The sequence below is a fragment of the Triticum aestivum genome, chromosome 7D (assembly GCF_018294505.1).
Source record: "Triticum aestivum cultivar Chinese Spring chromosome 7D, IWGSC CS RefSeq v2.1, whole genome shotgun sequence".
Classification (NCBI taxonomy): Eukaryota; Viridiplantae; Streptophyta; class Magnoliopsida; order Poales; family Poaceae; genus Triticum; species Triticum aestivum.
The window spans coordinates 107,339,768-107,411,856 of record NC_057814.1 but is presented as its reverse complement, the minus strand read 5'-3'; the positions used below and the strand labels follow the sequence as shown (position 1 = coordinate 107,411,856).

The window sequence follows — 72,089 nt, the reverse complement described above, 5'->3', positions numbered from 1 at the left end:
CTATAAGCACCTCCGAAAGACTGAGCTGGCATTTCATCTTGAAATTTACGAAGTCATCGTAGGCACCTCGTTATCGACGGGAACATCTCCCCCCATTGAATGCGCATCGTCGGAAATCCTGAAATAAATCCAGAAATAAATGCGAGCACCAGGACTTGAACCCTGGTGGGCTAGGATACCACAGTCCCTCTAACCATCCAACCACAGGTTGGTTCGCAAAGAACCCACATTTAGTTCAATACATTGAGCGGTATTTTTTTGAGGAGGACCCCCGGCCCCTACATCTGGACAATGCATGCAGCCACTTTATAATTATTCACACAAGACCTTACAAAGTCATACAATAGTAAGACTAAAGCCACCGTCTAGACAATATCTGTCGCTACTCCTATCCAGTTGATGTAGGGATGCTGATAGTCTGGGCCTAATACCAAACAGACCTCGCAGCCAAACCTAACATCTAAGACCTGAGGTCCCAATCAGGACGCCTGCCGGGTATGGGGCACCCACCAGTCCGGCGCATTCCTCAACCAGGACGCCTGCCGGGTATGTGGCCACTGCAGCCACCTGCCATCAATCCATCTACAGTGATGTACTGCTGCATCTACCTTACCCGGTCTAGCTGCCAACGATGCCACCACGATGCCAGACAACGCCACCATCCTGCGCTCGTCCATCATCACACGCCCACCGGCAAGACCCCGCTGCTGCAAGCAGCCGAGACCCGCCGTCATCGACGCGAGAGAAGGCACGCCACACCACCTCACGCCGCTTCCATCTAGCGCCGCTCCACAAACGATGCACCCAATAGGGAACACGACACCGCAGCACCGCCATCGTCCGATCCGGCGATCTTAGGATTTCTCCCAGAGCGGCACGAGTAGGTTGGCGATAGTTGCTTGACGATGCCTTCATCAAGGTAACAACGTTGACGCCGCCATCGCCCGCCATGACCGGAGTCGACTTGGTTTTCGTCGGCGACTATGTCTCCCCAACTCGCCGCCGGTGCTAATAGTGGGATCCAAGATCCGTCACTACCAGCCTGGCCAACTGCCTTCGGTGGAGAAGGCAGCCACCACCACCCTGCTCGGGCCAAGAGACCCGGACGTCCTCCTGCCGCGAAGATTACCCAGGAGGGATCTCCTCTTGCCGTTGTCGAGACGAAGCGCAACCGTAATGGATCTCGATCTAAACCCCTCGGGCCCAGATGAGATCTCATCGCAGCCAAAATCTCATCCGCCAATGGCCGCCGGAGATCTCTTGGCCACCGCCAACCCGCTGCGCACTGCCGTTGGAGGAGGAGGGAGATGGACGCCGCTGCCCCCACGGGTTACCGCCGGCCGAGGCTGCGCCGCCGCTGCCGCCTCACCACAGGGGCTTCGCCCCGCGGCGTCGTCAGCGACGTCGGCGGTAGTGGGATGCGATGGGGGTGGAGGGCTGAGGGCGGTGTGTGCGGGGACTCCCCGGGGGCGGCGCGACGCCGCCGCCTCGGGGGAGAGAAGTCGGCTCGGGGGAGAGAGGTCGTAGCCCTTCCTCATTGAGCGGTATTGATCCCCGCTTGCTGCTCCAATGGTTACTAGATCAGGATCGCGCCTTGGCACGAGGGTGCCGGTCCCAACATTTGGTCAAGCCCGTGATGCTAAGTTGGTAGGAATTGACGTTTTGGTGGCGCGGCTTGCCACCCATTTCCCGCCAAAGGACACGCAACCAAATATGAATAATCATTTTAAATACAATAGCGGAATAGTATGCACAGTAATTTTAGCGGACTCGAGTTGTCTGATTACAACGGTAAAACTATAGAAGTATCATATACATTACATGAATCATACATAAGGCAACTTGCCACATAATCCCTCTATGCTTTGTATGGCTAAATGATATCATTCCAATCAGCTTGATTAAAAAGTTCCTTAAACGAAGGATATGATGCATGGAAAAGATGGTCCAACTTAAGGTTAACATAATTGGTCAAAAATCAAATGAATAGACGCATAACAAATAAGAACACATAAGCAATGCTGCAAAAGAATGTGTGGTACATGCTTCTCTTGGGAAGCAATAATTGCAATAAGATAGTTTCATAAACTCGGTATTACAACTGAATAAACCCAATATACACGAAATGGTTTCAAGCGCAATGTAGGTACACAACCATAGAAAGCTTAGTTGTCGCGGGCCAGAGTATTTACTCCGCCAATTTAGACACCCAATTATCAAACATAAAGACAAATGTTTGGTGGTTTTCATTGAATAAATACACAAATGCACATACTTACAGGTTGACAACATTAGAACACGCACTCTCTTCTTTAGGAAGGGAGAGATGCATGTCTCCCTAGTGGATGCAACAATAATTCATATTTTTTGTTGAAGAGCGAGTAAAAGGCCTGCCATAGAGCAGTCTTCATAGTAAATGTATAGTTGCCTCATGACTGTCACCACAACATCTGGTTTGATGGCCGTATAATGAAAACCCTCGTATGCGTCAACATTACCCCTCGAACAGATGTGCACCGTTCATTTCAAGCCACCTGAGAGAAGATGAGCATAGTACAAAGGTCAAAAATCAAATGCATCTTCCCAAAACATGTATGCATCTTCAACATTAATGATGGTTATAATCTTTCTTCAGAAACACAATGAACAACAAATTTATAAGCATTGGATTGGTTATTGTTCAATTCAGAAATAAAACCAATCTTTTCTCGAATGTAAGTGGTATAAGTACAACAGTCGAGTACATAAAAAAATTCTATATTTACAAAAAAAAGAATCATCAAATGCAATGCCTGATAGCAATAGCAGGCCATTACATTAAGCGCAAAGACAGAAAGGAAGCACTAAGGCCCATCTCAGTTATGATAGCAAACAAGGTTTTGTTGGCAGCCTCTGCTACAGTTGCAACCATGAGAAGGTAGTAGAAATGATAGGGATCGCTCGGCACGACCACCATCTCATCGCGCAACAGTGCAAATTCAGTGCATATAAGCAGAATGAAGTGTCAGAATACGAGAGCAGATGAGGCATATATTTATCATTAAATACAAAGGGAATAAGGCAATGAAAACCAAAAATTACCTGTGATTTGGACATGTAGTAGAATCACTCTCCCTCGGAGTGTTATCCCTTATGCTGATAGAATCCTATGTTTCAGGAGAAGAGCAAGGAGGATGTGTCGGTGCATAGATACCTAAAAAACACATACATTGTCAGTTCAGAATTATCCCGTACGCGAAAAGCTTTGTTTCACACATTCACTGAGCCTCTACTAAACAGAGGCACTTCAAGTAAAACAACCGCCAACAAACAATAGAAGTAAACTAACTTGCAAGACACTTTTGATCGAGGACACAAAAGTGTTCGGGCACACCAGAATCCGGCATGAGCTTTCTGACTGCTCATGAAACAAATAGTATGCAACTCGCTTTTCAAATTTCCTATTCATAATTTGGATGCCACTCTAGAGTAAGAAAGCTCTACACAATAATGAATCGTGGCAAAGAAGGCCTCCGTAAATATTTTCAGATCTGAGACCCGTGGAGTTAACACTCCCAACATTCTAGCATGTAAGTTCTTGTAGGAGGGTCAAAGGAAAAAAAACAGTCAGCAATCTGACCCTTTATATGTCTTAGACTCTTCCCATCATGGCTAAGAGTAAAGGAGGTGGTCATAAATAACAGATGCATTAAGTTATAGAATCAACATGTACCAAAGTAAAAACATATGCTTGAGATAACTTGGCAGAGAAGAACTGAAATGTCCAACATGGGTCCCTCTCACGAAAAAGGGTGCTTGTATCCAAATGTTCTCACGACTTACTTATGCAACCACAAAACTCTTTGACAAAAACATGAGGCTGCTATGATTTAATATTATTTAGACTCTCGTGTGCAATTTAGCCATTTTATTGATACTATTAAAAATGCAAGAAAATGTTCTTAGTAATGTATTTAAAAATTATGTAAACATGAGCCTGGCCATGAACGATGCTTCCATTATAATTTTAGTCACATATACAATACGCATTCTGACCAGGATGCAAACCAAGAGCAGCATAGCAACACGAAATAAATGTACTAAAAGGATAAATTAATGGGGATAAATAAATCAATGAAAAACAAAAAGATGAAGACTGATTTTATTGACAACTATCTAAAGTAAAACATTTTCGCCAATTTTAAAAGCTCGCGCAAATATGCATATTGATTACAACCATACTTCAACCATGTATCCAGTAATTTGTTGTTTACTCTCATAATTAAGAGAATGCTCACTACTTGTAGGTATACATGTGAGATAGAGACATGTGTGCTCCAAATTATATATACCTCTAAAAAGAAATAAAGAGAAATCCCACCTCAAAGTTTCTGGGTGATTGGACAGCTGAGAACCCTGATTGCTAGCCATTGAGCTTACTGTGTATTCCAAAGCTGCAAAGAAAGGACAATAGTGAATCACTACTAGGAAAAGGGCTATAGACAATATGCACACTAATGACGCACCAGACATGTGGTGCGCCACTACTATATAGCAGTGGCGCACCGTGTGCTAGTGCGCCATTAGTGTGATAGACACTAATGACGCACCACAACTCAGGTGCGCCACTACTAATAATTTTTTTCTTTTTTCCAAAAAATACTAATGGCGCACCGTGTGCTGGTGCGCCATTAGTGTGATAGACACTAATGGCGCACCACAAACATGGTGCGCCACTACTAACAAAAATTGTTTTTTGTTTTTTTCCAAAAATACTAATGGCGCACCGTGGCACAGTGCGCCATAACTAGTGTTAACTAGTAATGGCGCACCAGTCACCCCGTGCGCCACTAGCTCTCCACCCCACATCCATCCACCCATCCATCCATCCATCTAGAGAAAAGGCACTCTGCAGCACGGCCTCTCCCTCTCCCTTTCTCGCTCGTCTCTCCCTGCTCCCTCCCCCCACCCACGAAACCCTCGCCGCCGCTTCCTACGCCGCTCGATTCCGGCGTGTTCCGGCGGCCCTCGCCGGCGCGCAACACAGATCCGTGCTCCCCTGCCGCCGCTCTTCCCTTCCCTCCGGCCAGATCCGCCTCTCGTGGCCCCGAGAGCTCACCCACGACCCCTCCCCATGGCTAGGGTTTCCAGGGTGGTGTCCCCTCCAACTCCGGCGTGTCGCTGGCGACTCTGCTCCGCCCTCTCCGACGCCCACCGCAAGTCCCACGGGTGGCTCCGCCTCGTGGTCGGTGCTCCTGCACCCGGTGGCTACGGGGCGGACGCACGCAGCTGGTAAACTCCGACGAGACGGCGGTGCACTGCATCGGCTAAAGCACCCCCATGGTGAGCCCCTCTGCACTCCTCTGTTCCCCCTTTTCCTTGTATAATGATGCTTCACATTGCTTGATATGAATGTGATTTTGGTCAATCTTCACTTCCGCCTAGCTAGCTAAAAGAAACGTGTGTTTGTTTATGTATGCTATAACAAATCCCGTACGTGTATGCTAGCTAAAAGAAGCAACCAAGCTAGTAGCTTAATTGATATACAGGAAACTAGCTAGATGTGCGTCCCTAACAATGTGTTCATCAGGCCGCTCTCAGGTATCGTTTGAGTGCGCCAATTAGTTCGACCAGCCTCTATGATTTATTCTCATAGTTGCTGGAGTGCTTCTATTTGTGAAAAATTCGACGCAACAAAAAAATGTTAATCAGTCCGCTCTCTCAAAGTCAAGTTTGGGTTGCTGCATATGAATGGATTTCTTTTCTCAGTTTGGGAGCTAGGTACTGGTGGAGGTGGTGTATCCATAGATAGCATACACTTGCACATTTTTTTGAGTTCTTCTGTTGCGAATGAAAACAACCATCATGGATCTCCTCTGTTTTCAAGCAGCTTGCTTCTCCATGTATGTCTTATGCAGCATATTCATCTTGCTCCTCTTTTATTCAGTAGCAACGGAAGTTGATGAAATTTAAGTGTCGTGTTGTTCTAGAGATGCGGGGAGGGAGGGACGTCCATGGATTGGACTGCAAGGATTGGATGCAAACCAATGCACATGCGGAGGAGAGATGCAAGCCATGCCATGACCAGAAGGTCCCTGCCGTGAACCCCTTCCCCTTGACGTGTATAATCATGATCAACATATGATTTTTTTTAATCTTCAATTCAGCCTAGCTAGTTGTTGTAGTAGTTGCTTGTCTCCTTCCAAATGTTGCCCCAGTCTGTTGAGTTTCTTATTGCTCCAGGTAGTACTGCTATTTTTCTGCTCTGCAATTTGACGTGCATGGTTCCAGGCTCCCAGTCTACCACTTTTGTTGTTGTGATGTCGAGCTCTGCTTTCTTTATTATCACGAGTTACAAAATTAGTAGGAAGTAAACTTTTGTTAACTTGTTGGCTGAACCAATGGAACTACTGTTATATTTGATTTGTCGCTCAACTAGTTCTGCAATGATTGGATCGAATGATGGCATGACCCTACTGTTATCATTGCAATTATCTTGGTCTTATAGATGTTATTGTTCCTGTCATATAGCAAATGCTACTTTCTTTATTAGTTGGCTGCTGGTTCTATTTGTTCGTATGTATAAGTGCTAATGTTTCTTTGTTATCTTATAAAGGATATAGTCCTTCATTTGTATATAGCTGTAACTCTCTTATTGATCAACATATATTGATTCATCTCTTTACTGCAATTACTCTGTAGTTCATGACTTGCTCCCGTAGTGGTATAAAATTATAGTTTCTCTTTCAAGCTGGTATTGTGTTTGATATATACTAGTCTTTATCTAAATACCATGTATTGGTATTTCTTGTATGGTTTAGTACATCATCTACTGGTGGTTTAGTTGTATATTGTACAGGACATAGTCCTGATGGTTGCATGTATTGATAATTCTTTCTTTGCATTAGCTATTTCATATGTTTCACATGATTTAGATGCATGCTTATACTCCTATCTATACCAGGTGCATGTGTTGTGCTTGTGTACCTATATACAGAATAGTACCCATGTGTAAGTGGTTGTATGTGTTCTGCTTACAGCAGATGTTTAGTAAATGTGCTATCAATGGCCTATTTCTTCTTGCAGGTTATGGACTATATTTTTCCTTGCCAATTCCCTCTCTCTTAAATCTGATTTGGACAGATGCTACACTGGTCTCTTCACTTTCTTTCTTTCTCTCGTACTCTTACTGATAAGAACAGGTGCTCCTTAATCTTGCCATGCCAATGATGGTGTCCTGAGGTTCTCATCATTACTTAACAACAGATGCTGCACTACTTACCATGTAATTCTGGAAATATATGCTCATATCTAGTTCTGCATAAAAAATGACAGTATTGACATGTTATAAATAGTTTGTTTGTCTTTCTATTTATTTTGTTACATTTTGCAGGGATAAAGTGAAGAAAAAGAAGAAAAGATTACTAGAAGATTAGTTTTAGGATTTTCTTTTATTTCCTTGCAATTTTCCTTTTATTGGAAACTTGTAAAGACATTGTAATATTCTTACTATAATAAAAATTATGATTCTATTTCATTTTTTTAAATTATTTTTCCTTATAGGTTGTTTTCTGTAAATTTAGATTTTTTTTTGTTTTCCAAATACATTACTAGTGGCGCATTTAAGCCCTTATTAGTGGCGCACCTTCCTTTATTACTAGTGGCGCACCTATAAGGTTATTAGTGGCGCACCTGGAGGGAATACCAGTGGAGCACCTAATGATATACTAATGGCGCACGGCGTGATGCGCCATTAGTATCTGGTATACTAATGGCGCACCAGTGATGCGCCATTAGTATTTAATACTAGTGGCGTGGTACTAGTGACGCACCAGTAGTGCGCCATTAGTAGGCAAAACTGGTGCGCCACTAGTAGGCCTTTTCCTAGTAGTGAATAGACCAACCAAACATTATATATATTATGTAAAGAACCACTAGTAGAAAACAGGGCTTTGGTCACAGGGCAGTATTCACATTAGTCCCGGTTCAGTCACGAACCAGGACTAATGTGAGCATTCGTCCCGGTTCGTGCGGCTAAGGCATTAGTCCCGGTTCACCTGGGCCCTTTAGTCCCGGTTGGTGCCACGAACCGGGACTAAAGGGTGCGATGCCCATTAGTCCCGGTTGGTGGCACCAACCGGGACTAAAGCTTAGACCTTTAGTCCCGGTTGGTGCCACCAACCGGTACTAATGGGCTTTGAGGCATTAGTACCGGTCCATGGCACGAACCGGTACTAAAGGTCCCATTTTCAAACTCTACCCCCCCTATGGACGGCCTTTTCAGTTTTAGAAAAAACAAAAGAAAATGATGGAAATGTCAAAAAAATAAAATAAAATAAGTTTCACATGTGATATGTGGTCTAGTTGTTGGGAAAATTTACAAATATGAATTTCGACTTTATTTGCAAAATCTCTGTGGAATTTGTAAAATGGGCATAACTTTTGCATACGAACTCGGATGAAAAAGTTTTTTATATGAAAAATCATCTACTCGAAAAGTTACATCCGAATTTAACATGGGGAAACCCCGTTAAACATTTTCAAAATCCTCAAAAACCTAACAAAAAAAAGTTACGGGGCTTTTAAGATCTAGAGTGGAAAAAATCGAAAAAATTTCAAACTTACTAGTGGCGCACCTAGTAACAGAAAAAATATAGTTTCAATTTTTTTTTGGAAAAAATGTGGTCAAATCTGGTCAAGCTGTGGTCAAACTATGGTCAAACTGTGGTCAAACAATGGTCAAACTAATTATTCTAGAATATTAGTGTTACTAAATAATTATTTCAGTTATTTTGAATTTTGGTCAAATCTGGTCAAAAACTGTGGTCAAACTGTGGTCAAACTATGGTCAAACTAATTATTCTAGAATATTAGTGTTACTAAATAATTATTTCAGTTATTTTGAATTTTGGTCAAATCTGATCAAACTGTGGTCAAACTGTGGTCAAACAATGGTCAAACTAATTATTCAAGAAATATTAGTGTTACTAAATAATTATTGTTTTTTAAAACAATAGTTTCAAACTCAAACAGTGAAATGTGTCACTTCATGCTCAAGCAAAATTCGTGAGGGTTAATAGGATTGACATCTTACTATTGTGAGGAAAACAACAAGTGCTAACTTGGAAACGAGGGAGAATAGAACCCGGAAGTTAGGCGTGCTCAGGCTGGGGGAGTGGGAGGATGGGTGACCGTTCGGGAAGTTAGATGATTTGGAATGATGAGGGGTGATTAGAGATTAGAGGATAAATTGAGCAGTGATGAGGGGTGATGATTAGAGATTAGAGGTTAAAATAATTCAGAAATTTGAAAATCAAAAAAAAAATTCAAAAAAATCATAAAATTTCCTTTAGTCCCGGTTGGTGTTACCAACCGGGACTAAAGGTGGAGCTCCACGTGGCCGCGGCCTTTAGTCCCGGTTCGTGTAAGAACCGGGACTAAAGGGGAGAGGCATTAGTAACGACCCTTTAGTCCCGATTCAAAAACCGGGACTAAAGGGCCTTACCAACCGGGACAAAAGCCCCTTTTTCTACTAGTGAACTTTGATCGCGATATGCAAGTTCTATTACTCTCGGAGGGAGATACACACACACACACACACACACAGAGGAGCTTGCACCACCACCATAAAAAACATAATCGTATTCTTTTCCTCTTTCAGATATTATTGAGAATATATAGATAGAGGTTCCATTTTGAGAATAATGCAAGTCTAACCATAATGGATCATCAAGAGAACAATCAAAACTTTTGGAAATTGGAGGTTGAAGTTTGTGATAAGCTTTGTTAAAATGGAACCATCTGGATTTTAACATGAAATATCACAAAATGAAATTAACCTTCCCCTACAGCCTGCTTGGGTGCCAGGTCACAATAACCTGTTGTCTAAACCACGTGGCCGCGGCCTTTAGTCCCGGTTCGTGTAAGAACCGGGACTAAAGGGGAGAGGCATTAGTAACGACCCTTTAGTCCCGGTTCAAAAACCGGGACTAAAGGGCCTTACCAACCGGGACAAAAGCCCCTTTTTCTACTAGTGAACTTTGATCCAGATATGCAAGTTCTATTACTCTCGGAGGGATAGAGATACACCACACACAGACACAGAGAGAGAGAGAGAGAGGAGCTTGCACCACCACCACAAAAAACATAATCGTATTCTTTTCCTCTTTCAGATATTATTGAGAATATATAGATAGAGGTTCCATTTTGAGAATAATGCAAGTCTAACCATAATGGATCATCAAGAGAACAATCAAAACTTTTGGAAATTGGAGGTTGAAGTTTGTGATAAGCTTTGTTAAAATGGAACCATCTGGATTTTAACATGAAATAGCACAAAATGAAATTAACCTTCCCCTACAGCCTGCTTGGGTGCCAGGTCACAATAACCTGTTGTCTAAATTATGCATATCCATGGAAGATTTCTGCGAAAGAATCAAAATAACATACACCTACTTCAACCCAAGTCTAAACCTATAGCAGTCTTGATCTAGTTGCTATTGTACCTTGTCAGTTCTATAAACAATAAAGTTCCACTGGGAGCAGATAGGAAATCAGCACTACCATTGATGAATTTAGAAAATCCAGGAGCATAGATATAGGACCAGGGCATTCACATGTAAACCAGAGCATCACAGGAGCTTCTATGATAACAACTAAACAACTACAGCAGCACAAGGGTAGACGATGCTGGGGCATGAAGGAGATCTTTGCCACTCCTGTTCTAAATCATCAGTTCCTCTTTACACGATGATGGGATCCTCTAAGGCTCTAGACTTTGCATAGAAATGATACAGAAATGGCGATATAAATATATAATTGGTTGGAAGCTACAGCGATCCAAAGCATATCGACATCCTGAAGTTAAAAATCAATATAATTAGTGCAAGTTCTTCAAAAAAAGTGAGGCGAGTCTGGTAACCTTGCTTTAACATATACACCTATCAGTTAAAAAATATACAACATCGAATCATATATGAGTTTGGCCGGAGATGCTATATTTGAACTGTTAGCAAAGACTATGAATAATACAAAGAGGCAGATGGAGTGATCAAAAGCAAGCAAAAACTGATCATTCAGCAGCAAATATCTATCAATGCAAAACTATATTCAAACTATTAGCAAAGAATTATGTAAATAATAGAAATGGAGATGTTATATCAATGGAGAGCATGAATAGCATGAAAAAAATGCACATCAACAGTGAGCACAACAGCATCGCACATTCTTTTTTGGCTTTATCAGCTCATAAGCAGACAAAAGATTTTTGACCAAGGCAATGATGGTCAACAAACATTCACTTGGAATAATAAACTGACACGTGTTAGTAATTTTATTTATAGTGACACCTAGTTAGTATCTAGGGTTCGTTAAATTGGCAGTTGCTATACTGAAACCAAATCATATAATCTTTGCTTGGTTTTTTAGGCAGGGTATTGTTCACTCTCTAACCACCCTAAATAAATGGCACAGGTATATAACAGTTTCTTTGATGTGTTTATTTTCAAATAATCAAAACTCAAAAGCTTCACTGAACTTGTGTTAGCCTATTAAACATTGACTCACCAGTTTTGGATCGCTCATTTTTCACTCTGAATGTTGCCAATATCTGTTTTAGCATTTGTTTCTTTTCATACAGAACAATGAATGTATACATGCTAGTAATTGAGCAGTAAAATCATGTATTACGTTGGCAATAATATAATGATCCAAACTAACACTTACATACGCAATTCACATCAAAACTTTTCTCAGAAACAAAAACAACTCTTGCATAATACCCGCAAAGCACAATCTTTGATGTAACTCACAAACCCAATCAAGCCCATAACGTTAGCAGACCCTCATTCCCGGTGAATGTACCCATTCAATATTCCAATTATCAACCCCCGTCCCGCAAAAAGCAAACGATAATATCACTCCACAACTTGCTTGGATTTTTCATCGAATCCTTCGTAGTTCCAAATTCAGAAATGATGTGACTGCAATTTCCAAGTCAGTGAAGCCTAATAATTAATTAAGAGGGCTATTTCATCGAAATAGATAAAGCTTACTGGCATGACTCATTAACAATAGAATAATATCAGAAATCCTCCTTGAACTTCTCATGAAGAACCAATAGCGTCGCCAAACCATAGTTTATAACAGAATATATATTGGACGAATCCTACACACAAGTCAATTGTTATAACCAATGAATAGGAAACGCTGGAGACAGCTGAGTTGTTATTGTTGGTTAGTATTGAGAAGGTTAGGCATATCCATCATTTTTTAACCCAGAAAATAGACCATCACCGATAACCAAAACCAAACAAAATATTACACTTTATATAGAGTACCTGAAAGATAAATGAGCTTCTCTAGACGCATTTTGCTACACAAACATGTTATGGCTTAGCTACTGACATGGCAATGGGCTAGCTATGTAGGAGAGATTGATGATGGCCCGGAGAGAATTTGGAGAAGCACAGGACAAAAACTGCAACAACAATCAAGTTTAGCAAATGGAATTAAATAAAGGTTATCAGTATTCTTATTTGACACAAGTTCTGTCTAATGAGTACTGACATATGTGAGCCACTGAAACATGGTGGTGGCATCTCACATTTAGAAAAACACTATCATCATATACTCCCCATCCAGAAGAAGAGCACGTTGAAATACATCAAACTAATAAAATTGCTAGTTAATAGTGCCTTACGGATTGGAAGCTGTGGAAAAATATGGTAACGCATCTCCTCTGGTTTCATACTTCCCATTTCTAGTTGCTGAATAATAACCACAAAAGGAGCGATAAGGAAAACAAAAGGTCAAAAAAGAAAATACATAATCATGTTTTATTGCTTTTGTTTCAATAAAGTACCAAGTAAAGCCTTTGGGATAGTGTGGATGATGGTTGACTTGATTTTCTCCAAAAACAGAAACTTTTGCTCTCAGTTCAGGAAATTTGAAACTGCACCGGAATGTGATTTTGATCTGAGTTTTTTACAGGTGATAGATATACAAATTCTCTACATTTTCCTAATTTTTTAGAATTTTTGGAGTAACATAAGTATGGTTGGAGTACAGATTACTACAGAGTGTTTTGTTTTTGACAGATTCTGTTTTCAATGCATAGTTTGCTTGTTTTCTACTTTCTATGGCTTATATTGCTCAATAGAAATTATAGAAATGATATGATACAGTAGGCATTTTGTGGAGGCAATTATGAATCTTGTCTTTGGCAGTACCAAAGTGAAATGGTTTGCTCTTTATCATACTAACCTATCTCACGAAGTTCCGTTAAGTTTTGTGTGATTGAAGTTTTCAAGTTTTGGGTGAGATGTCGATATGAGGAGAATATGGAGTGAAAAGACCCTAAGCTTGGGGATGCCCAAGGCACCCCAAGGTAAATATTAAGAGGAAGATCAAAGCAACTAAGCTTGGGGATGCTCCGGAAGGCATCCCCTCTTTCGTCTCCAACATTATCGGTAACCTCACTTGGAGCTACATTTTTATTCGTCACATGATATGTGTTTTGCTTGAAGTATCATTTTATTTTGTTAGGATTTGTTTTTTGTTATTTAGAATAATGTTTTGAATCTTTATTTTCAATAAAAATGTCAAGGATAGACTTTACCATGCTTATTTTGCAAGTATATGAGTTGTTGTTTAAAAACAGAAAGTTTATCGCTGTTGCAAAAATTCCCGAGAAAAGTCAGAATGTAAAATGTTATAACTTTTTGCACAGCAAGCTTTGATAAATTTTCTATAGTGCAGTAAATATTCATAATTTTTGGAGTTAGGAAGTATTGATACTCTTGCATTCTTTACAGACTGTACTGTTTTGGCAGATTGCTGTTATCTTTGCATTGTTTGCATATGTTTGCTTGTTTAATGGTTCTATTTGAGGATAGGAGTATTAAATATGCAGAGACATTTAGTATGCAATGTTGAATAATAATTTTTGTGATTTGCTACAATAGAGAATGATATAGTTTTTGCATTGATTTATACTAACTTATCTCACGAGTTCTTGTTGAGTTTTGTGTGGATGAAGTTTCTGAGATTTAGGAAAACCGTGATATGAGAGGAATTAAGGAGACACAAAAGCTCAAGCTTGGGGATGCCCAAGGCATCCCAAGCTAATATTCCAAGAAGTCTCAAGCATCTAAGCTTGGGGATGCCCCGGTAGGCATCCCACCTTTCTTCTTCAACGATTATCGGTTAGTATCGGTTGAACCTAAGTTTTTGCTTCTTCACATGATGTGTGATATTCTTGGAATGTCATTTTATTTTGTTTTTGCTTGATGTTTTAATAAAACACTTCGATCTGAAAGTTTTTTAATAAGAGAGAGTCCGTACATAGCTATCTATTTACTTAACTACTCGCATGATCTTCACTTATATCTTTTTGGAGTAGTTTGTCATTTACTCTTGTGCTTCACTTATATCCTATGAGTAAATAGTTGAATAAATTGAATGTCATGAAGTTGAAATCATATCATGCCTAGCGGTAGCTTCACATGGGTTCAGAAAGTGAAATATTTTGTGGCTTGACAATCACAATATTGGTCATACAAGCAACTCACAAATAATTAGTATAAGGAAGAGAACTTTCACATGCAAATACACTATCATGGAAATCTTTTGTGATTGTGAGCCCCCATCAAAATATTATATGCCAAAATTGTGGACGTTAGATAAGGAAGACAACGTAATGATTTATGTGTGCTCATATTCACATAGAAGTTATATTGTCATAGATCCTTCAACATGTGGTGCTTGCCCCCCATCTTTGCTAGCCAAAAATTCCGCACCAAGTAGACATACTACTTGTGCATCCAAAAACCCTTAAACCGAAATCTTATTATCAAGAGTCCACCATACCTAGCTAAGGATTGAGCAAGATCCTTCAAGTAAGTTGTCATCGGTGCAATAAGGCAATAAAAATTGCTTCTAAAAGTGTTAGATCATTTAGTGTAAGAGAAAATTGAGCGTTGTACGAACTTATGATGGCAAAGCAATAAAAGGGACGGACTGCATAATAAAGGTTGCTATCATAAGGGGCAATATAACGTGACGTTCTTTTGCACTAAGGGATTGAGCATACAAACAAATAAGCGCATGGTAACCTCTGCTTCCCTCTGCGAAGGGTCTATCTTTTACTGTTTAATATTTACTTTTATGCAAAGAGTCAAAGTTTTTCTCTCTATTCCTTTTTATTTTTCTATTTTGGCAAGCATAATGTGGTGAGGAAAGATCTAGGCACATATGTCCAGTTGAATATGGGTAGCATGAGTTATTATTGTTGACATCACCCTTGAGGTGAATACGTTGGGAGGCAAAACAATAAGCCCCTATCTTTCTATGTGTCCGGTTGAAACGTTTTGCTCATGTGTATGCAGTGGGTGTTAGCAATCATAGAAGACTACATGATGGTTGAGGATGTGGAGCTCTTACCTAAGCTATGTTGAATAAGTTCAATTGCAATTGCTTGGTGACTGAGAACATAGGTTGTTGAGTTTCAAGAGAGTTCATTGTTTGAACCTTAACATCTGAATTGATTGCTACTATAACATGAGAAGTTTTATAAGAAAGAATTACTTTTATGATGCTATAAAAAGTGATTAAAGTTATCATTGATCAAACTTATGCACTTTGCTAGCATTCACACTTCATAATTTATTTCTTTTATCATTTACCTACTCGAGGATGAGTAGGTATTAAGCTTGGGGATGTTGATACGTCTCCAACGTATCTATAATTTATGAAGTATTCATGCCGTTATTTTATCATTCTTGGGTGTTTTACAATCATTTTATAGCAACTTTATATCATTTTTTGGGACTAACCTATTGACCCAGTGCCCAGTGCCAGTTGTTGTTTTTTGCTTGTTTTTTACATCGCAGGAAATCAATATCAAACGGAGTCCAAACACAACGAAACTTTACGGAGATTTTTTCTGGACCAGAAGGAACCCAATGGGCCTGAGCTGCACCTGGGGGGTGCCCCGAGGGGGGCACAACCCACCAGGGCGCGCCCCCTCTTCGCCCTATAAATTCACAAATATTCCGAAACCCTTCGGGGTAGCCCTAGATCAGAAGTTTCACCGCCGCAAGGCCTATGTATCCACGAGATCCAATCTAGACCCCGTTCCGGCACCCTGCCGGAGGGGGCAATCATCTCCGGTGGCCATCTTCATCATCCCGGCGGCCACCACGATGAGGAGGGAGTAGTCCACCCTCGGGGCTGAGGGTTTGTACCAGTAGCTATGTGTTTGATCTCTCTCTCTCTCTCGTGATCTATATCTTGGGCTTTTTTAATATAGTCGGATCATATGATGTTTCTCCCCTCTATAGTCTTGTTATGATGAACTGAATCTTTACCCTTCAAAGTTTTGTCTTGTCGGATTGACTATTCATAGATGAGAACACATGATATATGTCTTGCAATATGAATACTTGAGGTGACAATGAGGTATCCTATTGATTCACTTGATATGTGTTATGGCATTCAACTCGCGGATTCCCACGGTGATATTGGGGTAATCCATGCATAGGGGTTGATGCACGTTTTTCTCCGACGGAAACTTTGCGGTGTCTTTATATTTCTTTGTGTGGATGGAGTATTATGAATATGAATTTCCTTTGGTGTTATTCTAGTACGAACTCTAGGATAGATCGAACGGAAAAATAGCTTTGTGTCATTTTAGTACGAATCTTGAATAGATCGAACGGAAAGAATAGCTTTGACGTAGTTTTGTGCCCTACAAACAACTCCTATCTTTTGTCCTCCGCTAATAGGAACTCGGGAGTGACTCATGACTGCACTTTGATCGAGGGATAATCATATGATCCAACTATGTTAGCATTGTTGAGAGGTTGCACTAGTGAAAGTACGGACCCTAGGCCTTGTTTTTAGGCATTGCAATACCGTTTTTATGCCCGTTTACTATTTGCTACCTTGTTGTTTTTATTTATTCAGATTATAAAAATATATTTCTACCATCAATATTACACTTTTATCACCATCTCTTCGCCGAATTAGTGCATCTATACAATTTGCCATTGTATTGGGTGTGTTGGGGACACAAGAGATTTCTTGTATTTGGTTGCAGGGTCGTTCGAGAAAGACCATCTTCATTCTACACCTCCCACGGATTGATAAACCTTAGGTCATCCACTTGAGGAAAAATTGCCGCTGTCCTACAAAACTGTAACATCCAAATATTCTAAATTTTGGAATGTTATATTAAATAAATAGTTTTGATTGTTTTTTTGATTGTGGTGTGGTTGCTTGTGTGAAATTGAGGAAAATTTGAAACTTTTTGGAAAGTTAAATGAGAGGGAATGAAATGACTTTCCCAAAGTTTCACTTTGCATTTATGATCTCCATGAATTCAAATTCTTTTCTAATACAAAACCCTAGAGAGAAGATGATATGACTTCTTCCATTTAAATAAATGAAAAGGGTTTTGAAAATGTTTGAATTTCATTTGGAAATATTTCAAATCCAAAAACTTTATGCAACTCAATGATTTTCATGAGAGAAGATAAAATGACTTCTTCAAATCATATAAAATATGAGTTGGAAGTTTAAAAGAATCAAATTTATAGTCCCTTTGAAATTATTTTCAATTTGGAGTTATTTGGTTCTATTCAAATTATTTTTGTCCAAAAATAAAATGTATGGAAAATAGGGTAAAATGATTCCTTACATTAGAAAATTGGAGAAGAATGGTTTTGAAATCATTTTGGTATTTTGAAATAATATATTTGGTTTTTAAATGAACCAGTAGTACTGTTTGCTTTACTTAAATTTTTGTGGAACTTATCTGACGCTAGAAAAATTTCATGTTTTAGAAAATCTTTTTTTGAAATTTTTATATATATTATGCTACATAAAATTGTAATTTATTTTGATTATTTTTTCGTCTGAGTTAAAAAAAATGCGTGTACGCCTTAATTATATTTTTTGCGTCTAGTGTATGCCTTAATTATATGTCGCCCACATGCGCAGCATAGTGGCAGCGGCGCCCCACCTTTTTTTAGGGCCAGGCCCAGCCAGCAATTTCCTTCTCAGTTTTTTTGTTTTTCTTTTTCCTTTGGGCAAAAAAAAAACAGCAGCAATGCCCGCGCGTCTGGCCCGTGGTGCTTTTTAGCCCATGCGATTCCCTTCGTTTTATTTGTTCGTCTACGTTTACTCCGACATTGCCTAGCCTTTGAACCCTAACCCTCTTTTCCACCTATAAATATAGGCCCATAGAGCCTTCAAAATCATTCGATGCGGGTTAAATCAAATATTTTGATTTGACCAGATAATTAAAGAAAAATATTTTTTCCTCTCCGACGGGAATTCTGGAAGTCGTCTCCTCTCTGTGAAGTTGTCTTTTCTCTACCTTATAAAGGTATCTTTTTTGTATTTTTTTATATACTCCCGTAGCTTCTTATTTCTAGACTAGTACGGTATAATAATTAGATTATCAATTAGCCTCTGTATTTATACATTAGATCTAGAATTCTTTTAGCCGTAGATATTTTTTCTTCCGTAACACAGCTTGGCCCTGATTTTTTAAAATAGCCATAACTTTTTACTCGTTTGTCCAAATTCAACGAAACCAACGCCCAACTCTTCGTTATGATCCTCTCTATCTTGTAAACCAACTTAAATATATTTTTGAAAGTTTTAAAATTTGAATTTGTTCAGATCTGATTTTAACTTGTTTTGGCTATAACTTAAGTTCTATAACTCCGATTTAATTGATTCTTTTGCAAAGCAAAGCTCTTGACATGTACTTTATGTTAAGATCAAAATCACATAATTTTGCTACTGTTAAAAATATGTTTTTGTCTAGAAGCTTTATTTGATGGTTTTTGAAGTTTTCCGAAGTGTTTTCTTCATTACTTTGGATCTTTGAGTGATTGCTTATGTGTGGTTATAATTGCTTGCTTACGATAGATTGATCGGAGTGTGACGAGTAGATCTATCACGAGTTATGAGTGCGACGAATCTTCGTCAACAGTACAAGGCAAGTTCACACTTTGATCATACCCTTTATTACCCAGTTTTTATGCATTAGTTACACCCCTCAAAGATTTGCATGAGTAGGATTGTGAACATGTGGGTATTGCTATGTAGTTGATGAGGTAGGAACCTATTACCTTTTGATTCACCCCGGGTTATACGTTATGCTCATATTGCCTATCCATGCTCATAGACGTGGATTGGTATGTGTGATTCATGAAAGATGAGAGAGATATAATAATTAAGTGAAACTTAAGGTGGCTACTTTAATACACATCTGGGTGGAATGGTTGGGGCATCCTGGAGCACCCAGTGGTTTGCCCGGGCACCTGGAGAACCCAGTGCTTGCCCAAGGAGATCCCGAAGTACCCGTGTGATCACCCTATGGAATGCCACCCAGGCTCAAAGGGATCATAATATTATTCATGCTAGAAACTTCCGTGTGCAGCCACAAGCCATTATGGGCTCTGGCATAGTTGAGTATGTTGTGTGACCTCTTTCGGTGGTAGGCTAGCAGATGTAGGGGAAGTAGGTGGTACTGTCTACCCAGAGTAAATAATGCTTCAGAAAGATTGTGTCTCGGTCGTCCGTTTCTCAAACACCTTGTAGTGCGAGAAATTCAACGGAGGAGATCGAGTCTTGTGGGGAAAAGTGTGCAAACCTCTGCAGAGTGTACAAACTAATCATGATTAGCCATGTCCCCGGTTATGGACATCTTGAGTATCTGGTATTTGAATTATTGGTTGATCTCATCACTCTATTTAATGAAATTGTTGGGTTATTATTATATTGGTAAATCTGGGATTGAGTTGGAGGAACCTTCTCAATAACGTCATAAACTTGGTAGTTAAATAAAATCTATTCCTTTGTTGTAGGGGAAAATTGGCTTTATGCAAATGATAAACTTAGAGCCTCCACCAGCCAAATATGCATGTAGTGATAGCTATTATTCATCATTGCTCTATGGTGTGAATTTGCCAGTACATTCAATGTACTAACCTACATGGCTGCAGCGTTTCATGTTGCAGGAATCTTACGACGAGTAAGTGATACGTTAGGGTTACGATGTCTACACTCAACTTTGCCGTTGGTGTTGTTTGGACTCCACAACTTTGTTGTTACTTCCGCTATATGGATTGAGGTAATAGTTTTTACGTTACTTTTACATGTGATTGCACTCCGTTATAAATCCTCGAGTACTGTGTGTGTTAGCATACCGATCCAGGGATGACACTTAAGCACAGAGACTTCGATCCATTCGGGTCTGGTCGCTACTCTGCGCTTGGAGACCCAACACAAGTCTACAAGAACAAGCTCCGTAGTAGACATCAAGCTCTTTTCTGGCGCCGTTGCCGGGGAGGTGAGTGCTTGAAGGTATATCTTTAGATCTTGCAATTGAATCTTTTAGTTTCTTGTTTATCACTAGTTTGGTTTATAAAAGAAAACTACAAAAAAATGGAATTGAGGTTACATCATATTATTGATCATCTTTATAATATCTTTCTTGAAAATGATGGATCGGAAAATTGTGCTCAATTGTTAGAAGAAGAAGTCAATAAAATGTTTGGCACAAAATAGTTGAATGATGAGCATGATTGCAATGTTGTTTCTATGAATTCTTTGAATATCCATCATTCTAGTGATATGCAAAGCCATAAGCTTGGGGATGCTATGTTTGATGATTATGATATTTTTTGTCCCCCAAGTTTTGATGAGAAAAATTATTATGATGATAGCATGCCTCCTATTTATGATGATTATATTGATGAAAGTGGATTAGGAGAGGTCATGACTTTATTTACGGATGAATCCACTATTTTGGAAGAGGTTACAATTGATTATGACAACAAAGTTCCTATGTATGATGATTATGGTGATGACATGTATGCTATAAAGAATAATAATAACCATAAAACTTGTCATCATGATTTTAATTTTCAATCACATGATAGTTATTTTTTGAATTTGCTCCCACTACTATTCATGAGAATAATTTTGCTTATGTGGAGAATAATAAAAAGTTTATGCATGTGGATCATGAAAAGAATGCTTTATGTGATATTTATATTGTTGAATTCATTCATGATGCCACTGAAAATTATTATGAGGGAGGAACATATGCTTGTAGGAATTGCAATAATATCAATTTTCCTTTCTATGTGTTGAAAATCTTGAAGTTGTGTTTGTTTTGCCTTCCTATGCTAGTTGATTCTTGCTCCCAAAAGTTATCTGCTCACAAAATCCATATGCATAGTAAGTGGGTTAGGCTTAAATGTGCTTGCCTTGTGTTTCATGATGCTCTTGTCGTGTTTCAATTGTTATCTTTTATGCGAGCATCATTGAAATCTTCATGCCTAGCTAAAAGGCATTAAAGAAAAGCGCTTGTTGGGAGACAACCCAACACTTTTACCTACTGTTTTTGTGTGTTCACATGAGTATGCTACTGTAGTAATCATGTTTTATTGATTTTGTTTCAATAAAGTACCAAGTAAAGCCTTTGGCATAGTGTGGATGATGGTTGACTTGATTCTGTCCAAAAACAGAAACTTTTGCACTCAGTCCAGGAAATTTGAAAATTCACTGGAGCGTGCTTTTTATATGATTTTTTTACAGGTGATAGATCTACAAATTCTCTACGTTTTCCTAATTTTTAAGAATTTTTGCAGTAGCATAAGTATGGTTGGAGTACAGATTACTACAGATTGTTCTGTTTTTGACAGATTCTGTTTTCAATGCATAGTTTGCTTGTTTTCTAGTTTCTGTGGCTTATATTGCTCAATATAAATTGTATAAATGATATGCTACAATAGGCATTGTGTGGAAACAATTATGAATCTTGTCTTTGACAGTACCAAAGTGAAATCATTTGCTCTTTATCATACTAACCTATCTCACGAAGTTCCGTTAAGTTTTGTCTGATTGATGTTTTCAAGTTTTGGGTGAGATATCGATATGAGGAGAATGTGGAGTGACAAGACCCTAAGCTTGGGGATGCCCAAGGCACCCCAAGGTAATATTCAAGGAAGATCCAAGCAACTAAGCTTGGGGATGCTCCGGAAGGCATCCCCTCTTTCATCTCCAACACTATTGGTAACCTCACTTGGAGCTACATTTTTATTCGTTACATGATATGTGTTTTGCTTGGAGCGTCATTTTATTTTGTTAGGATTTGCTTTTTGTTATTTAGAATAATGTTTTTCATCTTTATTTTCAATAAAAATGTCAATGATACCCTTTACCATGCTTATTTTGCAAATATATGAGTTGCTGTTTAATAACAGAAAGTTTATCGCTGTTGTAAAAATTTCCGAGAAAAGTCAGAATGTGATAAAATGTTGAAACTTTTTGCACAGCAAGCTTTGATAAATTTTCTACAGTGTGGTAAATTTTCATAATTTTTGGAGTTAGGAAAGTATTCTTTACATACTGTACTGTTTTGGCAGATTGCTGTTATGTTTGCATATGTTTGCTTGTTTAATGATTCTATTTGAGGATACAGTATTAAATATGCAGAGACATTTAGTATGCAATGTTGAATAATAATTTTTATGATTTGCTACAGTAGAGAATGATAAAGTTTTTGCATTTATTTATACTAACTTATCTCACGAGTTCTTATTGAGTTTTGTGTGGATGAAGTTTTTGAGATTTGGGAAAACCGTGATATGAGAGGAATTAAGGAGACACAAAAGCTCAAGCTTGGGGATGCCCAAGGCATCCCAAGCTAATATTCCAAGAAGTCTCACGCATCTAAGCTTGGGGATGCCCCGGTAGGCATCCCACCTTTCTTCTTCAACGATTATCGGTTAGTATCGGTTGAACCTAAGTTTTTGCTTCTTCACATGATGTGTGCTATTCTTGGAATGTCATTTTATTTTGTTTTTGCTTGCTGTTTTAATATAATACTTCGATCTAAAAGTTTTTTAATAAGAGAGAGTCCTTACATAGGTATCTATTTACTTAACTACTCGCATGATCTTCACTTATATCTTTTTGGAGTAGTTTGTCATTTACTCTTGTGCTTCACTTATATCCTATGAGTAAATAGTTGAATAAATTGAATGTCATGAAGTTGAAATCATATCATCCCTAGTGGTAGCTTCACATGGGTTTAGAAAGTGAAATCTTTTGTGGCTTGACAATCACAATATTGGTCATACAAGCAACTCACAAATAATTAGTATAAGGAAGAGAACTTTCACATGCAAATACACTATCATGGAAATCTTTTGTGATTGTGAGCCCCCATCAAAATATTATATGCCAAAATTGTGGACGTTAGACAAGGAAGACAATGTAATGATTTATGTTTGCTCATATTCACATAGAAGTTATATTGTCATAGATCCTTTCACATGTGGTGCTTGCCCCCCATCTTTGCTAGCCAAAAATTCCGCACCAAGTAGAGATACTACTTGTGCATCCAAAAACCTTAAACCCAAATCTTATTTTCAAGAGTCCACCATACCTACCTAAGGATTGAGCAAGATCCTTCAAGTAAGTTGTCATCGGTGCAATAAGGCAATAAAAATTGCTTCTAAAAGGGTTAGATCATTTAGTGTAAGAGAAAATTGAGCGTTGTACGAACTTATGATGGCAAAGCAATAAAAATGACGGACTGCATAATAAAGGTTGCTATCATAAGGGGCAATATAACGTGACGTTCTTTTGCACTAAGGGATTGAGCATACAAACAAATAAGCGCGTGGCAACCTCTGCTTCCCGCTGCGAAGGGCCTATCTTTTACTTTTCAATATTTACTTTTATGCAAAGAGTCAAAGTTTTTCTCTCTATTCCTTTTATTTTTCTCTTTTGGCAAGCATCATGTGGTGAGGAAAGATCTAGGCACATATGTCCAGTTGAATATGGGTAGCATGAGTTATTATTGTTGACATCACCCTTGAGGTGAATACGTTGGGAGGCAAAACAATAAGCCCCCATCTTTCTATGTGTCCGGTTGAATCGTTTTGCTCATGTGTATGCGGTGAGTGTTAGCAATCATAGAAGACTACATGATGGTTGAGTATGTGGAGCTCTTACTTAAACTCTGTTGCATAAGTTGAATTGCAATTGCTTGGTGACTGAGAACATAGGTTGTTGAGTTTCAAGAGAGTTCATTGTTTGAACCTTAACATGTGAAGTGGTTGGTACTATAACATGCGAAGTTTTATAAGAAAGAATTTCTGTTATGATGCTAGAAAAAGTGATTGAAATTATCATTGATCAAACTTATGCACTTTGCTAGCATTCACACTTCATAAATTATTTCTTTTACCATTTACCTACTCGAGGACGAGTAGGAATTAAGCTTGGGGATGCTGATACGTCTCCAACGTATCTATAATTTATGAAGTATTCATGCCGTTATTTTATCATTCTTGGGTGTTTTACAATCATTTTATAGCAACTTTATATCATTTTTTGGGACTAACCTATTGACCCAGTGCCCAGTGCCAGTTGTTGTTTTTTGCTTGTTTTTTACATCGCAGGTAATCAATATCAAACGGAGTCCAAATGCAACGAAACTTTACGGAGATTTTTTCTGGACCAGAAGGAACCCAATGGGCCTGAGCTGCACCTGGGGGTTCCCCGAGGGGGGCACAACCAACCAGGCGTGCCAGGGCCCCCTGGCGCGCCCAGGTGGGTTGTGCCCACCTCGGTGGCCTCCCGCACCCCCTCTTCGCCCTATAAATTCACAAATATTCCGAAACCCTTCGGGGTAGCCCTAGATCAGAAGTTTCGCCGCCGTAAGGCCTCTGTATCCACGAGATCCAATCTAGACCCCGTTCCGGCACCCTGCCGGAGGGGGAAATCATCTCCGGTGGCCATCTTCATCATCTCGGCGGCCACCACGATGAGGAGGGAGTAGTCCACCCTCGGGGCTGAGGGTTTGTACCAGTAGCTATGTGTTTGATCTCTCTCTCTCTCTCTCTCTCTCTCTCTCTCTCTCTCGTGATCTATATCATGGGCTTTGTTAATATAGTTAGATCATATGATGTTTCTCCCCTCTATACTCTTTTTATGATCAACTGAATCTTTACCCTTCAAAGTTTTGTCTTGTCGGATTGAATATTTAGAGATGAGAACACATGATATATGTCTTGCAATATGAATACTTGAGGTGACAATGAGGTATCCTATTGGTTCACTTGATATGTGTTATGGCATTCAACTTGCGGATTCCGCCAGAGATATTGGGGTAATCTATGCATAGGGGTTGATGCACGTTTTTCTCCGATGGAAACTTTGGGGTCTCTTTATAGTTCTTTGTGTGGATGGAGTATTATGAATATGAATTTGCTTTGGTGTTATTCTAGTACGAACTCTAGGATAGATCGAACGGAAAAAATAGCTTTGTGTTATTTTAGTACGAACTCTTGAATAGATCGAACGGAAAGAATAGCTTTGAGGTAGTTTTGTGCCCTACAAACAATTTCTATCTTTTGTGCTCCGCTAATAGGAACTCGGGAGTGATTCTTTACTGCACTTTGAGGGATAATCATATGATCCAACTAAGTTAGCATTGTTGAGAGGTTGCACTAGTCAAAGTACGGACCCTAGGCCTTATTTTTAAGCATTGCAATACCGTTTTTGTGCCCGTTTACTATTTTCTGTCTTGCTGTTTTTATTTATTCAGATTATAAAAATATATTTCTACCATCAATATTACACTTTTATTACCATCTCTTCGCCGAACTAGTGCACCTATGCAATTTGCCATTGTATTGGGTGTGTTGGGGACACAAGAGATTTCTTGTATTTGGTTGCAGGGTCGTTCGAGAGAGACCATCTTCATCCTACACCTCTCACAGATTGATAAATCTTAGGTCATCCACTTGAGGAAAAATTGCTGCTATCCTACAAAACTCTGCGCTTGGAGGCCCAACACAAGTCTACAAGAATAAGTTGCGTAGTAGACATCATTCACTGCTTTATATATAAAACTGACGCGAACCTTTTTAGTAACACTGGTTTGGAGAACCGTGTGCTCGATTTAGAGTAATGGGAGATAGAGAGCATGGAGATAATCCTAAGAGTGTAGCACCATTTTTATATATGTGTGTGTGCGCGCGCACCGCGCAGAGAATATATTATAGAATAGAGGGAGTATATACTAAAGTTGTGTATTTATGACTAAAATGCCAAGAAAATCTCAACGACTTGATGCTCATTTCCCGTCGTTGTAAGTTAGCATGCACATGCATCCATGATACTTGGAGACCCTCATCCCCGGAGAATCTACCGTCACCTATTCAAAATTTGTCACAGTCCCTACTTCCTACGTAGGTTGTGTGCATTGCATATGACAATATGAAAATAATGTTGTAAACTAGCTAGTGATGGAGCACAGATTAAAAAATTTGTGTGGTGAACATAATACCATTGATGGTCAAAAGTATGATTGAGAAACAATAGCTCATCAAATCTAGCAATCTAGATAATCACACATGTAAGTCCCAATCAAGCACACGTAATTTGTTATTGCCACTTTTCAGTCTAAATTATCTTAAATGCATTCAATTTTAAAGATTGGGATTGTACTTAGGCTATGTTATCTCTTGATTTCCATCAGCAACTCGACACTAGCACAAAATCGCACTGTTGTGTGCAGTGCTCGAGTCTTGGCCCATCGCATTCCTTTGTCTAACAGCCAATCGCCTATTCCTCACAGCTGCGCTGGTTGCCACAAAGCGGTATACTGCAGTTATCCATGATGTTTTTTGTGATCGGTCAATTGAGGGGTTTGTAGACATCCACCGGGAGAGATGATCCATTCGATTGGCTCACACGAACGATTGGATTCGCACTCGGCGGTCATCGCAGCAACTAGCACCCACACGTGTTACCGGAGCTCTGCACACACGTCCCCCACACCAGCACCCGACCATCATCCAAGCAGCACCGCAAATCATCTAGGCAATCCCGGTCAGCACTCATAGCAATCGTTGGCCTTGAAGCATCAGTGCCATCCCCTTGCAACACCATGGCGGTCCTTTGAACCACCGTCATCACCCATTGCAACAACTCAATTGAGCTTGCAGCATGGGTGGCAAGAGGTGGCCGGTCTTGCTGCAGTGGGCGGCAACCTATGTAGTGGCGGGCATTGGCTGCAATAATAGGTGATTCCCAGGGTTGCCGGGAATGGCAGCAAAACCTTGCACGTGCAGCGACGCCTGCTGACTTTCGGTGTTTGTCTCGGTCAGGAGGCAAGGGTGGAGTTAGGCGAGACAGAAAAACGATCCTGCAAGGTTAGGCGCTCTAAATTTTGTGGAGGAAGAAGGGGAACAACGTAAGATGTGTCCAAATAATGAGGTGAAGACACTACGTGGGGTCCCCAAAACATGTGCCAAGAAATTGACGTGCCCAAAGATGCCCCACAGATTGGAGTCATTTCCCATGGTTCAGTTGATCCACAATGTGTTTCTTTAGTTAAATCTTCTTATTAGCTTGATGCTTCAGGGGTCTAGGCAACACGATGCGGTGTACTCTCCTTGCAGCCGAGCCACACACGTCTCCAGAGCACATGAAACTTGGCGCAACCTAGAAAAGCGCATCCCATATAATCCACGGGCGTTGCATCAGCCACGTTCTTGAGTGTTGTTTTCTGGTGCACGTTTCTTCCCGATGCCTCCCAATCCTATCCTCATTGCTTGCACAAGATAGTGGTTTATTGGCCACATTGACATTACTGAATCAACTTCAGCTGCTAGTAGATCAGTGAAGACTAACGTTACGTATGACTTATTCTCCCTTGGTTCCTTTCCTACTCTTGAGCAAGTAGGTCTCCGTAAAATCTACCAAAATCATATGTTACCACGTGGTGCTGATGGATGTGTTGATTGGTATGTGCTCTCGAGGATGAGCTCATGTGAACTTATATAGACGTGAGGCCGCCAGGACTAGATCATGAGAGAGACTCCAATACCACTACTTCGGCTGAATACCCATTTACTTCTGCACATGAACAATTTGTATTGTGTTCTATAATATAGTTTAGCTATCAAATATTAGATAGATGATGCCATATAGTACTAGTTGTTTCTGCGAATGGACACATAGTAATAATGGGTTGTGACTTAAGTTGGAAAAGAAGATATCTTGGGTTCAACTCCTCCTTTTAATTTTCCCTAATGTTATTTGGCAACCGTTCCCCGGGAGGAAAACCCCAGCGAACCCCCTCATAGCCACATGATCAATACAGTTTTCGGATAAAATGCACCAAAGTAAACAAAATGCCATGCTTTTTGTCAAAAATGCCATTCCCCAAACACTAAACTGCCAGCCAAGCCATTAGCAAATGCCATCCTGGCCAGCAAACGGCCGCTGGCTATTGCAGTCCTTATTTTTTTTCCCTTTTATTTTGTTCTCAACATCTCCTTCATGATAGAGGAGATCAGATCGGATAGATCGATTTGACACGAATACAAATGTTGTTTATTTATTTGTGTTTGTTCGATATTGCTAATGCTCCAAACCTTTCAGATTTTAGTCAATTCCGTCATAGGTGCATGTGTAGACAACTGGATGCCGAGCTCCGAGCATGAGATGGAGACACCATGTATGGCTGAGGCGTCCTCAGCGAATGAGAGGAAGAGGGCTGAGGGATAGCTGGGGAGATGGCATCATGGTGGAGGAGGCGGCTCGGGCAGGGGCGTGGCAGGGGGCAAGGCCGCGGGTGGTGGTGGCAAGTCGTTATGCCTGGGTGGAGGGCGGGAGGAGGAAGGAGGAGAACAGTGCACCAGTGAATACAACTGATCTTTTTTTTTCATGCAACTGATCCATAGGCAGTCCCTTTCGTCGTTTAACATCAGGTAGTTAATTCATTTGTGAACGTTTCTGCTGTAATAATTTGTAACTAACACTCACATGTTACCATAGAGAGAAACCGCACCAAATCAGCCTAGCTAATATCAAACGGTATAGCATCGGGCGCGGCGGAGCGCGCAATCGCAGTACTGCACTTGTGCACTGTAAAATGTCTCTTACATGAGTACCAATGTACCATCGGCTGATCTAGGCACACGCAGCTAGTAGTACCTAGCAGTGGGCCTGCGAGCTGACCAGAGGGAAGTCGAACGGCGTCATCCAGGCGTACTTGAACCGCACCGGCGCGCCGCTCGGGATCTGCCGGCCGCCCCCGAGAAGGCAGCGCTCGCCGTCGACCGGCCGGATCGCCCGCGGGTCCACGGCCTCGACGCTGCTAAGGCCGTAGCAGCGGAGCAGCACCCTGGACTGCGCGCACCGGCAGCGGTTGGTCACCTCCACCGCGTACTCCGGCTTCCCCTCCACGACCCGCCCCGTCGCGGACTGCCTCACCACCAGGTCCGCCGCCCGGCACGGCGTCCGGCCCGCCGCATCTGCTCCCAGCTCGTCGCCTGTATCCACGCACATATCGTTGTCACGCCACACACCTAGCTATAGCTAGCCATACCAAGAACATGCTTCGGTAAACCGTTGTTACCTTGGGTGGCGCTGCAGAGCAGCAGCAGCAGCGCGAGGTACACGCTCGCCATGAAGACTATCGGGTTGCAGCAATGATGGCCGTGGTGGCTTGCGAGGTTGTCTGTATCTTCGCCGTGGATCGGTGGATTATGACGGACAAGGAGCGAGCTAGAGCCATCCCCATCACGGCGGGTCAGGACAGGGCCATGAGGGTGCGGGGAGGGTTGTCGTGTGGGAAGAGGGCCAACTAGCATGTGCCATGCCTGGCGAGGCGATCAGGTCGATCCAGCGTTTCTTGCCCGCAAAAAATGGAAAAATGTCAATCTAAACGTTCATGCTTGAGCTTGCAGCAAAGCTCTAGATTTAGCTACAGCCAACGGGTAGTAGGTGCATGCATGCATGTATGATGGGTGACGACACGTACGACCGATATCCCACGTGGGCTGCTCCGGGAATGCATGGCGGACAAGGAATAGCTAACGTGCACCGTATTTGTATCCACCGCTCTCACCTGCTTTGACCTTTTGCTTATGTTGCAATATAAATGAGATGTCCTTTGGTACCTGTTGTAACAAGCCAGTACATACAAGTACACTAAACTATGGGATAATCACCTTGGTCCGTAAAACTGCTGATGCCAAGCAAATACAAAAATTTCGACCATTTGCCTATTGAGTGTGAGCTTTAAAATCATTACCAAATACTCATGCATAGACTAAGTAAATGTGTTTCTCCACTCATATCTTCGACCCAGACAGCATTTATAAAAGGGAGATATATTATGAAAGGGGTTGTGATTTTACATGAAGCATTAAATGCTATTCATGCCAAAAAACAAGATGCTCTCATTTTTAAAGTGGATTTTGAAAAAGTATATGACAAAATTAAGTGGCCATTTGTAATTAAAATGCTGAAATTGAAAGGGTTCCCCGATAAGTGGTGTGACTGGGTAATCAAGACTATGAGAGGGGGGCATGTGGGGGTGAGAGTTTGGACCTTACTTTAAAACTTTCAAAGGATTGAGACAGGGTGATGCAATGCCCCCCCCCCCCCCCCCGGTTGTTGATTTGGCAGCTGATGCTCTGGCTGTAATTTTGAATAATGCTAGAGGGAATGATCTAATTAAAGGGATGTTAGGTGATAATAATAATAATAATAATAAAAGGAGTTAATATGTTACAATATGCTGTGACACTATTTTCTTGATACAAGATGATATTGAAAGTGCTAAAAATCTGAAGTTCATTCTTTATGCCTTTGAACAAATGTCGGGTATGAAAATAAAATTTTCACGAAAGTGAACTTCTTTTTGGAAAAGCCAATGAAAAAAGGAAACTATACCAAGAAATTTTTACATGTAAAATGGGAGATTTACCTATGAAATAATTGGGTCTACCTGTTTCTGATAATAGAATCAAAAACAAACATTGGAGCAGGGTGATAGAAAAAATTGAAAAAAGATGCAGTTGTTGGCAAGGCAAGCTACTAGGATCTATAGCTGGTAGAATTTCCCTGGTATAGGCTTGCTTGACTAATATGCCCTTGTTTATGATGTCCTTCTATCCCTTGCCAGTTGGTGTGAGGAAGAAAGCAGGATTTTATAGGGAAAGACTAGTCTGGCAGGAAGATGAGGACAAAAAAAGTGAAATGACAAGTATGTTGTCTTCCTAAAGATTATGGGGGGCTGGGGATACTTAATCTGGATATTATGAACAAAGCTTTACTTGCAAAGTGGTTCTGGAAGCTGGAGAGTGAAGAAGGATTGTGGCAAGCTGTCTTGTTTAACAAATACATACCTGATGGTTGCATATCCAAAGTTAAAAAGAAACGGGGAGACTCCCAGTTCTGGGCCAGTTTACTAAAAGTTAAAGTTATCTTCTATAAATTTGCTCGGAAAAAACTAGGGGATGGTACTAGTACTAGATTCTGGGAAGATATTTGGGTGGATGATCATGCTTTGATGGATGATTATCCTAGATTGTATAATCTGTGCTTTGATTATAAGATAATGTGGCTGAGGCTATTTCAAAAGGTTGGCGGGATTTAGGTTTAGAAGAACTCTCTATGGGAAACTTTACAACTTTGGAACAATCTCAAAGACAGATGTGAGGAAATTGAAATGGGTGAGGGTAGAGACAAAGTTGAATGGACTCTTATTGGGGACAAAAAAAAATTAGTTCAGTCCCTATATAGGAAATTGATTACAAATAATTGCAATTATCCGCAAAAATTCTTGTGGAAAGTGAAGGCACCTGCGAAAATTAAAGTTTTTCTTGGCTAATAAACAAAAGAAGCATATTAACTAAAGGCTCTTTGATTTAAAAAAAGGTTAGAAGGGGTCTAAGATTGTGTGCTATGTGGGAAAGATGAACACATAGACCATCTGTTCTTTTCTTGCCCGGACGCTTCATTGTTATGGAGCTTGTTAAGATGTACTTTTGATCTGAAATCCACTCCTATATCTGTAGAAGGTTGTTTCGTGAGGTGGATTAAAACTTTTAGGAAAGCAGAACAGAAATTAGTTATGACTGGGTTATCAGCTATGTTTTGGGCAATATGGAAATGTCGAAATGCAATTATTTTTTAGAACAAAATGTATGATGATCCTATGACTTTGATTCAAATGATGACAAACTGGATCATGACATGGTCTATTTTGCAGACAAAGGAGCAAAACAAAAGGGAGCTGGAGCTGGACTCAAAGCTTCTATAACGAGTAGCAAGTGAAGTTTACAAATCAGCGCAGGGGTGGAGATATAACGTGCCAAGGTTACATGAAGCTTGAAGCGAGCGGATGATGGCATGGTTGCATTTCTACTTTGATGCAGTAGTTGATGGTAGTTTAGGTGTGCATTGTTGATGCTTTTGGTTTGTTCCTGTTGATCTTCTTTTGAATTTGTAAGGGCTTGGTTTTGGTGATGCACTATTAGGGAAAACCTTATACACAGAGGTATAGCAGTAGCGATGGTCAAAACAAGGCGCTGCTGCTACTTAGTAGTAGCGCATGTCAAGAAAGCGTGCTACAACTATAGCTGTAGCAGTAGCGCTTCTGCGCGAAAAAGCGCTATTACTATAATTCCCACACTGTTACCGATAGGCTAGGAATAGTAGTAACGAGTCTGAAGAAAGCACGATATTGCTAAGAGCCTTGTAGTAGCGCGTTCCTGCTGTAGGGCGCTACTGCTGAGAAAAAGAAAATAAGTAGAAAAATAAATAGAAAAGTAAATTAAAATGAAATAAATAGAAAAAGAAGAAATAAAAAAAGAAAATGTAAAGAAAAAGAAAAATAGAGGAGAAAGGCATAGCAGTAGCGCTTGTTCTCACAAAGCGCTATAGCTACGTTAGCAGTAGCGCTTTTTACGTTCCCGCGCTATAGCTAAGTTCCTTAGATAAAAGGGGGAAAAAGGAAAATAAATAGCTACTTCCTGTAGCAGTAGCGCGTTTTTCCTACCAGCGCTAGCGCATTTTTCCTACCAGCGCTACTGCTAGTTTGACTTAACCACACGCGCGGGCTCAAACTTGTGTTGAGTCCTTTTCCCCCCTCTCCCCCGACTCGATCTGTCGCCGCCGTCGGTCGCCCTGCGCCCGAGCACGCCCTCGACGCCAGCCGTCGCCCGAACCCGCCCTCGACCTCACCGCCGCCGCCCGAGGCCGCCCTCCACCTCACCGCCGCCGCCCTCGACCTCGCCGCCGCCGCCCGAGCCCTCCCTGGACCGTCGCCGCCCGACCCCGAGCCCGCCCTCGCCGCGGACCGTAAGCCTCTCCCTCTCCTCTCCTCTGCCCTTCTCTGTGTGTGTGTGTGTGTGCGCGCGCGCGCGCGATGATGTTCATATGAACCCTAGGTGTTCAAATGAACCCTAGATTTGTTTAGGGCAGTAGGCATTTTTTTAGCATTTAGGAAAAAAGATTAGCAATTTTTTTTAGGAAATTAGCTAGGGCAATTTTTATGAAAATGCCTAAACAGTAATTCCATTTAGCTTTAAATTAACAGAGGGCATATAAATAATAGTAGCATTTAGCTTTAAATTAATAGAGGCTATAAACAAAAAACAGTAGCATTTAGCTATAAAAATTTATTTGGACTATGGACCTGAATCTGGTCCAAATTTCATTCAAATGAAATTTGAATTATTTGGAGTATGGAACTGAATATTTTTTAAGAAATTGGGTGTAGGTACTAAGGTCTTGCTGTGGAAATTTTGGTGAGGTCAGAAGGGTTAGAGAAAATGGAGTTCCTTTGCAATTTCTAATAAGGTCAAGCATTGTTGGAATATTTGCTCTAAAAAATATGGATGAACAGAAAATAATATGTGTGTGTGTGTGTGTGTGAGGAATAGCTAGAACAGAATTTGGGTTCTATCCTAGGCATCTAAGTGTTTAGTGAGGTCATTTTGCAAAGGTTTTTGGTTTTTGAAAAGACCACTATTTTTCAAGGAAAATAATTTAGGCAAGTTTTATTTTAAAGATGATCCCTAGACTTTTAGCTTTAGACAAAAAAAAGTATTTAGCTATAAATAGAAAACAGTAGCTATGGAATTTAGCTATAAACAAAAAACAGAATTGTTTTTCTTTTCAAAAACTTGCTTAAAGTAATTGTTGCTATGTAAACGAAAAACAAGATTGATGTTATATGATATATGTCATTGATGTTCATTTGCATATTCCATTATTGTTGATTACAATGGCGGACCCAGGATTTGCTGACGCCCCAGGCGAGAAATTAAAGGCTAAAATTACCTAGAAAAAACACCAGTTTCAAGGCATACAAAAGGCAACCTATGTTGTATAACTAAAATAAGAAAAAACAAACATAATATTCAGGGCATCTACAAACAAAAATCATCTACAAACAGTGACAATATGACATCTACAAACAGAAACAGGGCATCAAGCCATCGGTTTCTACAACTAAAATCATCTACAAACAGTGATAATGTGGCAGGAATTGAGGACTTTGGAAGTTAGGAATGAGGAGAGGACTACCTCGCTGGACGCCAGGGTCTCCGCTTCGCGCCCTCGCCGGACACGGCGGGGCGGACAAGTTAGCAGCCGCAGTACAGCAGGTCAGCAGACTGCAGCAGCGCATCAGGGGGCGCTGGAACGGGGAGGGGCGGTGGGGGCTGGAACGAAGACTGGAAGTGAGGGGGGTGCTGCCGGACGGAGCCTCCGGTGGCTGCGGCAGGCAGTGGCGGTGCGCCGGTGGCGGCGGGCGGCGACGGCCTAGGGTTCGTCAGGTGGGAGAGGGCGTTTGCATGACTGCGTGCGACGGTGCGAGTGCGAGCCTGGGCCAGTCGGCCTGCGCTGTCGGGGCTTCGAACTGGGCTGCGCCCCAGGCCGAATTTTGTTTTTATCTTAATATAGGCCGACAAATTTTCCCACGCCCCAGGCAACGGCCTGGGCTGCCTGGGGCCCAAATCCACCCATGGTTAATTATATCTTTTCATTGAAGTGGTCATGTTATATGCAAATTCCTCAATAGTGTTTGCTCATGTTATATGCAACATTGAAGTGGTTCGATTGTGCCCAAGTGGCCTTTTGTTGTTTCCAGGGAATGAAGCCGAGTGGCCTATGTTTTGCCGGAATGTTGATTCATTTCCGTTCCGGCAAATTTCAGGTGCTCGATTTGTTGACTTTTTAGCAAAGGTCATGCCGAAATTTTCCGTGAATTTCGGCATGACTTGTGCTACAAACTAGGACATATCGAGTGCACGGGATTTGCCGCAAGGAATGAATCAACGTTCCTGCAAAACATAGGCCTTTTTTATGTCATTATTCATTTTATTAGGTCTAGAATTAATTGACTAGATTTAATCATAGGAAACATGGCTAGCAACGATGAAGGACAGGGTTCTGGTGATTGCAACGTCTACGAGGCGGCAGACGCTTATTTGAACCTTCTCGACGAGCAACGGTTGTTGCAGGGCCCACCTGTCACATCCTAGACTGAGACCGACATCGAGACCGGCACCGAGACTGGCGCTGAGACCCATACCGGCACTGAGACCGGCACCGAGACTGGCAAAGCCGGTATAGAACCGAAACCGAAGAGGCAATGGCGCCCAAACCAGCTCATCTCTAATAGATAGGGATGGCAATGGGTACCCATTACCCGCGTACCCGGCGGGTAAAAACCCTATTAGGGCAAGGGTATGGGTCAAAAACATACCATCGGTACATAAATAGGAAATTTTAAAACCCATCGGGTATAGTGGGTATGGGTATGGTTTAGTATAACCCATACCCGTGCACCCATGTACCCGCATATAATCTGATAAACAGGCATTAAATATTATTTATCCACATATTAAACATATTATATTATGTACATAAATCCCGTAGCTAGCCCACGAACGAAGCCACGAGCCCACATCCTCAATCCCATACGTGATACATATCTAGGTGATTGATGTCCATAAGTGCCTCGTTCCTTATATGGATACATTTCTGCGTGATTAACGTCTAGGATTACCTCACAGGCTCGTAGCAGCCAGCTGCCTTAATGTGTTGGTGTGTACAAATAATTATTGTTGTTTACAAATATAAGTGTTGTTGTTCATGAGAATGTGTTGTTGTCATAATGTGTCGTTGTTTATAAATTATTATTATAAGTTGTTGTTTATGACTATGTAATGCTCAAATAGATGTGTTGCAAATATGGGTATTTTACCCGTGGGTACCCATTTACCCTGATGGGTGACGGGTATGGGAAAAAATTGTACCCATCAATGGATATGGGTACGAGTAATGGGTAAGGTTTGGGGCGACGGGTAAGGGTATGGGGATCCTCCCACTAGTAGAAACGGTCCATTAGCACCGGTTCCATAGGGTCTTTAGTCCCGGTTCTGGAACAGGGACAAAAGGGTCGGGACTAAGGCCCGAACCCTTTAGTCCCGGTTCACTTATGAACCGGGATAGAAGGGGCTCCACGTGGCCACTGCGGGGCGCCCAGGCAGGAGCACCTTTAGTCCCGGTTGGTAACACCAACCGGGACCAAAAGGCATCCATGCGTCAGCAGCTGGCAGGAGCTGAGGTTTTTGTTTTTTTAAGGGGTGGATTTTGGGGGTTTTGGGGGGTTGATTTAGGGTGTTAGCTAGCTAATAGAGAGAAGCGTCCTCTCTTATCTCCGTGCTTGGTCGACGCTAGCTACTATACGTATAGAGAGAACTCGACATGCTAGCTAGTAAGCAAATGAAGGAACCATTAATTACAAGATCATCATGAACATATACAAAGAGGAGTGACCTCTCTTTCTCTGAGAGATTGCTCGAACAACAAGTTTTTGTATATCTATCCGACGCTACTAGGTACATATATACAATATAAGATCTCTTACAATCCCTAACATCTCATGTCTATCTCAATTTCCACATGGTATTCTCTGGCTTTATTGATGACGTGGTCCAGAAAGAATCCCGCCAATTCCTCTTGAATTGTGTTTATGCGAACATGTGGTAGGAGTTCATCCTGCATCTGCCAGCCAAATTTGAAGAAGGGGGTCAATACATGTATATGAATGAAACTCAACACAAATGATGGTAATAAAATAAAATTGTGAATATTTTTTCTTACACACATCATATTGTTTTTTAGGCCAGCTACCAGGGAGTAATAGTTCTTGTCTCCAGCAACTGGAATAGGATGCAGGAGGTTTGATGTGCCCAACTGATTCTCCACCTTGGTAAAGCTGCAGAAGAGAAGAGGCGAGGCAGCAGTATGAGAAATTGACAAATAGGCGGGAGCCGGCCATCATGGCTTGTGGCGGCAGCCTTAGTAGTTGACACTGAACCAAAAGAAATGTAAAGCATCAGACCTTTCAAAACAACAAATTGGTCTCTGAAAGATCTTCATTCACATACAACCTGCAAGCTGATCGACTACTCAAAGTATCTTCGCATGCAGAAAGTACTCTATTAGACATTAGAGTGAATTCCGGCTTTTACCCCCTATTTTGACAATTTTGACACTAATTACCCCATTTAGCAGGATTTCATCCGTTTTACCTCATTTAGCAAAAGTGCTGCCACAATTTACCCTCTTAAAATTTTGTGAAATTCTAACAAATGGGTCCCAATTATGAAGTCCAGCTAGCATCGCCCTAGCTTCTCCTCCTGACCGTCCATGCTCGATATGATCACACCAGTGCGGCTCAGGAAACATACTAACTCTCTACGGGTCGACGTATTTGTTACCACGGAAAAGGATACTTCTAAAACATCACTTACCTAGTTCATGCTTGACTAAGTATTCATATATTTACGTGCATGAGAGTTAGTGAAGTAGTATATTTACACCACTGTTAATATCCCCAGAATCATGCATACTTTCCATATGATAAAACTGGAAAAAAAAACATATATGATTTCAGATTATATCAGTAACTATTTCTCCTATAATTTATTCAATGGGAGCATGCCACGCTGATCAAGTATAGTCATCTCATCGCAATACTTTTTCGAACTAGAAACGAGTAGCCTAAACCTATCTAATATGCATCCCAGAATGAGAGAAAATCTAGCCACAAAAAACCTAACCACCAGGGGTGAGAAACAGAGGATGCGTCCATGCATGGGAGGGAAGAAGATTGCCGTACTGACTGCCGCTTGCTCTGCCAATCGCCGGCGGCCAATCCTTGAAGCCTTGCCTGCCGCTCGACGCCTACGTCGTCGGTCGTCCTACCCCCTCCTAACGAATGAGGCAGTGGTTTTGGGCCAGACTAGGGCAGGATCATGTGTGTGATGCATGCCATGGATAATGGAGGCCAGTGTGGTGCGGCCCGACCTGGGCGACTTGGCCATCCGGCGAGCTGCTCTGGTGCGATCATATCGAGCCTGACCGGTCAGGAGAAGCTAGGCGATGCGGTTCGGTGTGCAGAAAAATAAGTAAAAACCATCCTGATGTGGCATATGCTAGTTGGACCTTACAATTGGGACTCATTGGTCAAAACGATCATAAATTTTAAACAGGGTAAATTGTGGCAAGACTTTTACTAAATGGGGTAAAACGGATGAAATCTCGCTAAATGGGGTAATTAGTGTCAATAATGACAAAATAGGGGGTAAAAGGCGGAATTCACTCTAGACATTATCCTGACAGTGTACGAAAATATTCTATGTCTATGCATCATACCTAGCTCCAAAAAACCATTCTCTTTGGCTAATGCAAGGTAGACTAAGAGTACATACCATCCAGATAACTGAAGATTTATTGTGTATTTAGAGGAAACAATATATACAACATCTAAGTCATCTACATAGGTAATGCCAACTAAACCCATCAGACATCAGGTAACATTGGGTAACATAGAAAAACACCTACGCTGAGCCTTCTATAAGAATCAAAGTGAACTGGTATAAAATTGAACTTGTCGACCGATGTTTTAATTGCAGTTGTAGAAAACAAAGCCCTACTATGGCGATCTGTGGTAGCTCCGCGAGAATAGAAACATCATCTTTCCTACAGATAACCCTTAATCAGACTGCTCATAGATGGACATGTACAAAACAAATTTGGCATTACCAGATGTTAGCAACCAAGCATGCTTATTAGGGATGTAGAGATGCACCTTACATGGAAAAACATCTGAAACCCTCCCAATATGAACCTCAATCTGAACTATCTTGCAGACAATCATAGATTTTGCTAGGTGTGTGATTGTGTTCAACTGCTCATGTAGGAGTCCTACTGCACAAATTACATGGTGACGCTGGAGATGATGCTTACCATATGTTTGGCGTCTCCTCCGCTTCTATAGTACCGAATATAGTGGTGTGCAGTGCTGACTGCTGACAGATAGACATCTACCAACACCAACTTCCTGGATTCAATGGGATTTAGGACAGAGCATGGATTCAATCTGATACAGGTTACTTGCCTGCATTGTGTGAGGTGAACTGTGGCCACACCTGTCTACTATTTTTCCTTCAATCTGCAGACCCCTTCATATCTCCCTGCCCATCGCGCCATCTTCATCTTGAAACTTGAGAGGAATCAGACGATGGCCAAGTTGAGAAGAGGAGGGGGAGGCTACACCGTACGACAGGGAGGGTGAGGAAACGATATGGTCGAGAAGATGGCGATCCTGTTTTTTTAGGGCAAAGCAGACGTGGATTTGGAGAAGATGAAGGCTTCGGGTCTGGTGTTTTGTTGTTGAAAGAGCATGAGATCTGAGTTGATTACGGGAGGTTGTTAGTTATTTTTTCTTGAAAGAGCACGAGACCTGAGTTGATACGGGAGGTGGTCATGCAGGGTGTTGGTTACAGGAGGAAGTTACGCAGAGCGTGCACTTGATTTTAATCATTAGTCAATCCTAACCATTAAAAATTAGATCTAATGGCTTAATTAATCTTGATGATGTGGATTAACGTGGAGTCTCTAATGATGCTTCCAATTAGTAAATATAAATATAAGATGAACAAAAAAATGCTATGAACAAAAAAAGTAATACACATTATATGAACAAGAAAACACATATGAACAAAAAAATGCTCAGAAAAGAGCCGGGGCGGCGGCGGCTCACATCGGGGGCGGCCGGCGAGGGCGACGACGAGGGCGGCGAGGCCGTCGGCGAGGGCGACGACGGGGGCGGGCCGGGGCAGGGCGTGGCCAGGCGCGCTCGGGGGCGGCGAACGGCGTCGGCTGGCGAGGGCGACGGCGGGGGTGGCGCGCGAGGGAGCCGGCAACGACGGCGACGGTGGGGGCGGGCCGGGGCGCAGGGGCGCGGCCGGGCGCGCTCTGGGGCGGCGGACAGCGACGGCGTGGGCGGCGGACGGCGTCGGCGTGGGCTCGGGGCGGGGCAGGGGCACGGGCGACGGCGACGGCGTCGGGGCAGCCTGGCGGTGTCGAGGGGGTCGGCGTCGTCGGGGGGAACCGCGAGATGAAAACCAAAATTTTCACACAAGTGTTTCTTATATACATGAAGCTTTGGTCCCGGTTCGTGGCACCAACCGGGACCAATGCCCACCTTTGGTCCCGGTTCGTGCCACCAACCGGGACCAAAGGTTTCTACTTCCCGCCCTTTGGTCCCGGTTGGTGGCACGAACCGGGACCAAAGGTGGGCATTGGTCCCGGTTGGTGCCACGAACCGGGACCAAAGGGCTGCATTGGTCCCGGTCCGTGGCACCAACCGGGACCAATGGCCTGCGCCTGGCACAGCCGCGGTGCAATGGGATGTTTAGTCCCACCTCGCTAGCTGAGACGCCTCGAGTGTGGTTTATAAGCTCTGCTCCGCCATCTCTCTCGAACTCCTCTCAACTACAGGCCTACGGGCCTAATCTCACACTATTATGCCTGTGGGCCTGCTGGGCCTTCTGCGGGCATGAATCCTGGCCCAACTAGCTGGGTTTCTAGTCGTATTCAGGCCATGGTGGCCCAGTAGGTGGCATTTTTCTGTTTTTTTTCTTTTTTGCTTTTTTTTACTACTTACAGCTAAATACTTATAGTTTTTCAGTGATTCTTTTTGCTGTTAGGTCACAAAAATTATAGACTTTCTGTTAGTGCCATTAATTTTCAAATTTGAATAATTTAAACTTGAATAATTTAAATTTTAATTCTTTTAAATTTGTGTAAATCACTAGTTTGTGAATAACTTTACTATAAAAATAGATTTTTGAGTGATTATTTTTCCTGCTATTAAATGTTATTGTGTTTTATTATTATATTCAATTTGGTAATTTTTAGGTTATTTTAAATGTTTGTTTAATCAAAAATAGATTTTGTTATTTTAATTTGCTATTAAAGTTTCTAACAAAAAAATTCTTTATGAAATTTTTTTTTGCCATTAATGTTTTGAACATAAAATACTTTGAAAATTTTAGTTGCATAAATTATATAATTTTAGTTTCAAAAATACTAGAGGTTTATGAAAGCTTTTTAGTTAATTCCTTTTGCTATTAGAGTTTTATTAAAGCTTTTAGTTGATTCTTTTTGCTATTGAAGAATGTTATAGTTTTGTTTTAGTTTGATCATAACAGAATATTTTAATTGATTATTTTTAGTTCATTCTTTTTGCTATTAGTTCATTCATTTTGCTATTAGTTCATTCTTTTTGCTATTAGTTCATTCTTCGAGCTAAATGACCCTGAAATTCAAAAGCACTACAAATGAACTCTGAAAAGGTTGAAAGTTGGCATGGTATCATCATTTCACCCACATAGCATGTGCTAAAAAGTTGAGAGGGTTACGGCAAAAACTGGATGCACTTCATGTACAAAATGGACAATCTCTTTCGAAGTATCAGGGTTTCGGACGAAAACTCATTTGTTACAAAGGGATTTCATTTTGTTGAACTTATTTGAACTCCAGACTTTTTGTGTGTTCAAAATGCACCATTCAAAGCCACATCATCAATTTTCAACCCTTTCTGACTTCATTTGGTATTTTTCATGCATTTACTGTTTTTTTTTTGAGCTAAATGACCCTGAAATTGAAAAGCACTACAAATGAACTCTAAAAAGGTTGAAAGTTGGCATGGTGTCATCATTTCACCCACATAGCAAGTGCTAAAAAGTTGAGAGGGTTACGGCAAAAACTGGATGCACTTCGTGTACAAAACGGACAATCTCTTTCGAAGTATCAGGGTTTCATACAGAAACTCATCTGTTACAAAAGGCATTTCATTTCTTCACATGTAACTGCAGTGATATTCTAGATCAAAGGCATCATCATAATAGTTGTGGAGAGAAAATCTTCACTTTTTCTTCGCTTGTGTCCTTTGCTTATTGCACCGTAACCATGGATATTCTTCATCGTTTAACAGGGTGCTTGGTCAGCCTTGACTTTGAAGGGAGGAATTTCATGAAAATTTTCATAATCTTCAGACATGTCTATCTTGCCCTCCAATCCCACGATGTCTCTTTTTCCTGAAAGAACTATGTGGCGCTTTGGCTCATCGTATGATGTATTTGCTTCCTTATCTTTTCTTTTTCTCAGTTTGGTAGACATGTCCTTCACATAAAAAACCTGCGCCACATCATTGGCTAGGACGAATGGTTCGTCTGTGTACCCAAGATTGTTCAGATCCACTGTTGTCATTCCGTACTGTGGGTCTACCTGTACCCCGCCTCCTGACAGATTGACCCATTTGCACTGAAACAAAGGGACATTAAAATCATGTCCGTAGTCAAGTTCCCATATGTCCACTATGTAACCATAATATGTGTCATTTCCCCTCTTGGTTGCTCCATCAAAGCGGACACCGTTGTTTTGGTTAGTGCTCTTTTGATCGTGGGCAATCGTGTAAAATGTATTCCCATTTATCTCATACCCTTTGTAAGTCAATACAGTCGAAGATGGTCCCTTGGCCAACGAGTACAGCTCATCAGAAACAGTGTTGTCACCCCTGAGACGTGTTTGCAACCAACTGCCGAAATTCCTGATGTGTTCACATGTAATGCAGTTGTCACACTGCTCCGGGTGTATGGAGCGCAGAATATTCTTGTGTTCATCGACATACGGGGTCACCAAGGTAGAATTCTATAGAACTGTGTAGTGTGCTTGAGACCAAGAATGCCCGTCCCTACATATTATTGAGTCCCCTCCTAGCGTACCTTTTCCAGTCAATCTCCCCTCATACCGCGATTGAGGGAGACCAATCTTCTTAAGGTCAGGAATGAAGTCAACACAAAACCCAATGACATCCTCTGTTTGATGGCCCATGGAGATGCTTCCTTCTGGCCTAGCGCGGTTACGGACATATTTCTTTAGGACTCCCATGAACCTCTCAAAGGGGAACATATTGTGTAGAAATACAGGGCCCAGAACGACAATCTTGTCAACTAGATGAACTAGGACGTGCGTCATGATATTGAAGAAGGATGGTGGGAACACCAGCTTGAAACTGAGAAGACATTGCGCCACATCAGTCCTTAACCTTGGTAGGATTTCTAGATCGATCACCTTCTGAGAGATTGCATTGAGGAATGAACATAGCTTCACAATGGCTAATCAAACGTTTTCCGGTAGAAGCCCCCTCAATGCAACCGGAAGCAGTTGCGTCATAATCACGTGGCAGTCATGAGACTTTAGGTTCTGGAACTTTTTCTCTGGCATATTTATTATTCCCTTTATATTCGACGAGAAGCCAGACGGGACCTTCGTACTGAGCAGGCATTCAAAGAAGATTTCCTTCTCTTCTTTGGTAAGAGCGTAGCTGGAAGGACCTTCATACTGCTTTGGAGCCATGTCGTCTTTTTCGTGCACACATTGTTGGTCCTCCCGTGCCTCCGGTGTATCTTTTATCTTCCCATACACGCCCAAGAAGCCTAGCAGGTTTACGCAAAGATTCTTCGTCACGTGCATCACGTCGATTGAAGAGCAGACCTCTAGGTCTTTCCAGTAGGGTAGGTCCCAAAATATAGATTTCTTCTTCCACATGGGTGCGCGTCCCTCAGCGTTATTCAGAACAGATAGTCCGCTGGGACCCTTTCCCAAGATTACTTGTAAATCATTGACCATAGCAAGTATGTGGTCACCGGTACGGATGCCGGGCTTCTTCCGGTGATCTGCCTCGCCTTTGAAATGTTGCCTTTCTTTCGACATTGATGGTTGGTCGGAAGAAATCGACGATGCCCCAGGTACACATTCTTCCTGCATTTGTCCATGTATATACTTTCGGTGTCATCTAAACAGTGTGTGCATGCGTGGTATCCCTTGTTTGTCTGTCCTGAAAGATTACTGAGAGCAGGCCAATCATTGATGGTTACAAACAGCAACGCATGTAGGTCAAATTCCTCTTGTTTGTGCTCATCCCACACACGTACACCGTTTCCATTTCATAGCTGTAAAAGTTCTTCAACTAATGGCCTTAGGTACACATCAATGTTGTTGCCGGGTTGCTTAGGGCCTTGGATGAGAACTGGCATCATAATGAACTTCCGCTTCATGCACAGCCAAGGAGGAAGGTTATGGATACATAGAGTCACGGGCATGGTGCTGTGATTGCTGCTCTGCTCCCCAAAAGGATTAATGCCATCCGCGCTTAAACCAAACCATAAGTTCCTTGCATCACCTGCAAACTCCTCCAAGTACTTTCTCTCAATTTTTCTCCACTACGACCCGTCAGCGGTTGGTCTCAACTTCGCGTCTTTCTTACGGTCCTCTCTGTGCCATCGCATCAACTTGGCATGATGTTTGTTTCTGAACAGACGCTTCAATCGTGGTATTATAGGAGCATACCACATCACCTTGGCAGGAACCCTCTTCCCGGGGCGCTCGCCGTCAACATCACCAGGGTCATCTCGTCTGATCTTATACCGCAATGCACCGCATACCGGGCATGCGTTCAAATTCTCGTACGCACGGTGGTAGAGGATGCAGTCATTAGGGCATGCATGTATCTTCTGCACCTCCAATCCTAGAGGGCATACAACCTTCTTTGTTGCGTACGTACCGTCGGGCAATTCGTTATCCTTTGGAAGCTTCTTCTTCAATATTTTCAGTAGCTTCTCAAATCCTTTGTCAGGTAACCATTCTCTGCCTTCCACTGCAGCAATTCTAGTACGGTACCGAGCTTTGTGTTGCCATCTTTGCAATTGGGGTACAACCCTTTTTTGTGATCCTCTAACATGCGATCGAACTTCAGCTTCTCCTTTTCACTTTCGCACTGTCTCTTTGCATCAACAATGACCCGGCGAAGATCATCATCGGGCACATCGTCTGGTTCCTCTTGATCTTCAGCTTCCCCCATTGCAGCATCACCGTATTCAGGGGGCACATAGTTATCATCATCCTCTTCTTCTTCGTTGTCTTCCATCATAACCCCTCTTTCTCCGTGCTTGGTGCAAACATTATAGTGTGGCATGAAACCCTTATAAAGCAGGTGGGTGTGAAGGGTTTTCGAGTCGGAGTAAGACCTCGTATTCCCACAGCTAGGGCATGGACAACACATAAAACCATTCTGCTTGTTTGCCTCAGCCAATGCAAGAAAATTATGCACGCCCTCAATGTACTCGGAGGTGCGTCTGTTACCGTACATCCATTATCGGTTCATCTGCGTGCATTATATATAATTAAGTGTGTCAAAAACCATTACAGAACATCATGAATAGATAAGTTACCAAATTAATAGAAGTTCATCATCACATTAAAACCAAAGTACATACATTGTTCTCATTGAACAATATATAGCTCTCGAGAGCATCTAATTAAACCATACATTGAAACTATCTAAAACATTTCAATGCAACAACAAAGGCGATCATAATCGCAACCAAGGTAACAATTCATCCAATGGCATAATGATACGAAGCCTCCGTATGAATGGCATATTTTCTAATCTTTCTAATCTTCAAGCGCATTGCATCCATCTTGATCTTGTGATCATCGATGACATCCGCAACATGCAACTCCAATATCATCTTCTCCTCCTCATTTTTTTTAATTTTTCCTTCAAGTAATTGTTTTCTTCTTCAACTAAATTTAACCTCTCGACAATAGGGTCGGTTGGAATTTCTGGTTCACATACCTCCTAGATAAAAAATATATGTCACGTTGGTCGGCATAATTGTCATAAACAATAAATGAACCAAATAGTTATAAAAGATAATATATACCACATACGAATCATAGACAGGACGAGGTCCGACGGAGGCGGATACCAAAACCATCACACTATATAATAACAAACAATAATAAAAGTAAGAAAATTACACAAGTATCTATCTAAATCATACAAGTAAGAACTTTTTTCTTTTAGAAAGAAGATAAGATCAAGAGGCTCACCACGGTGGTGCCGGTGACGAGATCGGCGCGGGCGATCAACGGCGGTGAGGACGAGGACGGGACAGGACAGACCGCCAAATCTAGACAAATCTCGAGCAAAATGGAGCTTGGACAAGGAGCTTCGAGAGGAGAAAGCTTAAGTGTGGCTCGAGCATTTCATCGAACACCTCATGTGCATAGGAGGTGAGCTAGAGCACCACAAAGCTCTCCAACGGCCGGCTAGAAAAATAGAGTAGTGAAGTGCTCTGCTCACGGGCGAGGGGGTATATATAGGCATCTCATTGGTCCCGGTTCGTGGCTGGAACCGGGACTAAAGGACCCCCTTTGGTCCCGGTTCCAGCCACGAACCGGGACCAATGGTTGTGGGCCAGGAGCGAGGCCCATTCGTCCCGGTTCGTGTCTGGAACCGGGACCAAAGGGGACAGACGAACCGGGACCAATGCCCCACGAGGCCCGGCCGGCCCCATGGACTCACGAACCGGGACCTATGCCCCCATGGGTCCCGGTTCGTGACCGAACCGGGACTAATGGGCTGGCCCGGCCTGGACCAAAGCCCTGTTTCTACTAGTGTCCACCCGTACCCAAACCCGGCGGGTGCCATCCCTACTAATAGACTGGTGGTCACGGAGGTGGACGACGGCAATTTTGAGCCAAAAGAGCCTGAGGAAGCGCGCGCGTGCTACGGCAATCAAATAGGTTGCATCCTACGGACAAACGCCACCATCAACGATGAGAAACTAAAGAAGATACCAGATATGAAGCAGTCGCTCCTAACTAAGTTGCACCAGGTATTCTTGTTCCCGGGCCGGGATGAAATCAAATATACTGATCCAGATAAAGACCCGGCAATGAAGAAGATAAACAACGCGCCATGAGCAAGTTTAGCACCGCGTTGTCCGCCTGGAAAGTAAGGGTGAAACATCGAATCATCGACAAAAAGGAACCCTACTCCGAGATTATAAAGGATAATCCGACAATTACGGATGAGCAGTTTGAAATATTCAAGGCGGCTTGTGTTGTCGAAGCTGCCAAAGAAAAGTCGGAGTATATGAAGGGGCTCCAAGAGAGGAACATGGGGTGCCACCACCTCGGAAGCCATGGTTATGCGGGGAAGAGGTCTATATGGCCAAGGAGGATGCGGAACGCGAAAGTCTGGGCACCCCAGACCCCTTGGCGGAGTTCACCGTCCCGCAGGAGCGTGGCGTCATCAGGGCTCGGTACCGTTGGGACCCAGTCAAGAAGGTTTTCGAGATGGACGCGGTCACGACGGAGTTCATGAGACTGCTGGTAATTTTTAATTTACCCCCTAATTTTAGCTTCTGATCAATTTGACTGCACGTTTAGTCATATTTGTAAACGATCCTTGTTCTTTTTGTAGAAAGAGCAGCACAGGATTGCGGCCGAAAGCGACTCGCCATCTGAGGCGTTGCCGAGGCCCAAGTGGGACACCCCATTCAACTGGGCATTGAACATATTGAAAGGACTCCCGGTGGACACTCGGCCGTCGTATGGACGCGTGCACGGCATTGGAGACGGCGCCACATGGAAGAAGTACTACCGTGAGACCACGGAGGAGAGAAAGGAAAGACGGAGGTTAAATGAAGAAAACATCGACAAGAAGGTTGCGATTGTGGTTGATAAGAAATCAGCTGAGACAGTCAAAGCAGCGATAGCTGCCGCAAAAGAGGAGATTGCAGCTTCGTATAGTGTCTTGGTTCCGGCTATCGTCAGTTGGACCAGGCAAAATCCAAATAAGGATGCAACGGACTTTCCCCTTTCCAACTTCTTGGGGAGCAGCTCGACTAGCGTTGCACCAGCACCTGCTCCTGCACCGGCTCCCGCACCTGCTCCTACACCGGCTCCCGCACCTGCTCATAGAAGCCCGTCTTCTGTCTCGGACGTGCTCGGCGGTGCTTCGTCTTTGGCTGAGCTCGACGCCCTCACGGTAATTGTCACACCGGCCCTCTTCAATATATGTATAATCTCTCGTTTCCATTGCCTTTCGGATGTCTCATGTCGCAGACATGTCTTTGCAGGCTGATGTAACCCCGTGCACCATACTGTACACCATCAGCGGCCAGAAGGTGGACGTGAGGAAGGCGACGATAATGAAGCCGAAGGAACAATTGTTCCACAGCCGGCCGATCCCCCCTGACGTCTTCAAGGTTTCCGTGGACAATGTCAAACCGGGGCATGAGAATTTGGCTCCTCCGGTAGCACTAGGAGGAGATGACGATGAGACCCCGTGGTGGCTTGGCGATTGGAAGCGTTGGGTCCTGTTGTGGCCGAAGAGTCTGCTTCGTCTGGAGGCGGCCGGGAGCACACCCACGAGCAAGCAGACTCAACAAGGTATGAACACCAACACCCCACCTACCCAATTAGCGTCGCCTATCGTGCCGGGTGAGGAAGAGGCTCCATTAGTGGTTGATGACGTCACCGCCATCGAAGAAGCAATGCATGATGCCATCGATGAGGATGACGATGTCCCTCTACAGTATCTCAATACCGGCGCCTCTGGCGACGGAGGATTGATGGCTCAGCAGTATGAGTACTCAAGGATTGAGCGTGATGAGTTGGTGCCTGAATTGCCAGAGGATGAACATATTACAGGCTCACTTCCAGTAGGAAAGAAGCATAGGAAGAGATCGAGAAAAGGCAACAAAGATGCTTCTATGATCCAGCCGCCTCAGCAGCCTCGGGTTCAAGACCGTATACCCGGTGATCCGGTCCTACCTAAGGCAGCGGTAGAGGCCATGTACGGCGATGTAAGGAGACTTCATGACGATGTGCTGCAGAGAGAGAAAAGCCTGATCGCCTTGAAAAATCCAAGATACCCGCTCTACGTGGTTAACGTGCCGCAACAAAGGTTGTACGTCGACACATTCCCCGCGGAAAAGTTCTTCCTTCGATTCGATTACATCTTCGACATGTTTCACTTGAAAAGGCTGGATTTTACGTTTGTTCACCTTTTTGCCTTGCACATGAACCACATCATCAGGATTGAGCAGATACCATATATCTGTGTCGCTGACCCGTATTCATGCACGAAGGCTTATTGGCAGTCTGCCCAAAGCACCGTGAATACGCGAGTAACTACATCGCCGATTTCATGGTCGCCAATAAGGACAAGGAGACGATTCTCGTGCCTTATCATCCCATGTAAGTCATCCGCAGATATCTTTCCTTCGATTTCAATCATTCATTTGCACGTGTGGAGGCTAATTTGAGGTGTACTTATTTTGCGCAGTGACGGGCATGCCATCCTCATCATCCTTTACCCCGATTCTCCCACGCTCTTTACTTGGACTCGTCGAAGAACATGAAGAAAAAGGATTACACCCACATCAAGTCTGTTCTCGACAGTGCTATCTTTACCTACGGCATACGGGGTGGAGAGATCAAGACCAGGAAGACAAAGAACCGCGTGCCAGCCTTCGGCCATAAGACCGACTTCTGCTGCATCCAGCAACCAAGTGGTACTCTTAGTGATGGATTCTATGTCCTCCACCACATGCTGGAGTACAGACGGGATCAGCAGAACCTTCGCATGTCACCTAGATCCGGCGATGCCCATATTCTGCAATGGGCAAAGAACCTAGGAGATATCCCAGATCATCAACTTCGAGCTGAGTTCTATCACATCCAGCGTGAACTTGCCCAAATCATCATGAAGGAGGTCGTCGAAAAAACAGGGATGTTCTATGAAGAAGGGCAAATGGCGCGGGAAGACGTGCGAACACGCGTATCGGCTTAGCGTCTCGACCTGAAGCCTTTCACTACGCTCGGGGACTATCTCCCTGACTTGGATGGATGGCATGACATGTTGGAGTGATCGACGATAATGACAATGTGTCCGTTTAGTCCATACTTTCTCTATGACGAAACTTTGAGTTATGCATGACGAAACTTTATTTGTGATGTAATTAAACCGTCTTCCTCAACTAGCGAAGATCACTCTAGTTAGGGAATTTTTGGTACGATGAACTTTGTTATTTATGCTTATGATATGTTGCTTCTATTTTTGCCAAGTCTGTCTCTTTTTGATGCTCAACTATATATGTTGCATATCATCGACTCATGTGACAATGCAGGTGCATAGATCATCAAGGGCGAAGAAGTGCTACACCAGGAGTATACGACGAGTGACCGGAGTGTCAGGCCTAGGTGTACCGGTTTCCGAGCGACAGCCAGTAGTTAGTTTAATTAGGTTCACGCTAGTGCGAGAGAGGGATACGAACCGACGCCTCAAGAAGTACTACATTATATATGATGAGACATGTCATGTAACTTGTATAGCTATATCGTGATTATGATGTGACGACATGATTTGTGTTGGATGATATGATGATACTATTATGTGTATGATATGATGAGCATATTGCATGTTTATGATACGATTAGAATACTGTATAAAACCTATACAAAAACATCGCAAATACGCAGCAAAAAAAGATATGAGAAAATATAGTAGTAGCGCTCTTTAGCGCTGGACAGGGAAACGCTACTGTTAAAGCACTTAGCAGCAGCGCTGGTTTGAAAAGCGCTACTACTAAGTAGGTATAGCAGTAGCGCGTGTCAAACCGCGCTACTACTAAAGGTTAGCTATAGCGTCGTATCAGTAGCGCGGTGCCCCACACTACTGATAGCCCTTAAACCCGCGCTAGTGCTAGACTTTTCCCTAGTAGTGATGTCCTTGTTCCGCTTCGCCCTAGCGGTGACAGTTCCCTATCCATGTATGAGCCTGTTTTAGAAGTATGGTATGAGCCTGTTTTAGAAGTATGTTGCGATCGAGACGTTTCTAGCTTTTTAGTAGTAGTAGGCTAGTATGTTTTGGTTCTAAAAACTGGTGCTTGTAGCTCGCTTGTTGGTTTCCCTTAATGAAAATCGGAGACGGAAACCCTTCTTTGTTAAAAAAAAGTACATACAAGTACATATACATGGACCCAAGACACCACTTACACATATAAACCTAAAATGTCTTCCTCTTTACTCTCTTTTTGTCTCGCTCCTCTCTCATATCCAGAATGAAGGCAAGAGCGATGGCACTAGAGACCGTGAGTTGTGGCCCGAGTAGCAGGACAGGGACTATGGAGACGAGCAGCGCAATAGAAGCATGAGGGGGGCGAGCTCAGTGGGCCTTTGAATCCGCTATCCCCGCCTCCGGATCTAGCCTCTCGCTGTCAACCTCTGCATCCACTGCACTCATATTTTTCATGGGTTGAGAGGAGTTAAATTTTAGGAGGTCGAATTGCAAAAAAAAAAATTAGGAGGTCGAATCGCAACCAAAGCATACCGGCTACCAGTTCCACATAGTGGCAAAGTGTGAAACAAAGCGAAGCACAGGTCAATAGACTTCTCGGTAGGCCATGTGTGGTTATTGGGCCAAATTAGTTGCAAAATCTAAGAGCAATTTCAAAGATAAGAATGGGTCGTCGTCCGATATGGTCCCCAGTACGCTCTGCCACTGGCTCCAATTAGGGCACATCTATACCTCGCTTGTAGTGGTGACATGCTCTCGTCGCCCCGCAACACATGTATTGGGCTAGGCCCGCATGACCGTTACTAATTTCTTTTTCTTGCGAAGCTAGCCAGGACTCAAGCGTCTGCGTTGTAAACAAAACTAACATCTGTTTAGTGTAGGTTAGATGTGATTTTTTTGGTCTTTTTATAATTTTTTGTTTCCTCTTTTTCACTTTTATGATTATTTCACAATGTTTTAAAAATATAATTATTTAGAAAATTTATTGTATTAGTCTTATAAATATGTTTATCATGTTTAAAAAAATGTGCATAGTCTACTTAAAAAAAATCACTGTTCCTTTCCAATACAAATAATAAATTATTACAGATGATCATATGTATTAAATGTTGGTCATCTTGTATTTAAAAGTATTAATCATGTATTACAAAGAATTTCCATAGTGTAACCCGAAAATGTTCATTATGTATTTCAGAAAAATATTCATAGTGTAAACCAAAAAAATGTTCATATCATATTAAAAATATGTCATCGTCCATTTGAAAAAATATATACAATGTGTATTTCAAAAAATATTTGTTAAAATGTTCATCATATATATTGAAAAATATTCATCATGTAATTAAAAATGCTCATCATATAGTAAAAAGTGTTCATGTATTTAAAATATTATATTTTATAAGAAAGGAATATAATAAGAAAATTAAATAAATTAAAAGGAAAATATATAAAATATAAAGAAAGAAAAAAGGGGCGCCAAAACAAAATGATGAAACAAATGGGCATTGGGCTGGCCCATGCGGGAAACAAAGTTATATATCTCTCTCGCAATCGGCAAGGTAATTTCCAAAATCACAAACTAGAGGGTACCCTTTGCAAAGGCCATTCTCACTTTCCACTCGAGGCACATTGATTAAGCGAGACATGACACAACGTGGGTGTTTTGTGCATTTTTCATTCATTTGTTTTTTCGAAACATTTTATCTCTTGAACCGCGCGTCCAAATCACGAACCGTTTCACCGTTGCGTTTCTCGCGTCGAGATCTACCAAAACTAGAGATAAAATCCTCAAGTAGGTTTGGACGAAGTTTTTCCCCAAAAATAGGAAATATTAGAAGAAGAAAAAACAAAAGCGGGAAAAATGAAAATCTAAAACAAAAAATGGTAAAAGAAAAACCCTAAACGAGAAAAAAAATGTCAATAGTACGACCGTGTTTGTCACTTTGTTGGAACCAATTGTGTTTCCCGAAAAGCACAGCTATCTTTTTCACTTTTTCAAGAAGCACACCTGTGCTTTTCACTTTTAAAAAACAAAGATATGCTTCACGTCAAAGAACAGTTGTGGTTTTCCACGAAGCCCAACCATGTTTTTCACTTTCGAAAGGCACAATTGTGCTTCACATGAAAACATAGATTTGCTTCACGCAGAAGCACATATGTGTTTTTCGCATAGTGTGCTTCATGGAAGAAAAACAAAATTAATTTAAAAATCACGAAAACTAGGGAAAACCGAAGAAAAATGCAAACCTAAAAAAAGGCGTGCAAAAATAAAAAAAGATGATCACAGGACATGCGGCGGCTGAAGACACTCCATGCGCACTCGCAATACCCGCAGGGAAGTCCCTGTGGGGTACTCGTTAATTAGTCCATCCCGGGTATTCCTATGTGACATGGATTGCGTCCAACTGTGGACGCATCGCACATGGGCGAGCGAGCAAGTGGGCAGGCCCATTTCAGCAGTAAGTGAAGGTTGTCAAGCCGAGTTTCATCGGTTTTGTGATCCTTCTAGAAGGTTCCCGAACCAGATTTTACTTTATGTTGCTTTCTATATTGGTTTTCTAATCTGTTTTTCTTATTTTCTTTTTTTCATTTTGTTCGTTCTTCTTTTCTATTTCTTTTTTCGCAAATTTTATAATGTTCAAAATCATAAACAATGTTCATAAATTTCATTCTTTTTAGTAAAAATCAAAAAATTGACGTGTTTTAAAAAATTATTAGGAAATTAAAAAATGTTGTGACATTTTTTCATGCACTTTATTTGTTTTCCATTTTCAATAGTTTTTCAGGAATTTCAAATAATGCCTGTGTTTCAAAAATTGTTTGGAATTTCAAAAAATGTTCCTTTTAAAATTTGTTCACAAATCCATAAAATGGTCCGAATTTCAAAAGATGTAATTTAATCATTTTTTGGTTGGATTCGAGTTCTTCTTTTCTATTTTTTTGTCCTAATTTTTATCCAATCCTTCAATTTTGTATTTGGGGGGGGGGGGGGGGGGGGTCTTTAGTGAATCGACTTGACCGTCTGGATTCAGTAATTTTACAAAAACTTTTGAATTATGTCTTTGAAATCATAATCAAAATTTGAATATTTTTTGTGGGTCGTATCTCCAAATCAATTTCAGTATTTGTGGAACATTTATGATTTTCCTAAAACATTTGAGTGGATGTTTCTGAAATCTCTGTTAGGTGATATTTCAATGATGCGTGGTTAAAAAATTTACAAATCACTGTGGTATAGAGTGATGTGATTGTGGATCTTTTTCGAAGTTGCACTGAAACTTGTGCGTGGAATTTTTCTGAATCGCATAGCAGCTTGGATATTCTTATGTGGAATAGTTCTGTTGTCTTCAAGAAAAAATGAATTCTGAGGAGTATCTCTGCAATCAATCTGAAATGCTTCTGAAATCGTTCACGGTTTTGAGGTCGTGTGAATTGTCCATGGAATACAGCTGAGATTGTGTGAGTATGACTGAATGTCTCAGAAAGTGAGAGCCGAGAAGCTTTGTTGATTATTATTTTCTGAAATATAGTGAAATGCTCTGGAAGGTAACTCTCTGAACTAGCGATCTAATCAGTAGGTGTGCTTGAATTTGGTTTACTATGCTGAGGCACACAATGATTCGATTTTAAAATCGGTGCCGTGGTGTATCTCCCATCTTTTTTCTTTCTTTCTTTTATTGGTTGCAACAACTCAGGCCACTGAACTCAGGTGTGTCGGCTTCGACCAACAGAAACCAGTCGAAATCACTCATGCGGTGCGACACTGAAGTAGCTAACACTCCAAAGTTTTCCAAGCAAGTGTGATTGTGATATGTGACTCCTCACCCAACATTTCCAGATACACGTACCCCTCTTTGCCTCCACTTGGACTGTTCTGGATGCCAAGGCTACTTATAGCATCTACCTGGTGGCAGCCTGATTCCTACAAAAACATGATTACGAAGACACACCTGGAAGCAAACGAGTACCTTTTCATCGAGCACCAAAATCATGGAAAAATCAAAAAGATATCATTAACTGCCCCCGCTCGAAATAATGGTGTTATCATCTGCTTTAGCTCATCATACGCGGTATGGTCGCTGTCGTGTGGACCCGATCCCACATGTCATATGCACTACTGCACCGTCCAGTACTGTAGAGGATCCCGACCCACATCACACTTGTTTGGCCTACATGAGCATGAATGATTGAAACACTTGCTCTCAAAATGGAATAGAACGATTTGATTGCTGAAACAGAGCCGCGAGAGTGTTCAGGTACACACCGCTAATGAGCAAAGTGCTGCTTCACTCCTGAAATTATTTTTCATTCATGACAAATTTAGTGATATCATTTGAACCTGGCAAAATTAGAACGTTTCTTATTTTTCGTGGCAGTTCCCACCCAATGTTTGCCATGTCATAACCCTCCATTTTGTGGCTTAGATTGCACCGATGCTAGAAGACAAGATAACCACCCCTCCCCTCTTTCTTAAGATCGCTGCCCCGTTGATAACGAGATGGTCACATGGCAAAGCAATTGTTTAGCACAACTACCAATTCTTGGCGCGCATCATCGGATAAGGCTAGCTGTTGCTGTCACGTCAGATTGGGGATTATTTATGCTGAATCCGATTGAGGAATGTCATATACATCTACGATGATAATGTTGGTGAGGTAATGGCCCTGGCCCATCGACCCCAACGAGGCAAAACCATCAGCCGCGTATGATTATTATACTACATGTAGATTGACACTGCTAATTGTGCCAAAGCTGGCTGATTGCAGTGGCCATCTCTTTCTTACATTTTGTGTTCTTGTGTGATGCAAGCTAAGGACAGTTACATTTTTTAAACAAGTAAAATATTTACTCCCTTCGATCCATAATTTATTACATACAACTTACTCCCGCAGGCGACTCCGGGAGCCAACCCTAGCGCCGCCCTCTTCTCAACCCCTACCCTGGCCTCCCTCCCCTAGCCGCCGCCGGTGGTGTCACTGGGCCGCGTGGCGTAGGCGGCGGCGGGGCCTCTTTCTCCCGCGCTCGAGGTGTACGTACGTCACGGGGTAAGACCTTTCGCGGCGACGACGTCGGTCGTCAGGCCCTCCACGGGCCCTGCCCCCTCCCCTCGACGGCCTGGCGTCCCGGTGGTGTTGCTCCCCCTTCCTGCGGCGGCTCGTGGGGTTTCGGGGGGTGGGGACTCGCTGACGACGTATCTTATCCCCCCATCCCAGATCCGAGCGGTGGCGGCGGTGGGCGTGTGGGTGGTGGCGGCGACCTGGCTAAGGTGGTGGCGGGGCGGCCGGTGACCAGGCTGCTCCTTTCGGGGTGGAGCGGCGCTGGGCGTCCATGGCCGGGGGGCGGGCTGCGTCTTCGGCGGCGTGCCACAACTGCTGCAAGGTGGCTCGGGGCTGCTCCTCGGGGCCTCGGCGAGGGTGTGAGCTATTACGGCGTGGTGGTAGCTCATGGTGGTGGTCTGGATTGTTTCACGGCGGCGGCTGAGGACTCTCCTCTAGCGTCAGCCCGTCGGTGAGCGGCTTGTATCGGCCTTCGATTTCTCTCCTCATTGTCCGGGCTCTACCTTCGTCCAAGGGCTGGCCCGCTCCCAGCTACGGTCCATTGCTCGTCTCACGCCCGTTGCTGCGGGACCGAGCTCGTCTCGCGCCCGGCAGCAGGACCGAGCTCATCGTGCGCCCGACAGCAGGACCGAGCTCGTCTCGCGCCCGGTAGTAGGACCGAGCTCGTCTCGCGCTCGGCGTCTGGACCGAGCTCGTCTCGCACCCGGTGCAGCACAACGGGTCGATGGAGGCCAATTTTGGCCGGCCTTTTGGGTCTCGACGCTGGGGGGCGCCCAGGGGTGTGAAAGGCGAGGCCTTTCCACTTGTCTCTTTAGTTGGGGTAGCGACAGGTCTTGGGTGAGGTGGTGTCAAGGTCTTGGATGCCGGGGCGGCGGCCCTGATGGTGGTAGCGCAGTGCTCATGGGCAAAGCCCGTGGCTTGGTGCTACCCGGTGACCATGGTCGTGTGGGCGGCATGGTGGCCAGGGTGTGGCGTTTGGTGGCGGTGAGTGTTGGCTGGGGTGAAAACTTGTTCTATCTTCGGACGGAACGGCGGCGGCGTAGCGCGTTCCCTTCTTGAAAGCGTCGTCGCAGCTCTCGTCGGTCATCGTGTTGATCCAGGGGAAACTCTGACCCCGAGTCGGCCGGTGGCGGCACGTTGACGTCGTAACCTTCTTGGAGGCGCCACCTTGGAGCACACGGTTCATCATATGCGGGTTCATCTTTTGTGGTAGTGTGTTCATCGTGAAGGCCCTGATTGCTCTCGTAGTGTTAGGGGTGGTGTTGCTGCACTCAGCGTCTATGTATCCCGCCTTGGGTGTGTGCGTGTGTTGTCGTGGATGCATTTGTAATTGGGCTGTGGTTGATCATTGCTTTATATATAAAGCGGGGCGAAAGCCTTTTTGGGTAAAGTTATAATAGACCAGTGACAATTGATATAAATATAAATCGGAGGGAGTAGCATTTTGGTCTTAAGATATGCACAGTTTTGAGTATGTATAATGTATCTATAGCGACATGGATTACAAAAATGCAACTGAAATGCAGAAAGTCCAACAAAAACAAAATCATCAGACACCTACCATGGAAGGCCACGACGCACCAAGTGTAGCTTGCAATAGAAAAATAGATAGATATTGCAAGCTTTGCGGTTGCTGCTGCTTCCTTCCTTCCTTCAGATGATTGCCACCCCGGCCCCTACAACCTACAAGAAAGTACAAACACCTTGTTAAAGTGCCATGGCTCTGTAACTGGCCATACCCTTCCTCCCTCTTCCCAAGAAAATCATTCAGAATTCAGCATATAGCCAACACAAGGTCCTCTGCTCTGCTGAACCCCAGACTCCTCACCAGAGACCAACCAGAAAATGGCGTTCAGAGGCTACTGCCACCCTCACCCTTCTTCCTCCATGGCCACCACCGGCCCGAGATTCGGCGCAAGGAGGCCGGCAGCAGCCTTGAGCTTCAGAACCTCTGCAGCCCATGGATGTAACCAACCATCCTCGCACCTCTCCTTTGCTGCACCAACCAGCAACAAGGTACTATAAATTATCTTGCACTGGTCGATGCACACTTGCATCATCCATGTCTATGCTTGATCCAAGGAGACATCTCGGTTTCCTCTCTGAACTGTTTTTCTTTTTCGAATAAATCCTCTCTGAATTGGTGGTCTGATCGGCAGGTGTTCGAGGACCAGGTGAGAGGGATCGTGTGCTACAGGGACGACAAGGGGGAGGTCGTCTGCGAGGGCTACGACGAGGGCCCGAGGCTCGGAATGCGGCTGCCGGAGAAGGCCTGCTTCCCATGGTGAGTTGAACTGATCATCTGATTCTCAATGTTTTTTTCTTCTCTCCTCTTTGTAGACTACTGCTTGGTAGCAGAAGCATAGAAAGAGGTGTTTGTTGCCTGCTGGAAAATTCTTGTGTCTGATGATCAACCTGAAACTTACTCATTTTGTGCTGTGAGAACAGGCCTGTGGGAGTTCAGGTCACCGATTTCATCCGCCTTGCGACGCTTCGGGTCTTCGAGGACGGCGCCGACGACGGTCTTCTGCACAAGAATGATCAGAAGTGGCAGCTCTGAATTGATAAAGGGGTGGGGGGGGGGGGGGGGCACCGATCAAGTAAGAGCAATAATTGGAATAACCGGAAGCACAGCCATGTGTGCCAAATGCCCTGCCTAACTAGCAGTGATATTTTATTCTGCAAACAGCCTGGTTAATATCACCCGAATTACTTCTATTTTGCTTTCGTTGTACGTACTACTAGCATAATCCTTTTATACAGAAACAGTTGGAAAGGTTTCTGAAAGGGCGAGATCTTGATACTACTTGTGTCGACGAAAAGATAGACGGGGAGATCTGAATATCTGATCACTGCAGCCAGCCCATTGCAATATGTGGCCTGTGACTGCGAGGTATCATCCTCTGTTCTCACTGGACAGGGAGTTAAAGAACTTTAGAAAGTGATTTTGGTGAGTTAATTGCTCAAAACCATCAGATTTGAGGCTAGGGTACTCCAAAACTATCATTTTTGTCGAAAATCACAAAAGACCACCACTTCTGCGCCAAGTGGATAACAAATCGCACTGATTCGAAATTGAGCACGTCTAATAGCAAACCTGACGGGTGGGACCGCTGATGTGGCAAAGACTAATCCTAGTCGATCTTTGACCAGCTGATGTGGACGAGGGTCCCACCTGTCAGCTCTTCTCTCCTTCTCTTATCTCCTCTCCTCCTTCCTTCCAACAGGAGCGGTGGAGGAACAACAGCAGCGACTGGCCCTGCTAGCTCCGGCGAGGCCGAACCCCCGCACCCCAGCATGCTCCGGCGTGACCGAGCCTCCTCCCCCACCCACCCGCCCCTGCCCGCTCTGGCGAGGCCGAACCCTCGCGTGCCCGCGCCCCTGCTCGCTCCGCGAGGCCAAGCCCCCGCGTGCCCGTGCCCCTTTCTCCCTGCGGCGAGGCCGAGCCCCCGCACGCCCGCGTCCCTGCCAGCGAGATCCCGGCACTCAGCCGCGGGATGAGGCGGGCACGGGGCGGGGCTTGCCGGAGAGGCGAGCGCGAGGCGGCGGCGCTTGCAAGGGCCGGGCGGCGGAACTGCAGGCGCTGGGCGGCAGCACTGCAAGCGCCGGGCGGCGGAACTGCATGCGCAGGTGGCGGCGAGGCTGACGCGGTCGGACCAGGAGGGACGGGCGCGCTAGGAGCGGCGGCGGCGGCCAGGTCGGCGACCGGATCGAGCAGGGGATGGCCGGGCAAGACGAGCTCCACCTCTGGCTCGCCGGCCATGGCGCTTGAACGGCGGACTAGGAGGGATGGCGGCGCGACGCGACCAGGAGATGGACGGTGTTCAGAGGAGGGTGCAGCGGCGGCGGCGCGATGCGACCAGGAAGCGGAGGAGAGAGAGATGAGGTAGGAAGAAAGAGGAAGAAGACAGTGGGGATGACATGTGGGTCCCATGGCCACCTCAGCATCTTATCCACATAGGTCTTCCATGTCACCCTGACGTGTGGGCCAAACCTGTCAGTTTTGCTGTCAGCCGCGACAAATATGCAAATCAGTGGCATTTGTTACTCACTTGCCACAGAGTTGGTGGTTTTTTGTAATTTTTGTCAAAAATGGTAGTTTTGGAGTACCTAGCCTCAGATCTGGTGGTTTTGAGCAATTAACTCGATTTTCGTTGAAAGAAAATCACAACAACGTTGCAGTTAGCAAAATTATGTCGACCATGCATGGAAACAAACAGAGAAGAAAAAAAGAAGAAAAACTATGTTCATCTCTATCTCTCGCTTTTTTGAAATTAACTATGACTAGCGAATCAATCATCAACACTGATAATAGAGAGCCAAGTCGGTAGAACTCTCTCTCGTGGGTCTGAAGCTGGATGTTGTGTGCATGTCGCCATCATTGTGGACAGTCCATACAGTAGGATCTCCCTAACCTCTTGCTGTTGCTGCACGCCGTGTCATCACCAATTATCAGCTTCAGCGATACAAAACTCAGTGGACTTCGTAGTTCGTACCCACTTGGAACGCACGAACCACTTAGAAAATGGCAGTATCTGGCCCTAATACTAGATCAGAAATTCGTAGTAGAAAAGTTTTGCGTTTATACATTACTAAAATGATCATCTGCATTCCAAATAGTAAAAACTGCTGATTGGTTGTACACCTCACAGATCCAAAAATCATCTGATTCAGTTGGATCATGACACAGTAGGATTTGACAGAACTTACTGAACATCTTGCAGAAATTAACGCAGTAACAGTCCGAGATTAACCTCTGAATTATTGAGATCACACGTACTGGTTTAGTTCAAATGCCTTGGTCGTAGGGGAAGGAGGTGGCGGCGAGCCAGTCGTCGCCGTAGATGAACTTGTCGACGGCGAACTGGGCGGCCTCGTCGTAGTCCATCTCGTGGAACCCGGCCCAGCCCACGCGCGCGTCCGTGCCGGCGCCCGGCCCCTCGTTCCCGTACTCCCCGAAGTAGACCGTGTCGGCGCGGCCCGGCTCCGCGCCGGGCCAGCCCGTCCACCCGTCGCGGTCCACGAGCGGGCCCAGGTAGGACTCGATGACCACGGCCCGCGCGTACGCGCCCCACGGCCGGCCGAGGAAGGTGCGGGTGCGGACGCCGCTGGCGAGCAGCTCCGGCGAGGCCTCCACGGTGCAGTTGTGCACGGCGAAGCCCGTGTCCTGGTTCGGGTCGCTCCTGGACTGTGCCGTGAGCACGTTCGACTGCCCCGGGACCGGCGCGCCGGCGACGAGCGCGCACGCCTGGAGCACCGCCGCGGCGTTGCCAAAGGCCAGGTCCACCGTGCCGGAGAGCGCGCACTCGCGGTAGAACTGCCGGAAGGAGTGCGCGTAGAGCGCGTCCTGGTGGCCGTCGACGGCGCAGCGGTACGCGGCCGCCATGTCCGCGTTCACCCGCAGCGCCACCGCCTGCCCCCTCGCCGCGCCCGCCGTGTTGCGGAACGCGATGTCCCGCGCCAGGAACCCCTCGCCGGACACCCCTGCACGTTCATGCATGCACGTCTGATCAGTCAATCCCAGCCGTTTGATCGTCGGCCCCGCTCGTTGGGACCGGAAGAATAGTGTTTTTGTCGATGAGCTGTTGTCGAGCGAAGCTAGCTAGGGTTAAGAGTTAAGAGCGGCCAACATTCTGACAGGTGACCGGCATGCAGGTCCATGGTGATGTTTCGGATTTTAGCTCGAGGAGCGAACACGAACACATGCATGTGATGGATGAGTGGCATCCGACTCGACTCACGCACCTCTGGAATCTGGACCCGCATGCGCCCAAAAACGTAAATTTAGATAGATCTGCGTCAGACCAGATTCCTAGGTGATGCATTATCCGTGCATGATGTGTCCTACACTTGACTATTCTATCACTGCTCAGAGTCAGTGAGCCTCGGTTACGTGTACGTGAAGAACAATGCCACGGTCCACAGGCATCAGCAGCGTGCGTGCGTGCGTGCGTGCATGGCAACACGGAGCAATGTGGCGTGCGTGCGCACCGCGCTGACGCTGTGCAGGTAGAGTTGGTTAAGATGTAATGATAGACGATAATTACCGACGGTGGCGGTGCGGAAGGTGGTCCAGCCGTCGACGGCGCTGCGGCTGCCGGTGATGACCGTCACGTCGCGGCCCTCGCCGACCAGCGCGATGTTCGTCTTGTACGGGGGCACCTCCACGTTCTCCACGTACGTCCCGGCCTTCACCTGGATCACCGTCCTCGCCTCGCTGTTGTTCGGCGCCGCGGCGACGGCCTCGCCCACCGTCCGGAAGTTCCCCGTCCCGTCCTTGGCCACCGTGATCACCGTCTCGCCGCTGCCGTTGTTGCTATCGCTGTTGCCTCTGTCCTCGTTGTCGTTGCGGCTGTCGTCGTCGTTGTCGTTGCGGCTGCTGTCGTCGTCGTCCCCGTCACTGTCTTCGTCGTCCTGGAGCAGGCGCCGGTTGTGATGGATGATCTTGGCCACCGTGGCTTGGAAGCTGGCCGCGGACCCTCCACCGCCGCTGCGGGCGACGAGGGAGAGCGAGTTGGAGACGTGCTCGTAGGCGTCGTCGAGGGAGGCGAGGAGGCCGTCCATCCGCGGGCCGGAGGCGCCGGCGAGGCCTTCGAGGCAGGTGGCCTTGTTGGTGAGCGCGGCGGAGAGGTGCGCGCGCACCGAGGGGAGGCCCTCGCCGGGGGACGCGAGCAGCGACGCGGAGCGCGAGAGGGAGCTCAGCGTGGCGTCGTGGAGCTCGAGGCAGTCCTGCGCGGCGCCGCGCCGGAGCGGCGTTGTCGAGGACGACGGGGCCGAGAGCGTGGAGGAGAGGACGGGGGAGAGGGAGGAGACGGCTGAGAGCGCGCCGCGGAGGGAGGCGAGCGCAACCGAGAGGATGTTCGCCGGGAGGAGGGGGACGGTGATGGACGACGCCAAGAGATGGGCCGTGGCGGCGTCGAGGTGCACGGCGGCCGACGCGAGGCAGGACGCCGGGTGCGGGGTGGTGCTGCAGATGGCGTGGACGGTGGCCAGAGGGGCAAAGGCGGTCTTGGAGGCCTGACCGTGGTGTTTCTGAGGGCGGCATTGGGCTGTGGTGGCAGTGGCGACGAGCACCACAAGGGTGGAGATGAGGAGAGCTGGCGAGAGAGCAGCCATGCCGGCCGGGAAGAGTGTGCGAGTATGTGGCAGTGAGCTAGAAATTGGTAGTCAGACACATATATAAGTTCTCATGGTTTGTGAGTTGTCCTTGCGAGAATGCTAACTCCAAGTCACGGAAAATTACAAATAGCCACATTTCAGTCGATTGAATTTTGAAGTTGGGCTATCGATTTTGGTCGAAGGAAGAAACAGCCAGAGGGGAGGAAGAAGTTTGCTGCGCAGGCTACCCCAATATCTATCTTAGGGTTTTTTTTTTGTGTGTGTGTGTTGGGAGGGGGGGGGGGGGGGGGGGGGGCTATGTTACATGGTACGGGGATACGGATACGGCGGAAAACGGCATTTCCTGAAAATAGATACAGTGAGTATATGTACAAATGCATAGATAAATCAGCACCAGAAAACATTTTTTTAGAGAATGAGAAAATTGACGTATATGAAGTAACCTGATCTTTTTCGTTCAGGTGATCTAAAGAAGTTGCTACCTTTTCATGTCCCAACTCGTTGAATGCAGTCCTTGTGTTCCTTGCAATCATCAACGGCGTTACTACCAGACCCAGTCCCAGAACGAGCAACAAAGGATTGACTGTTCGACCTACACACCACTCCCTAGATGCCCTTCGTTCTCCCCTAAATTTTAATCCATAGTCCTAAAAACAGAGATCTTGGAGCAATTTATTGAAGCTTACTTGCGTATAGACTCCGGATGGCGAGAATGGAGACGAGGTCTGAGGTGCCGGCGGCGGCGCCGAAAGGGAGTCTAGAGATGCACCGAAACGAGTCCTCGTGATTTGGCAACTGCAGGTGATGTCGAGTAGGCCTTCTGATGGGCTACAGATTGAGTGGTAACAGGCCTTAAGTATCCCTGGTGCATCCCAGCGTGTCCCGGACGTATTCTGATTTATTTTCTTTATTTTAATTCAAAATAATCTGATACATACGGATGCGCGTATCCCGCCCGTCGGCGTATCCCTATCCTGGTGCAGTATCCTGCCACCGATTCGGCACTTGTGTGCCGTATCCCTGCAACGTAGGGGGGTGGTGTGGGGATTCGTCGGAGAAAAAACTCAACGCGGGGGGGGGGGGGGGGGCCTAGAAGGATTGGCGGGGGCGGCGAAAGACCAGCGGGGAGGACGGGGCGACAAGCGCCGGTGGTCCGTGCTAGCGGCTTGGGGGGGGGGGGGGAGATTGGGTGGGGAAGAAGAGGTGGAAGATGATGTCCTGGACGTTGGATCTTGATCCGGCGGTTGAGATGAAATCGACTGACCACTTCAAATTTTTCAGTCGACTGATAAGTAGACACTCCCAGAAAAAATACCTGAAGTTTCTTCTAGTCTTTAGATCGAGTTAATTATACGTTGATACTTACCATAATTGAGGTAATCTCAACGAATTGGTACCACTTTTCAAAAAGGGTGTGGCTAGGTTTCAGTCGGCTGAGACTTAAGGAAGTTTCAATCAAGTCATATAACATGTAAGATTATTTTTTTTTACCTTTTTGCACATATTTTAATGTAAGATCCTACGAGTATAGCGTCGATTGAGACTTAGATTTAGCAAAAGTTAACCAAAAAAATTACAAATCCGTACCAAGTTTGGGGCTCACGGCTACAAATTGAGCTAAACTCTATATAGTAGACACTGAAACTGATCAATCCCCTTGCTTTGTATAGACACTGAAACTGACCAATACCCCCCTTGCTTTATATATTAATAACCATGCAAATAGTCCTTGTTTACGAAAAAAGGGCCACCGGGAAAACACGCTTGCCAGGTTTCCTTTTTCTAATTTTTGCACATTTCGTTTTTACATAGCTTTTATAATAATGTGAAATTATGTTTAGCGCATATCAAAAAATGTTCAGCATATCATATATTAAAAAAATGTTCATCACATCTTATATTAAAAAGTTCATTGTATATTTAAATAAGATTATTGTATATTAAAAAAAGTTCTATGTATATACAAAAATTGTCCATCGTATATTATACAATAATGTTCGGTGTGTATTTACAAAAAAAATCGCATACTATAAAGGTTCATTGTAAATTTTAAAAATGTTGACAATATTGAAAAAACTACACCGTTTATTACAAAAGCTATATAAAAAAGAAATATACGATGTGATGAACGTTTTTGTAATATAAGATACACTATTGTAATATATGATGAACATTTTACAATACGATGAGATGAGCATTTTTTCATTATACTATACATGGAACATTTTTGTAATATACGATGCAATGAACATTGCAAATAGATTAACATCTTAAAACAATTCGTATGCGGTGAACTTTTTGAATATCCGAAGAACATAATTGTGTATTATTACAAAACTTATATAAAAAAGAAATGTGCAAAAAAAAAGGAAAACCTGTAGAATACCCAAGATCTAAAAAAAGATAAAATAAATCTGAAACAAAAAACAAATAAAAATGGAATAGTCGAAAAAGGCCAGGACGTGTCTAAAGTAAGAGTATAAAAATAAATATGCCTCCACTTTAACACAAGCAAAGCATTGGCGTAGTGGTCACTGCGCGCCCTCTGTTTTCGGTCCGTGCTGGTTTTATTTCTCATACGACATGTCTATAGAGGGAGTATAAAAATATTTAGGCCTCTACTGTAGCGCAAGCGATACATTGGCTTGGTTGTCGGCACTCGCGCACCGCGTACAGTCGGCTTCGGTTCGAATCCTCGCGTGCGCCTTTTTAGGACCCCCTTTTCCGCAAACAAGGGATATTTGCATGATTAAGTTTGAATGAAGGTTTTTTTTGCGCAAAAGGACATGCATTCCCTAACTCTCGCTTTAAGCGAGCACAGGGGAAACCTGACCACCGATGGGCCGGCCCAGCAGCGCGGGAGGCTACGGCCTGTTTTTTTTTTCTGTTCCTGTTTTTTGCCTTTTCTCATAAACAAGGGATATTTGTGTGATTAAGTTTGAATCAAGGGGTTTTTTCGCAAAAGGACATGCCACGTAGGCCCCTAGCAGACGGGCACCCCTATTTCTTGCTTTAAGTGAGCACAGGAGAAGAAGCCTCACATCGGGAGGACCCCAGATGGGCCGGCCCAGCAGCGCGGAGGCTACGGCCTGTTTTTTTCTCTCTTTTCTATTCTTGTTTTTTGCTTTACTTTTGTACTTTTCTTTATACTCTTCTTTATATATACACACATACAAACAAAACATTCTTCGAAAACACATATGAAAAATGTGAACGAGTATTTGAAAAATGTCAAATAAGTATTAAAAATGTTGAACGAGTATTTAAAAAAATATTGAACAAGTATTTAAAAATGCTGCACAAGTATTTGAAAATATTGAATAAGTATTAAAAAATATTGAACGGGTATTTGAAATTCTTTGAATAAGTATTGAAATTTTCAACAAGTATTTTGAAAATTTTGAATAAGCGTTCGGACAATGTTGAACATGTATGCAAAAAAATGTTTTCAACATATATGAAAATGTAGTGTGAAAACGAAAACAAACATAAGAAAAAACAAAAATGGAGAAGAAAAAAACCAAACAAAAAATGGAGAGGGAACAGTGAAAACAAGGACTCATTTGGACTTAAGTTGCCTCATCCTACTATAATGTCACAACCCAAAGTCTGTTCTAGTGGTCAGCTGTCGTTGCAAGCTGGAGACCAAGGTTCAATTCCCTGGCGTGCTCTATTTTCTGTTCGCGTTTTTCCTTTTAATGTGCCTGATTAGTGTCGACCCTTCAGCGAGTGATCCTCTGCTCGCTCCCGTTTCTGTTCACGTTTTTCCTTTTAATGTGCATGTGCGTGAACGGGGCGGCCCGATTAGTGTCGACCCTTCAGCGAGTGATCCTCTTTCAGCTCGCTTAAGGCGAGAAAAAGCTCTCACGCTAGCAGTGGCGGAGCTAGCCAAAAATAATTGGGAGGGAGGGTGGACAAATGCTAACAAACATCTCCCTAAAAAAAATTCATCAAAAAATGATCCAAGGCTGGGGGGCCTCAACAGTCAGTTTCAGCGTCAATACGTGCTTATACAGAGTTTAGATCAATTTATAGACACATGGCCCGGACTTGATACTGACTTGTATTTTTTTTAAGTGGTGCCAATTCGTTAAGTGATCCTCTTTCAGCTCGCTCCCTGGTATTTTTGTTCGCGTTTTTCCTTTTAATGTGCATGTGCGTGAATGGGGCGGCCCGATTAGTGTCGACCCTTCAGCGAGTGATCCTCTTTCAGCTCGCTTAAGGTGAGAAAAAGCTCTCACGCTAGCAGTGGCGGAGCTAGCCAAAAATAATTGGGAGGGAGGGTGGACAAATGCTAACAAACATCTCCCTAAAAAAATTCATCAAAAAATGATCCAAGGCTGGGGGGCCTCACCAGTCAGTTTCAGCGTCAATACGTGCTTATACAGAGTTTAGATCAATTTATAGACACACAGCCCGGACTTGATACTGACTTGTATTTTTTTAAGTGGTGCCAATTTGTTAAGACTTTCTTAATTGTGTTATCAATGTGCAATTAACTCTGTTTGGTTGGTTACTAGGGAATCTATCCCCTACAGTGTGTTTGGCAGCTTGAGGGATTGGGAATGAGTTTATGATGGGGAGTTTGTGAAGGGATTAGACTTGGAAGTATACTATTAGTCCTAATCCCATGTTTTGTGTGTGGCGGGAATTCAAAAGGGGGTTATTTTCTTTTGTTTGGTTCACGGGTAATGAGTGCTGCGCCCGTGGGATTTCCCTCCTTCCGTCTGCCACCCCAACAGTGGGATGTGTTGAGATCCCCGGTGCTTTGGCCCTGGCTTGTAGATAGGTTAGGTTTAGTTTTTCGTGGCGGCGCGACTTTGATGGCGGCGGCGGCGCTTCCCAGTGAATAAATTTCCTCGACTTCCCTCACCTTTGCGATGCTCCCAATGGCGGCGCCGACGATTCGATGGCTCGTGTCCCTCGTTGCTCATCTAGATCAGCGAGGCTAGGTTTTCCAGGTTTGGGCTTACAGTTGCAGTTTCCTTCGGGGACGACGGCGACGACCTGCGTGAGAGGATAGATGTTCTGGTGTTGGGTTTGCGGATGGCGGCAGGCAGCTGATGTCTACTACACAACCTTCTTCTTGTAGACGTTGTTGGGCCTCCAAGTGCAGAGGTTTGTAGGACAGTAGCAAATTTCCCTCAAGTGGATGACCTAAGGTTTATCAATCCGTGGAAGGCGTAGGGTGAAGTGTTGGGAATCGTAGCATAATTTAAAATTTTCCTACGCTCACCAAGATGCATCTATGGAGTCTACTAGCAACGAGGGGAAGGGAGTGCATCTACATACCCTTGTAGATCGCGAGCGGAAGCGTTCCAATGAACGTGGATGACGGAGTCGTACTCGCCGTGATCCAAATCACCGATGACCGAGTGCCGAACGGACGGCACCTCCGCGTTCAACACACGTACGGTGCAGCGACGTCTCCTCCTTCTTGATCCAGCAAGGGGGAAGGAGAGGTTGATGGAGATCCAACAGCACGACGGCGTGGTGGTGGATGTAGCGGCTCTCCGGCAGGGCTTCGCAAGCTTCTGCGAGAGAGAGAGAGGTGTTGCAGGGGAGGAGGGAGGCGCCCAAGGCTTAGATATTGCTGCCCTCCCTTCCCCCCACTATATATAGGGCCAAGGGAGAGGGGGGGCGCAGCCTTGCCCCTTCCTCCAAGGAAGGGTGCGGCCAGGGGGGGAGTCCTTCCCCCCCAAGGCACCTCGGAGGTGCCTTCCCCCTTTAGGACTCTCCCTTTTTTCTTATCTCTTGCGCATGGGCCTCTTGGGGCTGGTGCCCTTGGCCCATATAGGCCAAGGCGCACCCCTTACAGCCCATGTGGCCCCCCAGGGCTGGTGGACCCCCGGACCCCTTTCGGCACTCCCGGTACAATACCGATAAAGTGCGAAACTTTTCCGGCGACCAAAATAAGACTTCCCATATATAAATCTTTACCTCCGGACCATTCCAGAACTCCTCGTGACGTCCGGGATCTCATCCAGGACTCCGAACAACTTTCGGGTTTCCGCATACATATATCTCTACAACCCTAGCGTCACCGGACCTTAAGTGTGTAGACCCTACGGGTTCGGGAGACATGCAGACATGACCGAGACGCCTCTCCGGTCAATAACCAACAGCGGGATCTGGATACCCATGTTGGCTCCCACATGCTCCACGATGATCTCATCGGATGAACCACGGTGTCGAGGATTCAATCAATCGGTATGCAATTCCCTTTGTCAATCGGTATGTTACTTGCCCGAGATTCGATCGTCGGTATCCCAATACCTTGTTCAATCTCGTTACCGGCAAGTCTCTTTACTCGTACCGCAATGCATGATCCCGTGACTAACGCCTTAGTCACATTGAGCTCATTATGATGATGCATTACCGAGTGGGCCCAGAGATACCTCTCCGTCACACGGAGTGACAAATCCCAGTCTCGATCCGTGCCAACCCAACAGACACTTTCGGAGATACCAGTAATGCACCTTTATAGTCACCCAGTTACGTTGTGACGTTTGGCACACCCAAAGCACTCCTACGGTATCCGGGAGTTGCACGATCTCATGGTCTAAGGAAAAGATACTTGACATTGGAAAAGCTCTAGCAAACGAAACTACACGATCTTTTATGCTATGCTTAAGTTGGGTCTTGTCCATCACATCATTCTCCTAATGATGTGATCCCGTTATCAATGACATCCAATGTCCATAGTCAGGAAACCATGACTATCTGTTGATCAACGAGCTAGTCAACTAGAGGCTTACTAGGGACAGGTTGTGGTCTATGTATTCACACATGTATTACGATTTCCGGACAATACAATTATAGCATGAATAATAGACAATTACCATGAACAAAGAAATATAATAATAACATTTATTATTGCCTCTAGGGCATATTTCCAACAGTCTCCCACTTGCACTAGAGTCAATAATCTAGTTCACATCACCATGTGATTTAACACTCACTGGTCACATCACCATGTGACCAACATCTAAAGAGTTTACTAGAGTCAACAATCTAGTTCACATCACTATGTGATTATCACTCAATGTGTTCTGGTTTGGTCATGTTATGCTTGTGAGAGAGGTTATTAGTCAACGGGTCTGAACCTTTCAGAACCATGTGCTTTACGAATATCTATGTCATCTTGTGGATGCTACCACGCGCTATTTGGAGCCATTTCAAATAATTTCTCTACTATACGAATCCGGTTTACTACTCAGAGTCATCCGGATTAGTGTCAAAGTTCGCATCGACGTAACCCTTTACGACGAACTCCTTTTCACCTCCATAATCGAGCAAATCCCTTAATCCACTAGGTACTAAGGATAAGTTCGACCGCTGTCATGAGATCCTTTCCCGGATCACCATTGTACCGTCTTGACCAACTCAAGGCACACTACATGTGCGGTACACAGCATAGCATACTATAGAGCCTATGTCTAAAGCATAGGGGACGACCTTCATCCTTTCTCTATCTTCCGCTGTGGTCAGGTCTTGAGTCTTACTCAATACTCACACCTTGTAACACAGCCAAGAACTCCTTCTTTGCTGATCTATTTTGAACTCTTTCAAAATTATGTCAAGGTGTGCTGTCTTTTGAAAGTATCATCAGGCGTCTTGATCTATCTCTATGGATCTTGATGCCCAATATGAAAGTAGCTTTATCCAGGTCTTCCTTTGAAAAACTCCTTTCAAACAACCCTTTATGCTTTCCAGAAATTTTACATCATTTCGGATCAACAATATGTCATTCACATATACTTATCAGAAATGTTGTAGCGCTCCCACTCACTTTATTGTAAATACAAGTTTCTAACAAACTTTGTATAAACCCAAAAACTTTGATCACCCCATCAAAGCGTATATTCTGACTCCGAGATGCTTGCCCCAATCCATGGAAGGATCACTGGAGCTAGCATACCTTTTAGCATCCTTAGGATCGACAAAACCTTTCTGATTGTATCACATACAACCTTTCCTCACGAAAACTGGTAAGGAAACTTGTTTTGACATCCATCTGCCAGATTTCATAAATGTAGCTAATGCTAACATGATTCCGACGGACCTAAGCATCGCTATGGATGAGAAAAACTCATCGTAGTCAACTCCTTGAACTTGTGAAAATACTCTTTGCCACAAGTCGAGCTTCATAGACGGTAACTTTACCGTCCATGTCCGTCTTCTTCTTAAAGATCCATTTATCTCAATGGCTTGCCGATCATCGGGCAAGTTCACCAAAGTCCATGCTTTGTTCTGATACATGGATTCTATCTCGGATTTCATGGCCTCGAGCCATTCGTCGGAATATGGGCCCACCATCGCTTCTCCATAGCTTGTAGGTTCATTGTTGTCTAGCAACATGACTTCCAATACAGGATCACGCATTACTCTGAAGTAGTGCGCATCCTCGTTGTCCTACGAGGTTTGGTAGTGACTTGATCCGAAGTTTCATGATCACCATCATAAGCTTCCACTTCAATTGGTGTAGGTGCCACAGGAACAACTTCCTGTGCCCTGCTACACACTAGTTGAAGCGACGGTTCAATAACCTTATAAAGTCTCCACCATCCTCCCACTCAATTCTTTCGAGAGAAACTTTTCCTCAAGAAAGGACTCGTTTCTAGAAGCAATTACTTTTGCTTCCAGATCTGAAATAGGAGGTATACCCAACTGTTTTTGGGTATTCTATGAAGATGCATTTATCCGCTTTGGGTTCGAGCTTATCACCTGAAACTTTTTCACATAAGCATCGCAGCCCCAAACTTTTAAGAAATGACAACTTAGGTTTCTATAAACGGTGTCGTCTCAACGGAATTGCATGGTGCCCCTTTTAAAGTGAATGCGGTTGTCTCTAATGCCTAACCCATAAACGATAGTGGTAATTTGATAAGAAACATCATGGTATGCACCATATCCAATAGGGTGCAGTTATGATGTTCGGACACACCATCACACTATGGTGTTCCAGGCGGTATTAATTGTGAAACACTTTCCACAATGTCTCAATTGTG

General features: G+C 43.8%; 3 protein-coding genes and 1 long non-coding RNA gene across 4 annotated transcripts; 1 reads left to right on the top strand and 3 right to left on the bottom strand.

Moving 5' to 3' along the window:
• Positions 1-28,905: 28,905 nt before the first annotated feature.
• On the bottom strand, positions 28,906-29,663 carry LOC123168567 (protein TAPETUM DETERMINANT 1). Its single transcript, XM_044586455.1, has 2 exons — positions 29,447-29,663; positions 28,906-29,360 (listed from the first exon to the last, which is right to left on the bottom strand). Exons 1-2 carry the CDS (start codon positions 29,496-29,498, stop codon positions 29,023-29,025), a joined length of 390 nt encoding a protein of 129 aa, XP_044442390.1. The 5' UTR covers positions 29,499-29,663; the 3' UTR covers positions 28,906-29,022.
• A 7,177-nt stretch (positions 29,664-36,840) lies between these two features.
• LOC123168371 (uncharacterized) lies at positions 36,841-39,580 on the bottom strand. The gene is made up of 3 exons (XR_006484299.1): positions 37,238-39,580; positions 37,001-37,111; positions 36,841-36,897 (listed from the first exon to the last, which is right to left on the bottom strand). It is a non-coding gene; the product is annotated as an uncharacterized lncRNA (long non-coding RNA).
• Positions 39,581-57,614: 18,034 nt separating this feature from the next.
• Positions 57,615-58,746, top strand: LOC123165571 (uncharacterized). The gene is made up of 3 exons (XM_044583242.1): positions 57,615-57,975; positions 58,119-58,243; positions 58,408-58,746. The coding sequence occupies exons 1-3, from the start codon at positions 57,805-57,807 to the stop codon at positions 58,517-58,519; spliced, it is 408 nt and encodes a 135-aa protein (XP_044439177.1). The 5' UTR covers positions 57,615-57,804; the 3' UTR covers positions 58,520-58,746.
• A 1,779-nt stretch (positions 58,747-60,525) lies between these two features.
• On the bottom strand, positions 60,526-63,295 carry LOC123165570 (pectinesterase). The gene is made up of 2 exons (XM_044583241.1): positions 62,007-63,295; positions 60,526-61,443 (listed from the first exon to the last, which is right to left on the bottom strand). The coding sequence occupies exons 1-2, from the start codon at positions 63,073-63,075 to the stop codon at positions 60,749-60,751; spliced, it is 1,764 nt and encodes a 587-aa protein (XP_044439176.1). The 5' UTR covers positions 63,076-63,295; the 3' UTR covers positions 60,526-60,748.
• Between the last annotated feature and the right edge of the window lie 8,794 nt (positions 63,296-72,089).

Bases quoted from the DNA above. Each gene is read 5' to 3' on its own strand.
- LOC123168567 (XM_044586455.1), bottom strand. From the start codon at position 29,498: ATGGCGAGCGTGTACCTCGCGCTGCTGCTGCTGCTCTGCAGCGCCACC. The intron at 29,361-29,446 runs GTAACAACGGTT...GCGTGGATACAG, and splicing joins GCTCTGCAGCGCCACCCAAG to GCGACGAGCTGGGAGCAGAT.
- LOC123165571 (XM_044583242.1), top strand. From the start codon at position 57,805: ATGGCGTTCAGAGGCTACTGCCACCCTCACCCTTCTTCCTCCATGGCC. The intron at 57,976-58,118 runs GTACTATAAATT...TCTGATCGGCAG, and splicing joins CTGCACCAACCAGCAACAAG to GTGTTCGAGGACCAGGTGAG. The intron at 58,244-58,407 runs GTGAGTTGAACT...CTGTGAGAACAG, and splicing joins GAGAAGGCCTGCTTCCCATG to GCCTGTGGGAGTTCAGGTCA.
- LOC123165570 (XM_044583241.1), bottom strand. From the start codon at position 63,075: ATGGCTGCTCTCTCGCCAGCTCTCCTCATCTCCACCCTTGTGGTGCTC. The intron at 61,444-62,006 runs GTAATTATCGTC...ATGAACGTGCAG, and splicing joins CTTCCGCACCGCCACCGTCG to GGGTGTCCGGCGAGGGGTTC.